This window comes from Oryctolagus cuniculus, chromosome 13, assembly GCF_964237555.1.
Source record: "Oryctolagus cuniculus chromosome 13, mOryCun1.1, whole genome shotgun sequence".
Taxonomy (NCBI): domain Eukaryota; kingdom Metazoa; phylum Chordata; class Mammalia; order Lagomorpha; family Leporidae; genus Oryctolagus; species Oryctolagus cuniculus.
Genome location: NC_091444.1, coordinates 77,259,424 through 77,321,973, shown reverse-complemented (window position 1 = coordinate 77,321,973; position 62,550 = coordinate 77,259,424). Strand labels below are relative to the sequence as shown.

Below are 62,550 nucleotides of genomic sequence, written 5' to 3'. Positions count from 1 at the left end.
TACTGTCATTGTAGAGTAGTTTATTTTCTAGAAATTTCCATAAATGGAATCAAACAGGACCTACTCTGTTTCTTAAAAAATTGTGGTAAGGAGCATGCTAGTTAGCCATTCTTAGATGTAGAGTTCAATAAGCCATCCTGCTAAACACATTCAGGTTGCTGTGTAACTATCACATCCGTCTCCAGAACTGTTTCCAATCCATTAAACCAAAAATGCCCATTTCCCACCATCACCAGTTCTTGGCAACCACCATTCTACTTTCTGTCTCTGAGTTTTACTTTTGTCTTTTTTCATCATTTACCTTTTAAAAAGAGATTTATGTGTTTATTTGAAGGACAGAATGACACAGTAGGAGAGAGATTTTCCATTTGCTAGCTCACTTCTCAAATGGCCACAACAGCTGGGGCCAGGCTGAAGCCAGGAGCCAGGAACTACATCCAGGTCTCCCACAAGTACCTGGGCCGTCATCCGTTGCCTTCCCAGGTACACCAACAGGAAGCTGGATCTGAAGCAGAACAGCCAGGACTTGAACCAGCACCCTGATATGGAATTCGGGTGTCACAAGCAATGGCTTAACCTGCTGCACCACAAGGTTGTCTCCCATTTTTTTACTGTCTTATTTCTTATTTCATTTAACATGATGGACTCAAGGTTCATCCATGCTATAGCATATGTCTGAGTTCCTTTTTCAAGGCTGAATAAATATTCCATTGTCTTCCACAGTGGCTGTACCATTTTACAAACCTGCCAATAGTTTACCAAGGTTCCAGTTTCTTTCCATCCTTACCAGTGTTTGTGATTTTTTAATAGTAGCCAGACTAATGGGCATGAGGTAGCCTTAAAAAAAAAAAAACTCCCAGCCGGCGCTGTGGCTCACGAGGCTAATCCTCTGCCTTGCGGTGCGGGCACACCGGGTTCTAGTCTCTGCTATGGCCCCGGGTGCAGTGGAGGATGGCCCAAGTGCTTGGGCCCTGCACCCCATGGGAGACCAGGATAAGTACCTGGCTCCTACCATCAGATCAGCGCGGTGCGCCGGCCACAGCGCGGGCCTTGGTGGCCATAGGAGGGTGAACCAACAGCAAAGGAAGACCTTTCTCTCTGTCTCTCTCTCTCACTGTCCACTCTGCCTGTCCAAAAAAAAAACAAAAAAAAAAAGTCCCAGTATATAGTCTATCTTGATAAAATTATCATTATACATTTAAAGTTTTTTATTCTTTTCTATCTATTTGAAAGGGAGAGAGAGCCTTTTCATCTGCTTCTTCACTCCCCAAATTCCTTCCATGGCTAAGACTTACCCAGGCCAAAGTCAGGAGCTAGGAACTCAGTTCAGTTCTCTTACGTGGGTGGTAGGGACTCAAGTACTTTCGCCATCAACTGCTGCCTCCCACGGTACACACAATGAGGAAACTGGAATTGGGAGTTGAGCTGAGACTTAAATCCAGGCACTCTGATACAGGATATGGACATCCCATGCAGCGTCTTAATCACTGTGCTAAGTATCCACCCCATTCCTTGTTCATTTTCAAAGAATGTCTATTCGGACATTGTTGACTCCATTGCTCTGTAAGTTTCAAATTAAGTCAAGTTGGTTGATACTTTTGTCCAAGTCCTCTATTATTGAAAACAAGTAGGTTTTCAATCTACTTGTTCTATTGTTATTGAGAGAACTGACATCTCCCACTGTGATCATAAATTTGTCTGTTTATGCTGCAATCCAGATTTTGCTTCATGTATTTGGAAGCTCTGATATTAAGTGCATAGAGGTTTAGGATTGTTATGGCCTCCTGATGAATTGATTCCTCTATCAGAATGAAATGACCTTTTTTGTCTTTTATAATATTCTTCACTCTGATATCTGTTAACCTGGTATTACTATCAGCTTTCTTTTAATCAGTGTTTTCCATCCTTTTACTTTCAATCTTTTTGTTTTTTGTAGTATGGGTATAGTTTGGTCTTGCTTTTAAAATTGGCCGTGTTTGTCTTTTTTATTGGGATGTTTAGACAATTTATATTTAAAGTGATTAATAAGATTGAGTTAATTTTTTTAATATTTATTTTATTTATTTGAAAGACAGTTACAGAGAGAGGTAGAGACAGAGAGGTCTTCCATCCGCTGGTTCACTCCCTAGATGGCTGCAACGGCCGGAACAGCGCCGATCCAAAGACAGGAGCCAGGAGCTTCTTCCAGGTCTCTCACATGGGTGCCAGGGCCCAAGGACTTTGACCATCATCCACTGCTATCCCAGGCCATAGCAGAGAGCTGGATCAGAAGAGGAGCAGCCAGGACTAGAACCAGCTCCCATATGGGAAGCCGGCGCTTCAGTCCAGGACTTTAACCCACTGGGCCACAGCGCTGGCCCCAATAAGGTTAAGGTAAATCTATCATCTTGCTATTAAAAAAAAAGTACCCTATCTGTTCTTTTTTATTTTTATTTTTTATTTTTTGACAGGCAGAGTGGACAGTGAGAGAGAGAGAGAGGAAAGATCTTCCTTTGCTGTTGGTTCACCCTCCAATGGCCACCGTGGCTGGTGCGCTGCGGCTGGTGCATTGCGCTGATCCAAAGCCAGGAACCAGGTGTTTCTCCTGGTCTCCCATGTGGGTGCAGGGCCCAAGCACTTGGGCCATCCTCCACTGCACTCCGGGGCCATAGCAGAGAGCTGGCCTGGAAGAGGGGCAACCAGGACAGAATCCGGTGCCCCGACCAGGACTAGAACCCAGGGTGCTGGCACCACAGGTGGGGGATTAGCCTATTGAGCCGCGGCGCCAGCCCCTATCTGTTCTTTGTTCCCCTATCTCTTCTTGTTCACCCTTTGTTGGATGGAATTTTTTTATGATTCTGTTTAATCTCCTTTTGCTGGCTTATTAGTATAATTTTTTTTTTTATTTTGACAGATTGAGTTAGTGAGAGAGAGAGAGACAGAGAGAAAGTTCTTCCTTCCATTGGTTCGCTCCCCAAATGGCCGCTATGGCTATCCAAAGCCAGGAGCCAAGTACTTCCTCCTGGTCTCCCATGCAGGTGCAGGGGCCCAAGCACTTGGGCCATCCTCCACTGCCCTCCCAGGCCATAGCAGAGAGCCGGACTGGAAGAGGAGCAACCGGGAGCAGAACCCAGTATCCATATGTGATGCCGGCACAGCAGGCAGAGGATTAGCCTAGTGAGCCACGGCGCCAGCCCCTAGTATAATTTTTTGTTAAGTTGTTTCATTGGTTACTTTAGGATTTTCAGAATACAGATTGACCTCACTTATTACTAAGCTCCAGTGGTTTTATCCTAACACATGTGTAGTGTAAGAGTCCTCTTTCATCTCTCCTCTCCTGGCTTCTATCTTGTGTCATAAATTGTATTTTTGCATATCTCATATAACCCTCCTACATTGCAATTTAAATAGTGAACTAGGTTTTTAAAGATATTTAAATAATGAAAAAGAATATTCTAGTTTTATCCAGATAGTTATTGTTTCTTGTGTTCTTCATTCCTTTGCACAGATGTAGGGTCCAACTTGTACTACTTTCCTTCTACCTGGAAGATTTCTGTGTTGGCTTCCTAGTGTTGCCACAACAAAGGATCACACGCTGGGTGGCTTAAAGCAGCAGAAATGTCTGCTCTCAGAGTTCTGAAAGCTAGAACTCTTGCAGTTGTGTAAGGATCTTCCTTTGCCCCCTCCAGCTTCTACTGGTTGCTGGCAACCCAGGATGCTTCTTGACTTGTGGTACACTAACTGCAGTCTCTGCTGCTTTCACAAGGCCATGTGTGGATGTGTGTCTGTATTTCCCTCTTCTTTTTTATTTTATTTTATTATTTTTTGACAGGCAGAATGGACAGTGAGAGAGAGAGACAGAGAGAAAGGTGTTGCTTTTGCCATTGGTTCACCCTCCAATGGCCGCCGCGGTTGGTGCATTGCGCTGATCCGAAGCCAGGAGCCAGGTGCATTTCCTGGTCTCCCATGCGGGTGCAGGGCCCAAGGACTTGGGCCATCCTCCACTGCACTCCCAGGCCATTTCAGAGAGCTGGATTGTAAGAGGAGCAGCCGGGACTAGAACCAGCGCCCATATGGGATGCTGGCCTGGAAGAGGGGCAACCAGGACAGAATCCAGTGCCACAACCGGGACTAGAACCCCATGTGCTAGCGCCACAGGTGGAGGATTAGCCTATCGAGCCGTGGCACTGGCCTATTTCCCTCTTCTTATAAGGCCACCAATGGTTTTGAATTTAGGGCCCATATTAAATCAGGATGACCTTAACCTGATTACATCTGCAAAGATCCTACTTCCAAATAAGGTCATATTTGCAGATTTTGAGTGAACAGGAATTTTTGGAAGACACCATTTAACCCAGTACAAATTAAGATTCTTTGCAATGTGGATTTTATGTTTATGAAGTCTTTCAACATTTGATGTTTTAAATACTTCACCTTCATGTTGAGATCTGCTTTCCCTGGGAATAGAATTCTAGGTTGACAGTGTCTTTTTTTCTACCAACAACTTAAAGTTACTGTTTTCAGGCTGGCGCTGCAGCTCACTAGGCTAATCCTAGTCCCAGTCAGAGCGCCGAATTCTCTCCCAGTTGCTCCTCTTCCAGGCCAGCTCTCTGTTGTGGCCTGGGAGTGCAGTGGAGGATGGCCCAGGTCCTTGGGCCCTGCACCCGCATGGGAGACCAGGAGAAGTACCTGGCTCCTGGCTTTGGATCGGCGCAGTGCGCCAGCTGCAACACACTGGCCATAGCGGCATCTTGGGGGGTGAACCAACGGAAAAAGGAAGACCTCTCTCTCTCTCTCTCTCTCTCTCTCTCTCTCTCTCTCTCTCACTGTCTAACTATGCCTGTCAAAAAAATAAGATAAAATAAAGTCACTGTTTTGACTTACATTGTTTCCAGTGAGAAGTCTGTCTTTCTTATTCTATTTCTCACATTGGTAGGATCCCTCCAAAAGATGTTGCTCCATATTGTAGAAGAGGACATGTGTTTTGCACCCTGATCTTTACCAAGAGGACTGAAAATTGCAGGGACAGGCTTGAAAAAATGTCAGCAGCTTTCTCCTTCTGACTTAACCAGAAAACCACATCTGATAGGGTCAGCTCCACATGAGCCAATGTTTTTGGAAAGCCTTCAAGGGTGTCATAAATTGACAGTTGTTACACAGTCATTCTCTGAAGGTGAGTAAGGGACTAGTCAAATTAGCAGAGAGAGCTGATTCCATTTTCTCTCCTACACTTACTACCTCCTGGAGGAAAACTTTTTTAAAAAGATTTATTTCTTTTCAAAAGTCAGAGTTATCTGTATCTATTTATATCTATATATCAATATGTAGATATATAGATGTAGATAGATAGATAGATAGATAGATAGATAAACAGACAGACAGACACACCTTCCATCTGCTGGTTCATTCCCTAGATGGCTGCAATGGCCAGCGCTGGGTGATGCTGAAGCCAGGAGTTAGGAGCTTCATCTGGGCCTCCCATGTGTTTGTAAGGGGTCCAAATACTGGGCCATATTCTGCTGCATTTCCCAGGCCATTAGCACAGAGATGGTCAGGAAGTGGAGCAGCCGAGATTGGGAGTGGCACCTCTATGGGATGTCGGCACTGCAGCCACTGGCTTTACCAACTATGCCACAACACCAGACCTGGAAAAACCTTTTCAGATAATATTCCTAGAACAGAAAACATGTAGTCACTTGAAAGTTTACAATAATTTTAAATGTTGACTCTTGGTCCCATTTTCCACTGAAGAGATTTGATGCTCGTTTGATTGTATAAGCAGAAGTTGGGAGGGGTGAGGGTTTGTATGAGAGCTCTTCAAAAGGTTCATGGAAAATGAAATTAAAAGAAGCTTTTTTATTTTGGTAGAAAAAAATTGAAATCTATGCATAGTTTTTTCATAACATTCATTTTCCATGAACATTTAAGAAGTTTTAAAAATTTATTTGTGAGGCAGAGAGACAGAGACATTGAGAGAGAGAGAATTTCCATCCACTGCCTCACTCCTCAAATGCCTTCAATGTCAGAGGCGGGGTCAAGCTAAAGCCAGGAGCCAGGAATTCAATCCAGGTCTCCCACGTCGGTGGTTGGGACCTAACCACTTGAGCCAGCACCTGCTACCTACCAAGGTGCACATTAGCAGGCAAGCAGAATCAAGACTGGAACTGCTACTCAAACTCAAGCACTCTGACATGGAATGCAGGCATCCCAACCAATGTCTTTTTTTAAAAAAAAAAGATTTATGTATTTTGTTTATTAATACAAGGAGAATAAACTTCAAGTATTTCATAAATACAGTTCTAAGATAATCATACTCTCCCTCCCTCTCTCCCTCAATTGCCCCTCCTCTTTCCTTCCTTCCTTTTTTCCTTTAATTTTTGCAATAAAATACTTTCAACTTACCTTATAATCACAGGCTGAATGCACCCCTAACCATAATGTTCAATAAGTAAAACTAGAAATACCGCTGTTCCACAGGAATATAGACAAGGCCTATATACAATCAAATCAGAATGTGTCAGCTTCATGCTTACACTTTTTTGTATTCTATTATTATTTATTTGTAAAACAGAGTGATGGAGAGGAAGGAAGAGACAGAGAGATAAAGGGATTTCCTGTCTGCTGGTTCACTCCCCGAATGGCTGCAATGGCCAGGACTGGGCAAGGCCAAAGTGAAGAGGTAGGAACTCTATCCCAGAGTTTGGTTTGAGAGCAGCAGCTAGGACACAAGAACTGAACTGCTCGAAGTAGGAAGAGCAAAAAGGAACTTCAGCAGAGCTCTGAGTTTCCCTTGGGTAAATGTGGCTTGAACAGGATCCAAATGATGCCACGTGCAAAACTGGTGAGGCGGCCGGCGCCTCGGCTCACTAGGCTAATCTGCCTGCGGCGCCGGCACACCGGGTTCTGGTCCCAGTCGGGGCTCCGGATTCTGTCCCGGTTGCCCCTCTTCCAGGCCAGCTCTCTGCTGTGGCCAGGGAGTGCAGTGGAGGATGGCCCAGGTACTTGGGCCCTGCACCCCATGGGAGACCAGGAAAAGCACCTGGCTCCTGGCTTTGGATTAGCGTGGTGCACTGGCTGCAGCACGCCTGCTGCAGCGGCCATTGGAGGGTGAACCAACGGCAAAGGAAGACCTTTCTCTCTGTCTCTCTCTCTCACTGTCCACTCTGTCTGTAAAAAATTAAAAAAAAAATAAAAAAAAATAAAAAAAAAACTGGTGAGGCACAGTTAACTGAGGGCAGGAGCAGGCGCAACTTCCCCAGGGGGGTTACTAGGAAGGAGCCCGGGCTTCCTGCCACAGACCTACAGCAAGTTGAGGTCAGAACTTCCGGTGGACATCCACGCCAGGGACTGGGTGGGCACCCACAGATGTGCAGGCTGCTGTGCACTCAGACCCATACCAGGGGATCTTCAGCACCTAGAGACACCTGGGGTAGGAACAGAAGTGAGACTCCGCACCTCCAGTGTGTGGCTGATGGGAACGACCAGAGTCCTTCTCCCTAGAGACCCTGGCTGCCACAGCCATAAGAGCAGGTGCTCAAATAAAAGGGAAATAGGACCCTGAGGCAGAATGTTAAACTAACTTCTAATCAAGTTAATAACTGGTGCGGTTGGGGAGTAAATAAGATTCCATTGAAGGCACCTGACAGACCAAGCCTTTAAAACCCGAAATTAATTGTCACGCTTCTAAAATATGCTGCTCATTGAACTGTCTGCCCAGGCTCCCTGGAAGACCCCAATGGCAGTTTTCCTCCACAAATGACATCTTTGGGCTGTACAACCTTCCCCTGAGATGTCTCAGGGTTAGTCTTTTTTTTTTTTTTTTTTTTTTTTTTTTGACAGCTAGAGTTAGTGAGAGAGAGAGACAGAGAGAAAGGTCCTCCCTCTGTTGGTTCACTCCCCAAATGGCCACCGTGGCCAGAGCTGCGCCAATCCGAAGGCAGGAGCCAGGTGCTTCCTCCCGGTCTCCCACACAGGTCCAGGTGCCCGAGCACCTGGGCCATCTTCCACTGCCTTCCCGGGCCACAGCAGAGAGCAGGACTGGAAGAGGAGCAACCGGCCCCAGAACCCAGTGCCCATATGGGATACCAGCGCTGCAGGTGGAGGATTAACCAAGTGAGCCACGGCGCCGGCCAGCATTAGTCATTTTGAATCAACAAACCATTTGCGGCAGCTCAGAGGAATCCTGTGAGACAATCCTATTACAGGACAAATAAGCTACAGGCTGGTGGGTCACAGGTTACCTCTAAATAGATACAACTGTTCACAATATTAGATGCCCCACTGGGTGGAAGAATTCACTCTCTACAGCTCAGGCGTTATAGTGTAATGGGTTAAGTCACTACCTACGATGCCGGCATCCCACATGGGTTTGAGTCCTCAGCTGCTCTGCTTCCAATCCAGCTCCTTGCTAATGCACCTGGAAAAGCAGTGGAAGATGATCTGAGCCCTTGGGCTCATTTGAGACCAGATGAGGTTTGAGGTTCCTGGCTCCTGGCTTGGGTCTGACCTAGCCCCGGCTGTTGCAGCCATTTGGGGAATGAACCAGCAAATAGAAAATCTCTCCCTACCTCCTCAGCCAACTTTTAAACAAGTAAAAACAAATCATTTAAAAAATAATAAATACAAATCACTCTAGAAAAACCCCACTGAGTAATCACTCCCCATCCTTGGCAGCCACTGATCTGCTTTCTGGCTCTGTGAAGTTGTATGTTCTGGATATTTCACATAACAAGCATCATACAATATGTACCCTTGTGTGTATGGCTTCTTTCACTCAGCATAATGCGTTTGGGGCTCATCCATTTTGTAGCATAGATCAATGTTCCCGTTCTTTCTATGGCTGAATAATATTCCATTGCTGTGCACCCACTTGTTGATGGGTATTTGGGTTCAATGTCATTATAAACACGCCTAGGAATGAAATCGCTGGGTCCTCTTGTCTGTGTCTAACTTTTGGAGGGCCCACCAACCTGTTTTCTACAGTGGTTGCACCGTTTTACACCAACAGGATATTAACTATGCGGTTCCTTCTCTCAGAGAGAGCTCAGTGGATACCCCATGGCGTCTCATTGTGCTTTTGATTTGCATTTCTGAAACGGCCAGGGATGTCCATGTGCTTGCTGGCGATTTGTCAGGCTCTTTGTACCTGATTAAAAACCATGAAAACTACTGAGTGCTTTTGTTTATGAAATTTTATATCTAGAAATACAGTACTGAGAAATCAAAATAAGAAATTTTAGAAATATTATTTATTAATTTTCTATAAACAACAGTAATAAACCCATTATATGTCAATGTCAGAAGGTGACATTATCATATATCATGTAGCTTCTGGAAAATTCCACCATATACTTGTTGGAGAAGGAGAATAAAACAAATCAATAGCATCGTAGTATTATCACAAAAACAATTTTTGACGTCATGGGTCTCCCTCCCACAAAATGAATAATAATTCAATTCAGTTTTGCTCCATCCAGATTTGACACTTTTTTTCTGGTCTGAAATTCCTCTCAACCTAAGTTTACCCAGGAAAGCATATATTTGGGGGAGGGTGGAGTATGGACAAGAAAGGCTGGGTTGTACTTGCTTGGCTGCAGACAGGACAGAAAATGTCCCTCTGATCTGTGTCTAAAGCTGCTGAAACCTGCCTATCGTAACACTCTTCTGCCCTTTCAGAAATGAAAATGGTTGATCGTTTAAACGTTGCATTAATCTCCTTAATCACGTGGCATGTTGGACATCTAAGTCAAGTGGTACGAGAGGAGAGCTCTTACTCAAAAGGGCTTTCACTGACGTCTCCGCACCTGGAATTTTCAGTAGTTGAGGGTGGGTGGTGCACAGAGGTCTAACCTAGTGGTTCTCAAACAGTGGTCCTGGGACCAGCATCATCAGCATCACCTGGGGGCTTGTAAGAAATGCAAAATCTTTGGCTCCACCCCAGACCAACTGACTAAGAAGCTCCGCCTGTAGGCCCAGCAACCTGTGTTTCAACATTGCCTTCGGTTGACTCTGACTTGCTGACCTGTTTGGTAACCTTTGAGGACCACTGGTGCGTCCTTTTCCAGAGCTGAATTCTGTCAGGATGACTCCCCCTCCCCTTCCCTCTCTATTCCCTTCTTTCCTTCCTTCCTCCCATTAACATTTAATACACTGATCTCTCTTCAATGTTTTTATGACACTTAGTGGGAAACATATACATCTGCACATCGCGTGTCTATCTGTAAACATCAAATTAGTGCAGGCCAAATTCAGAGTACCACTTGTAGAATTCCCAAAAAACTAACCCTTAACGGGATCTATTAGTAATGTACATGTAAAGCATTTTGCTAAGTGTAATTCGTTACCTGCAACCTAGCTTATCCTTCTGCTCCCAACATGAACTCCAGTAAAATTCTTTCAAATATTGAAGCTCTACAATTCCAAGGGCTTGGTTGTCCTTATTTGGTGTTGCCCAAAGATTATTCTGCCATGGTTTCTGTTTTTCAGAAATTCAATAGAAGGTCTTAGCTCAGGATACTGAGCTAAGGACAAAATGATTCTTCTAACCAGTCCAGAGTTCTTTAAAAATGTTCCTGAAGTGATGTGATCTGGAGAATGGGCTAGTCAACCAGAGGCAGGAAAAGAATCTACGTGGAGGATGTCTGATTACTTAGGGTAAAGGGTGTGTGTGTGTGTGTGTGTGTGTGTTATTTATATTAGTCATTAGTGCTTAGGTTTTACCTAGGATTTCTAAATTGGGAAGTTGGATGAAATTGGCATAAAGCTACTTTTCTTTACATTGTATGTGGCATGGAGAGTTCCATACCATTCAAGCTCTGATAAACACATATTCATGAAAATAAGACAGAGCATTCTGGTTGTTCCTCCTTCTCCTTCAAAGACCTTAGAATTGCTGCTTAGAAGTAGTAGAGCTCACTCTTCGATAGCAGTTGCCCTGTGTCCTTTATGACCTCAGAGCTTTCCAAAATTCAAGGAATCACAGAGATGCCTGTTGGGTGAGTGTTTAACATCTTGGCTTTTGCTTGTGCTTCATAACTTCTTTGACTGTTCTTGTCTTCTTGCCACTCTTTTCTAGATTGTTCTTCTACTCTTCTTCCTGTAGTGATATAATTAAGTCATAGGTGTAATACTGGACCAAGAAAAATGTGGCCTCCACTGTAAACCGATGTTTTTAGGTCATTCAACATTAGTCCCAATTGACCTGCTAACTTTAGATTCTACCCCACATGATACAGTGTGACCTCAGGCCTCTCTGCCCCTCTGAAGGCCCAGACTGGTGCCCCCTCCTCACCTCTGCTTTATGGTCTTACAGCATGATGATCTCATTCATTGCTCAGTCAGTGGGTATGAAAAAAAGCCCAAGAAAAGCTTCCCAGTTCCCTGTCTACTCCAGGGCTGACTGGTTATGCATGTGGAGACTGAGTGGGTCTGAGGGAACAAACTACAGGATGGGCTCAGCTTTGTGGCTAATGTCCAAGAAATATATTACTTGGGAGCCTCACTTGAAATTCCATTGCACAGAGTCTCACAATAACACACATTAAACCTGGGCAGGGGAGGGGGGCACCTCTAACTCATCCCTCTTCCTTCACCCTCACTTTCACTCAACAACACGTCCTGATAATCTGCCCTCTTTTGTGTTGTATTTTGATCCTTTTCCTCCTTTTTAAACTTCTGTCCACTGACCTAGTTCAAGCTGTCATCATCTCCTGTGAGAATCCATCCCATGGTAATGTGATCAGATTGCCACCTGGACTGCCCACCAAAAATCCACTGTAGTCAGACCACTGGTCTCAAGCAAGGCATTCTGTGGTCCTCTGTCGCCTTCAGGATACAGGCCAAGCTCCCTCATCTAGCCATATCCTCCATAAGCTGGTCTCTGTCCATCCCTACCTGTGCTGTTCTGAACTGCTGGCTTCTCCCAAACATATTATCATGCGATTTCACACTTCTTTACTTCTCCTTCTGCCTCTGCTGCGAAGCTCTTTCCTGCCAGCGTTTGCTCAGCCTTGGGCAATTCAGGCACCATCAACCCTGAAAGCCTGTTTGAACTCCCACGTGGGGGCTAAGTGTCTGTTCTCTTTGCCCCTAAGGGAAGCCCTCAACCTTGAGCTTCCACAATTTCTATTTCAAGTCAGTTGTTCTTTTTCTTTCCCCATTTCCACTAATCTGCAAGCTCCTAAGAGCATGTTGCGTTCATCTTTGGGCCCAGTTGCAATGCTTGGCACTTAGCAGGTGTTCTGTAAGCTTCTTCTAACTCTACGGAGGACAAGAGCTGCCGAATGGGAATAGTAACGGCAATGGATGGTGTTGAGTGATTTGCCTGAGCTGAAGACTCCTACTGTCCTGTAGAACTTTGTGGGATCATGGAAATTTGTGTTGTCTGCTAAGGCAGCCATGGGTAGCTTGTGAACATTTGAAATCTGATTAGTGCACCCATGGAACTAAATTTCTAATGGCATTTAATTTATTTAAGTTTAAGTGTAAGTGTTATCTGTGGCTAGTGTTGCTGTGTTGGCCAGTGTGGCCTTAGAGTCTTCCCAATCCTTTCTTAGCTCACAGAAACATCTGGCTACTTCCTACCTTGCTCAGAGCTCCCGTAGAGCCAGGCTCCAAGCAGAGGCGTGCTGGTAATGTTTAGCAGCCAGCTCTCTGCAATCAGCTGCCTATTTTCACTTTATAAATTTATAAAAATTTCACTTTATAGATTTATAAATTCTCTACCCATTCCCAGATTCCAGCTACCAATTTGTAGCTGGACCAGCACAGACTATTTCCATAATATGTGAACACATATCACAGATGTACATAATCCTGAGAACAAAGGTTATAGTACAATGTGGTGAAATAATTAGGAAGTGATTAGTATTGTGTATCTTTGCCTGTGTTTTAATATAATTTATTTAATTGTAAGTTCATATACTTTTATTGATAACCATGCTTAAAAACCGGTTAATAATGTTCTTGAAAATTTAGCTGCTATAGCACATACCTGGATCCCAGTAACTGCTCAAAATTACAAACAAACAATAGCAAATTTAAAAAAAATCCAAATCTCTGACTAAGAAATGAACTTTCAGTGATTGAAATGCAGGATTTCTGTTTGGCCAAAAGAGGGCGCAATCAGATGATTCAAAGAGACAAGATTCCAGACAAGCTCCTTGTCATTTTGAGACTTAAGCTTGAGTGTTCTTGAAGACCGGAATTCTGGAAGACCTTGTGGAGCTCCTATACCTTCGGAGAGGTCTTTGTTTCACAACATAGATTCTGAGCTATCACCCCTCCAGAAAGCCTTGCTCTCTGTGTCTCACGACAACTGGTCTTTGAGCTACCAAATTAAGGCCCGTCAGCTGTTCAACTTGAACAAAAGAGAAGCTCTAAGAACTTTTGTGTGCCTGTGATAGTATGTTGGGCACTCACAGACTTCATCGCAGGTAATCCTGCAACCACACTTTACATAAGTGGCTGAACTGCCAGCGTTAGGGGTAATCCCTAACACGAAATCCCTGGGGGGCTCAGGATTTGCATTGCAAGAATTTGTACTTTTCCAATCACATAAAGAAAATCAGGAGTACATTGTGGCCTGATGACCAGAGTCAAGTTGGAAGACATCTCATTTTTCTTCCTCTTTGGCTAGGTAAGCTAAAGGAGAAGGGCTTCAGTTTTATGGGGCTGGATCCCTGTCTTCTCAGCATCTGACTGTGGAGGTTAATCCAACCTGGCAGGGATAGGAGATTCCCTGGAGTTAAAAGAGTGTTGTAGTGAGTTTCACAATCTACTCTAAAGGGAGGCAGGAACTGGCCTTTCTCAACAAGAACCTGCCTCTGCTATGAAATGGTTCTACTCTCTTCCTCCCTGGCTGGCCTCGTACAAGGTCCCCGCTGGTAACTGATGCTGCTATGCTGGGGACCCAGCCTGGCGGTGCTTTCCCGCTCTGTCCTTGAGGAAGGGCTTCCCTGATCACGTCGGACTCACCATTTCCGCTGCCAGCTGAGCGCGCTCAGAAGGAGGACACTGATGAGCAGGAATACACAGCCGGCCACTGTCGACAGAGAGGGAGTTCAGCAAAGGGGTGCCTGGGCATGGCGGCCACCTGGCGCTGGTCCACAGAGCAGGCGGGGCAAGCCCCCTAGGTGAGCGAGGGCTTCCTGCCGAGGGAAGCACTGCAGGCTCTGCAGAGGAGCTGTTTGGGAGGCTCAAGGAAGCAGGACAGGGCTGAGGGATGTGTGCAAGGCTGGCCTTTGACTAAAGAGAAGAGATATGGGGCCGGTGCATTGGCACAGTAGGTTAATCCTCCGCCTGCGGTGCTGGCATCCTATATGGGCGCTGGTTCTAGTCCCGGCTGCTCCTCTTCCCATCCAGCTCTCTGCAATGGCCTGGGAAATCAGTAGAAGATGGCCCAAGTCCTTGGGCCCCTGCACCTGCATGGGAGACCAGGAAGAAGCACCTGGCTCCTGGTTTTGGATCGGCACACTTCCAGCCATTGCGGCCATTTGGGGAGTGAACCAACGGAAGGAAGACCTTTCTCTCTGTCTCTCCCTCTCACTGTCTGTAACTCTATCTCTCAAATAAATAAATAAAAATATTTTTTAAAAAAAGAGAGAAGAGATAGTGCCTCTCCTCAAGAGGTACTGTTCTTTCTGGGGGAGCAGACTGAGACCGGGAATGCAGGAAGGTGCAGAAGCTAGGGCTCTCCTTGGGGAGGCCTGTATCTGGTAAAGACATGTAGAAGTGTGAAGTTGATACTAAACGCATTCACATCCCTAAATGCATTCTTGGTTTCTAAGTACTGCCTTGCTGGGGTCCTGAAGTCACTTACTTATTGATTCAGGCAGATGTAGCCTCAAAGCCTGATTCTCCCTCCCCCCAAGGAAACACACAGTGCTGGTGGAGCATGTTTTCCCCCTGGCGGGTTCTACTGCCTCTCCTCTCCGCTCCTCCTGCCCGGCCTCACTGCCCTCTCTCAGCCGTAGAATGCTGTCCTTGAAGGTCAACTCATGGAGGATGGGCTGGGGCTGGTTTGAGACTCAGCTCGCAGCACCCTAGAGGTGATTCATGGCATTTTGACTAACGTTGTTCTCTGGATTCATCTTTGCCCCTTCGATAGTATGAGCATTAAGAAGGCAGTCACTGAAGCCCACCTGGCACTTGTCATTTTGTCCACAAGGCAAGTGAGCCCACTCACCTGCTATCTGATACTCCTCTGTGAATAGGAACGTCTCCACGGTGGTGGCCACTTCTGTGTGTTTCTGAAAATCTGTGGCAAAGATAAGGGCGAGAAATACTCTCAATGTATGCCAAATATGGGACCAGAGGAGGCTGGAGAGAGTGATGCCTTCTCAACGGATGGGAAACTTGGGGACAGGTGGAAGAGATGTGAGAGGAGAGGGGAACAGGGCCAGTGTTACATTGCTGTGTCAGCAGCGGCCGGTCTTGGCCCTGTGTTTTGTCCTTCGGACTCTGGCTTTGGGGCATGTGGGTTGATGAGTGCCAAGCCCCTGCTCTGGAGGAGAGGGGATGCTGGTGGAGTTGGCTCATCCGCCCTGTACCGCCCATCTGCTGCAGAGGCCTGCAGCCAGACGTGTGCCCTTTCCCGAGGAGGCTTGAATGGCTGCGTGTCTGTCTCCATGGAAACTCTCATGCACCTGTGGTGGTGACAGGGCAGGAAGTCTTGCTCTCAGGAGGGGCATCCATGCTTGCTTGAGGCTCTTCTTCACCTACAAGAGAGTAAGTGATGCTTATGGAGCCAAATGGGGAGACGGGAGTCTCCCTTCTTCCCCAGCCTGTCCTCCACAGACGGCTCCAGGTACACCTGCTGAAGCATCAACCCTAGTTTGGGTATATCTTTGGGAGACCACACCACACATTCTACCTCAGGACCAGTAGGAAGTGGTTGAGTAGCCTCAGCAGAGCAGGTGAGAGGGAATTCTAACCCTGGCCCTGGCTGTTCGTGACACCGAGCAACTCTTTCTTACCCTAGGCATCCTGAACTCAGTCCTGGATCCCATCTGCGACTTGAAAATGGGTCATGATAATGCAAACACTGTGGCTCAGCAGGGTAAGCTGCTGCTTGGGACACCTGCATCCCATAAGAGTGCGGGCATTGAGTTCTGGCACCTCTGCTTCTGATCCAGTTTCCTACGAATGCCCTTGGGAAGCAGCAGATAATGGCTCAAGTATATGGGTCCCTGCCACCCCTGGGGGAGATGCGGATGGAATACCTAGCACTTGGCTTCAGTCTGGCCCAGCCCTGGCTATTGCAAGTATTTGGGGAGTGAACCAGCAGACAATAGATATCTCTTTCTCACGCTGCATTTTGAGTACATGAAAATAAAGCAAACGATAGCTTTGAACCACCAAATGAAGTAGAAACACACAGAGGGATAGCCTTTTCTGTCTGTGCGGTTCTCCATGCCTCCTGGCTGTGGTTAGTGACCTCAGGGCCCTGCCTTTTCAGCCTCTGACAAACGAAGGGATTGGCACACCTGGACAATCCATGTGGCTCATGGTGGGCCAGCTCTGGGGAAGGAACTACAGCCCAGAGAACCCAAGAGGAACTCACAGGGCATGGGAAATGGAGGGGAGGGCAAGGAAAAAGGGACTTAGGGCTCAGGGTGAGCAACTCTGATTGTAGAAATAAGATTTCAGAATGCTGATAGCAGAAGATAGCCTGGGTGGGTTGCATGGGTGCAAGAGCATGATTGTGTACACATACTTGAGTAGGCTCCTTCCCTGCACATTTTTATGAGTGCACAGGTAGGGAATCATACAAGGGGAAGGAACATGATAGCCACAGAGCACCATAAAAATGATAGATTTACAACACACACTGGTAGACGGAAGACACAAGTGGGTGGGTGGCTAGACTTCCTCTTTTGGTAGCTTAAGGAAGTAGTGAAATTTCAGGATCAGCAAGGAAAGGGGTAGCGCATTGGTGCTTTGAGGCAGCATCCAGGGTGCTCTGGAGCACTCAAGAGGTCTTTCTTCCTCTTCTGTCTCCTACTGTCCCCCTTGGGTACAGGGGTCCTTAAGTGAAGGGACCTTAGGGTTTATCCACCTTTTTTTGCCTTGCTTTGGTTTTTAGATTTTTTTTAAAAATTTATTTGAAAAGTTGAGTTACAGAGAGAGAGAGAGAGAGAGAGAGAGAGAGGAATCTTCCATCTGCTGGTTCATTCCCCACATGGTCGCAGTGGCCGGAGCTGGACCAATCTGAAGCCAGGAGACTAGAGATTTTTCTGGATCTGATGTGGGTGCAGGGGCCCAAGGACTTAGGCCATCTCCCGCTGCTTTCCCAGGCACATTAGCAGGGCCTTGGGTCAGAAGTGGAGCAGCTGGTTCTCCATATGGGAGGTCGGTGTCACAGGAAGTGGCTTAAAGCAACTATGCCACAACACTGGTCCCCCATCTGTTTGCTTGTAACAGGAACAAAACTGAGGTCCAGGAGGTCAAGTGGCTTGCCCAAGGTCACATAGCAGGTAGAGTCAGCGAGCCTATCCTGGTCAGCTCCATGGAGAACAACAACATAGTGGACCCAAGAAGGAGCCCACCTACCTGGAAATTGATGGTGCTGGCTTTCCTCTGCACAGGTGAGCAGGGGCAGGGTCCAGCTTGTTTTTTCACAGGCCATTTTGCAGACACTCACAGCAGGATGCCTCTGGAGGGCCCTGAATCCTTGGACGCACTGGTAGTGAACTGTCTGCCCCACGACAAAATGATAAATTCTCTTCTTAGCTTCATGTTCCCAAGGTGGAGGCTCCTTGCAGTGACCTGGGAGGCGGGAAGAGAATTCGGAAGGCACTGTGAGTGAACCAAGGCAGCTTCTTGCTAGGAATGGTGCATGGTCCATGAATAAGCTGGGTCCCCAGGAGCCCTGTCAAAACCTCCGAAAATCCCCCATGCCCAGTAATGTTCCACTCCTCCTGACTACAACCCAGGCCCTGACTGATCTTGACCTCAGAGATCATGTTCTGTTCCGACTTACTCTCAATATTCTCTAACCTCTGGCCCTGTCTGCACCTGTGGAACTGCATGTACCCTCCAGGCTCAGGCTGTGAAACTGATTGTGAAATTGTGCTTCCAGACTCTCTGCCACCCTGGGCACCCAGTATGATCTCTACCAGTAACCTGCACGAGCAGGAAGCTTGAGTGCACACGCCGAGCTGTCTTCTGCCATGCAGCACCTTGAGAGAATGAGTGCTCTTGTGTTTTCATCTCACAGTAAAAAGTGTTGTTTTATAGTCACCATCCGTGACTGCCTGAACTGTGTTTGAACTGGATTTGCTTCTTTCACATGAAAGCGTCCAAACTAAGGCAATTGGCGAAATATCCCTCGGCCAGAACTAGCTTCTATCTCTTGAGTAAGGACAACAAGCTGAGCTCTTCAAAAACCTTTCAGTAATTGTGGGTGGGTAAGCTGGAGGAGACAGCAACACAAACACCATTCCAGGACAACGTTGGAGGGGAAAGCGATAAAAACATGATGATGCAACAATACCCCTAAATTTTTTAAATAAAAGAAATTGTAAATGAATGCAAACTATATCAAAATAAGTAATTAGTAGAAATATCCCTCATCTAATTCAAGAGGACTGAAGTCTTACTCCAGTCCTAATATGTGTTAGTTTATAGATTTATTTATTAATTTACTTAATTTCCAGGTTTGGGGAGTGGTGATTGAGCCAGGACTAAAACCTAGGCACTCAAATATGGGACATGGGCATCCCAAGTGGTGTCTTTTTATTTATTTATTTATTTTATTTTTTGACAGGCAGAGTGGACAGTGAGAGAGAGAGAGACAGAGAGAAAGGTCTTCCTTTGCCGTTGGTTCACCCTCCAATGGCCGCCGCGGCCGGCACGCTGCGGCCGGCGCACTGTGCTGATCCAATGGCAGGAGCCAGGTACTTATCCTGGCCTCCCATGGGGTGAAGGGCCCAAGGACTTGGGCCATCCTCCACTGCACTCCCGGGCCACAGCAGAGAGCTGGCCTGGAAGAGGGGCAATTGGGACAGAATCCGGTGCCCCGACCAGGACTAGAACCTGGTGTGCCGGTGCCGCAAGGTGGAGGATTAGCCTAGTAAGCCGCAGCACCGGGCCCAAGTGGTGTCTTAATTGCTAGGCTAAACACCCATCCCCTATTACATGAGTCTTTAAACTTCTCTGTGTCTTTGTTGCTTTAGTGACTTGAACTAATCCTCCCTTCTCCTGACTCATTGGGTTGTGAGGTTCAAATGAAATTATATATGAAATGATAACACTACTCATAAGATTCTAAAATTAGCAAGGACTATGGGGTTCTTCTAAGGTCAGCTGGTTCCCCCAAAAGGTCAGACTTTCCTAGCAGGCTCTGAGACTTCCTAACATTGTGACTTAACTGTAGCATCTTTCATTTGGACAAGCTGTGGACAATCATGTACACTCTGTTAACTAGCAGGTGCTTGTCTGGAGTTTGAAGAACCACCAGGCCACTTTACAGCCCCATCCTGTTAAAAAAATACTTTGTCATACATTGTTTTATTTGCAACTTGTCATCATACTTAGGATGAAAATAGCATGGATTTCCTTGAGGTCGGGGATGGCTGTCCTGTACATGTTTGCATTTTGGTTGGCAGTGCCTGGCACATAATCCCAACACATGCTTTTGAATTAAATTGAATAGTTGAGTACTATTTAGACAGTTCCCAAAGCAGAGCCCAGGTTGGGTGCTCTAACTGTGGTTTGAGTTTCTGAGCAAACAGCAGTAGTTCTTGTCCACAAGATCTCTGAGAAGAGAAGGAAACGCACATGGCTGTGCATGTGGGGCACAGACTTTTCTCCTTGGGGAGCACCATCACGCAGGTGCAAGGGAAGGGTTGGCTCCCAGGAGTCAGTCAGAGGACGGTTGTTGCAAGTCACCTCTTACCTGGAAGGTCCACTTGGTCCTCAGGCTCCATTTGACTTTGCATTTCTGTGGGTTTTCCTTCTGTCTGTTCTTCAGGTTGAGTTGTAACGTTTTCTGGGTTCCTAAGAGCTGTGTGGGATGAAATAGCTTCACAAACGCTTCAAATAGAAGACACCATTCATTTACTCAGGAAGAAAACCCTTCTAGTGCCTGCCATGTGCCCGGCAATGCCCGGGTGCTAGGGTACAAAGGTAAACTGTGGGTGAGCCCTCCCCTTGGGTGATGCCTACCAGACCTGGCCGGGCAGCCCTGGCCTCTCTGCTTTCATGTGCTCGATGACATGGTCTACTACACATTTCTGAAAGAAATGAACCCATTTTCTGGTGGGAGATCTTTTCAATGTGTGTCTCATCTAAAGGGACTTCTTTCTTGCCCTCAATTCTGTCAATGTTGTGTGTGCATGTGTGACGGTAGTTAGGAGTTCTGAATCCTGTGCTCTCCTAAAGCAGTTCAGAACTCTCGAAGATAGAAAGAAGCAATCTTAAAGAGAACTTCTGTAACACCTGCCTCTATGGTGGAGTAGATGGATGGCCTGCGTGTGAGCACCCCTGGGGGGTGGGCTCAGAATCCCAGCTTAGAATAAAGGAAGGGCTCCCTGGGGGTGGGGAACAACAGTGAGGTGCTTTAACAGAGCCGCGGGGTTCAAACTTTAGTCTCCAGACATAGATTGGGGGAACACATGACACTGAGACATGCCAGCTGACACCATCCGTAGAGTTAAGGGATAAGAAGATGAATGAGGGGGCCGGCCCTGTGACTCACTTGGTTAATCCTCCGCCTGCAGCACCGGCATCCCATATGGGCGCCGGGTTCTAGTCCGGCTGCTCCTCTTCCAGTCCAGCTCTCTGCTGTGGCCCGGGAAGGCAGTGAAGGATGGCCCAAGTGCTTGGGCCCCTGCATCTGCGTGGGAGACCAGGAGGAAGCACCTGGCTCCTGGCTTTGGATCGGCGCAGTGCCGGCCATAGCATCCATTTCCGGAATGAACTGACAGAGGGAGGAGCTTTCTCTCTGTCTCTCTCTCACTGTCTATAATTCTGTCAAATTTAAAAAAAAAAAAAAGATGAATGAGCCCACCACTGTTTGCATTCTAAAATCACAGAGTGGATGGGAAAAGAGCTGTGTAAGGCAGGCTTTGGAGCTAGAGGAACCATGTTCAACAGCAGAAGTCACGTGACCAGATCAACTTAGACGTAGGGAGCATTCTGCGGGACTTTGACTTCAACTTGCACTTCAGGGAGGCCAGGCTCCAGCAAACGCTCCAGCAATGGCTCTGCCATCTCAGCTTTCTTCACCAGCACCGATGCAGTTCGGGGGACTTAGTCCATATGTGATTTGGGGAGCCACCAGACTCTCTCTCTCTCTCTTTTTTTTTTTTGACAGGCAGAGTGGACAGTCAGAGAGAGAGAGACAGAGAAAAGTCTTCCTTTTGCCATTGGTTCACCCTCAGCACACCGCGCTGATCTGAAGGCAGGAGCCAGGTGCTTCTCCTGGTCTCCCATGCGGGTGCAGGGCCCAAGCACTTGGGCCATCCTCCACTGCACTCCCGGGCTACAGCAGAGAGCTGGACTGGAAGAGGGGCAACGGGGACAGAATCTGGCACCCGACCGGGACTAGAACCTGGTATGCCGGAGCCGCAAGGCGGAGGATTAGCCTATTGAGCCACAGCGCCGGCCAACCACCAGACTCTCAAGCTATGTTTTGATGTCCAGAAATGAAAAGATTCAATGAGAATAACCTTCTCTTTCTCCCTTAGGCTGATTTGTAGTATTACCCAATAACAGTCTGATCTACCTGTGGGCTCCTCATTCTCCTCATCCCTCCACACCCAGTATCCCAGTCTCTTGCAGGACATTCCTGGTGCTCTGGACGCTGGTTCCTGACACTGGACTGGCAGTACTTTCCTTGACAATGTTGCCTTCCCTCAACCCAAAATGATGTGTGAGCTTTAGGAATCAGGAAACAAATAAGCCTACAAGAGAGTATGTTCAGCTTTATGGGAAGTGAAGATTCTTCCATGAAGAGTATTTCTCATGAAATATTTTTATATAATATGTATAACAAAAAATTTACCACATTAACCATATTAAGTGTACAACTCCATGACATTAAATACATTCATAATATTGTGAACTAGAGTTGTTTTTAATTGTTTAGTGCAATGTCCATCACCCCCACCCCCAACTACACCCCAAAGGAAATTTAAATTCACTGAGGGCGTGGCTGATTATATCCCCAGTGCCTAGAACCATTGTTAGAACTGGTAGACACTCATTAAATATTTGTTTGATGGGTGAATATTCTAGAAACCACTGAAACCACGTACTCTGTAGACTGAACAGGCTACTATTTGCCTATAGGACGGAGTGAATGAAAGCTGGACTCTGCCTCCGTCTTCACAGCAGGTTCCCTTTCCTCAGGTCATGACAAAAGGAACGACTTACAATTGCTTGTGCATTGACATCTGTTGTCCCAGAAAGAGTGGCTGGAGTTTCCTGTACAAAGCATGTAGGATGACCCGTATTTAACTCGGCGGAAGCCAGCCTCGCAGTCACAGGTTAGCATGGTGCCGATCTTGTAGGCGAGGGCCCTGAAGGTGGCTTTGCTGAGCTGTGGCGGATCATCACAGAAGTCTGCGAAGGAAAGAGAGGCATGTTGGGAGTTTGGGAAGTCCCAGTCACACAGGTACGGGTCTCGTCACGGAGCAACATAATCGCATATGTCTTCATTTCTAAAGTGAATTTGTATACGCGCTACATTTTCCTAGAAAAGAACTGAGTCTGCTAATGGTCTTTCTTTGGAAACCTTTGCGTCAGAGGTGGCTCAAAAGTTTAGTTCCAACCAAGTTCCTCTACCACGTACAGAGCAGCTCAAATCAAATGTGTGCACAAAGCAGTGAGCTTTTCTTCTGCGTGTGCTTCCTGTCGCACAAGCATAGGGAGAGATGAGCACCAGGAATCTGAGGAACGCTGTGGAAATTCATGTGAGGGAAGAAAAGTGTGTGTGTAAAATGCTTTTCAGAAATAAGGATTGCCAGGCATTCGCTAACGAATGATTCTGTACCACATTTGAGAAATGTACATAAAGTGCTTTTGCTCAATATCTGAAAGTAGCAAATGTGTGTTTCCCACCCACCTGCTGGCCTCTGAGTCCACCAGCTGCCTTGTCATACCAGGATGACCACAGACGTCAGCTTTTCCCTACTCCAGTGAAATACTCGGGGCAGGCTAACTTGACAAAGGAAAACATTTATTTAGGCACATTATTCTAAGGGTATAAAATCTGGCACCTCATCTGGTGGTGGTCTTCTAGCTGGCAGAGTCGGGGCGGGGGGCAGTACCTTACCCAGCAAGGGGCTGAGCACATGCATGTCTGTCTATAAATGTCTCTCCCTCCTAATCACATGGATGGGGGAGGCAGGGCAGGAAAAGCTGGGAGAACACAAGCCGCCAGCAGTGAGCATGCCATCCATGGGAACATCTTTTTGTCGGAGGGAAGCTTCTCTGTGCCCTTTGACCCGCCCAGCAGCTTCTCAGCCATGGAGACAACCCATATCGAGCAGCTCAGCACTCTCCTGATTTCCCGCCAAGAACCGAAGGTGGGTAGGACTTGGACAGCTTGGCCCCACTCTAACCAAGAAGGGGCCGAACAAAAGCAATTTGAATGAGTCCAGGGGGCCAGCAATTACAGTAGAACAGGTAACAGGAAGATTCAGTAAATTCTGATAATCATTATAAGGCAGGAAAGGCAGAATGGTGATGAGGGGAGGAAAGATGGGTTTCTAGATTCTTGCTGTATCAGCTTACTAGCTACGTAGCCTTATTGTTTTCACTCCTCCTGGGGGCAGTTTCCTTTTCTGTAAAATGGGTGTAATTATCATAATTTTACAGATTTGATGGTGAGATAGCATACTAGGGTAAGTTGCAGAGTGCCTGGCAAATATAGGTATATAGTAACTGCTGGTTTTTCTGCCTTCATTATTTTTCATTGTCGGAAAAAGAAAATGGAAATTCAGAGAGAGACTAGGCTCAAGTTTACCTTAACATTTAACTCTTGGAAAAGGTCATCATTCTCTCTCTCTCTCTCTCTGCCTGCTGCCTGCATTATCAGTACAATTTGCTGCTACTTATGTTAACACCAACAAATGTTTTAAGTGCCAGAAGGTTAATCTGTTGCTAAACCAAGATTTGGATAATAATAATAATAATGAGAAAAACCAATGAGGACTTCTGCTTCTAGCCATGACAGAGTAACTGGGTACAAACTTGTCTGTCTGCTGGAAACACCTCTACCAGACAAAATGTGTGCAGCTATGGAACAACAGGTCAACAAGAGCTACGTCTGGGAGGAGGGAAAGCATGACATGAGCTCACAGTGGTCATGGCTTTCTTCCTAGGGAATTTCCCTCCCGTGCAGCACTGAAGTAAATCCCAAGCAAACTGGTGGTCTACTGACCGGCAAGGACTGACATTTGCAGTGAGGAGCTCTGGAAAGGGGAACATAGCACAAAGCAGGCCCCATAGAGAGCATGGAAGACCAACTCAGGTTCTGTGGCAAGAGCGGGGCTGAACACAAACAGGGCAGGACTCAGTGAGACTGAGCACGGATGGCCCATGGTAGGGGTTGACAGAAAAATAGTCACACCAAACTTCATTTACAGAATGCGCACATGACCTGGGGCACTACAGATTTTCTCATCCCGCTCCAGTGGAAGAGACATTCTTAAGATGAATTTCAGATCCAGAGCAGATCTGCCTGTAGAAAAACAAAACCAAGCCAGACAGACAAAATGATGCACCAGGCATTTAAGTGCCTCCTAAAACAAAATTAAGCCCCTTGAGGGCCGGTGCTGTGGCATAGTGGCTAAAGCTTCCGCCTGCAATGCCGGCATCCCATACAGGCGCCGGTTCAAGTCCTGGCTACTCCTCTTTGGATCCAGCTCTCTGCTAGACACCAGGAATGAAAACTAGAATAACTGACGAAGTGTGGAAATTTCTAGATGAGGGATTTACCAACCTTTCCTAGAAGACAAAGAAGTGACTACATTAAGAGCTTGGGGGCCAGTGCTGTAGCGTAGCGGGTAAAGCCCTCACCTGCAGTGCGGGCATCCCATGTGGGCGCCATTTTGAGTCCCGGCTGCTCCACTTCTGATCTAGCCCTCTGCTGTGGCCTGGGAAAGCAGTAAAGACGGCCCAAATGCTTGGGCCCCTGCACTCATGTGGGAAGACCCAGAAGAAGCTCCTGGCTCCTGGCTTTAGATCGGCACCACTCCGGCCATTGCTGCCAACTGGGGAGTGAACCAGCAGATGGAAGACCTCTCTCTCTCTCTCTCTCTCTCTCTCTCTTTCTCTCTCTCTCTGTTTCTCTCTCCCTCTCTGTCTGCCTCTCCTCTCTCTGTGTAAGTCTGACTTTCAAATAAACAAAGAAATCTTTTAAAAACAAAAACAAAACCCTTGACTCTCAAAGGACACCACAATCCAAATTCTCTGTGACACTCTCTAATGTATAATTCATAATACTGAGCAAGTTATAAAAAATTTCTAGGCACATGAAGAAACAGAAAAATACTTCCTACCTAAAAACACAGTCAATATTAACAGACCCAAAAATCCTCCAGGATTCAGAATTACCAAGAAAGGAGTTTAAAGTCGTTGTGCTCAATGATTTAAAACAAGGGGCAGCAAACCACAGCCTGCATAGAGGCTGACATTTATTTATATGTTTTTAAAAGATTTTACATTTGATTGAAAAGCAGAATTAAAGACTGAGGAAGAGAAAGGACTTGCAACCACTGTTGCACTCCCCAAATGGCCACAAGGGTGAGGGTTGGGCCAGGTCAAAGCCAGGAGCCTGGAGCTTCAGCTGGGTCTCTTCTCACACTTGGGTGGCAGGGACTAAGGCACTGGGTCCACCTTCCACTGCTTTCCCAGACACATTAGCAGGGAGATGGATTGGAAGTGGAGCAGCCAGAACTTGAACTGACGCTCATATATAGGATGTTGGCTTCACAGGCAGTAGCTTCATCCACTGCACCACGACTCCAGCCCCAAGCTGCCTTTTTTTTTTTTTTTTTTTTTTTTTTTGGACAGGCAAAGTGACAGAGAGAGACAGAGAGAAAGGTCTTCCTTTGCTGTTGGTTCATGCTCCAATGGCCACCGCGGCCGGCACGCTGCGGCCGGCGCATCGTGCTGATCCGAAGCCAGGAGCCAGGTACTTCTCCCGATCTCCCATGCGGTGCAGGGCCCAAGGACTTGGGCCATCCTCCACTGCACTCCCAGGCCACAGCAGAGAGCTGGACTGGAAGAGGAGCAACTGGGACAATCCGGCGCCCCAACTGGGACTAGAACCCGGTGTGCCGGCGCCGCAGGTGGAGGATTAGCCTATTGAGCCACGGTGCCGGCCGCCATTTATTCTTTTTTTTTTTTTTAATATATATATATATATATTTTTGACAGGCAGAGTGGACAGTGAGAGAGAGACAGAGAGAGAAAGGTTTTCCTTTGCCGTTGGTTCACCCTCCAATGGCTGCCACGGCCGGCGCGCTGCGGCTAGCGCACCGCGCTGATCTGATGGCAGGAGCCAGGTGCTTCTCCTGGTCTCCCATGGGGTGCAGGGCCCAAGCACTTGTGCCATCCTCCACTGCACTCCCTGGCCACAGCAGAGAGCTGGCCTGGAAGAGGGGCAACCGGGACAGAACCTGGCGCCCCGACCGGGACTAGAACCCGGTGTGCTGGCGCCGCAAAGCAGAGGATTAGCCTAGTAAGCCGCGGCGCCAGCCCACCATTTATTCTTATAAACAAAGTCATGACCATTCGTAGACATTTCTGCTATAATGGCAGAGCTGAGTAGTTGCCACAGAGAATACAGAGCTTCCTCATCTAAAATATTTACTCTGGCCCTTTTAGAAAAAAATGGCTAACAGCTAATCTACAGGGAAAACGGTCATAATGAGTGAACCAATAAGCTCCATAGAGAATTGAAGACTATTAAAATAACCAAATGAAAATTCTAGAACAAAATGTATAATGTTTAAAAATGAGCTTTAATCCTCTGCCTTTCAGCGCCGGCACACCGGGTTCTAGTCCTGGTCAGGGCAGCGGATTCTGTCCTGGTTGCCCCTCTTCCAGGCCAGCTCTCTGCTGTGGCCAGGGACTGCAGTGGAGGATGGCCTAAGTACTTGGGCCCTGCACCCTATGGGAGACCAGGATAAGTACCTGGCTCCTGCCATTGGATCAGCGTGGTGCGCTGGCCGCAGTGCGCCGGCCTCGGTGGCCATTGGAGGGTGAACCAATGGCAAAGGAAGACCTTTCTCTCTGTCTCTCTCTCTTTCTCTGTCCACTCCGCCTGTCAAAAAAAAAAAAAAAAATGAGCTTAACTATAGCTTGATGACAAATCTCAGTCGAGCTTATCCAAGCTGATGAATACAGGGAAAAGGTTTTTTAAAAAAGTTGAAAAGATCCTTAGTGGCCCATGGGATAATGTCACATAATAGTCTAATATAAATTTAATAGAAATTCCAAAGGGAGAGGAGAGATATCATGAGAAGAAAAAAACATTTGAAAGAACAAGGCCCCAAATTTCCAAATTCTTAGGACAAGCATTGATTTACAGACCCACGATGCTCTGCAAGATAAGTGTAAAGAAAACCACACCTAGACACCTCATAGCCAAGATTCTGAAAACCAGATCAGAGAGAAAAGTGACAACTGCAAGGGGACTATGATGAGTTACAGCCGGCTTCACAACAGAAGCAAGAGAAACCAGAAAATAATGATACATCATATTCAGAAGAAAAAAGACTTGTGAACCTAGAATCTACACAGAGAAAATATTGTTCAAAAGTGAGAGTGAAAATAATGATTTCAGATAAACGAAATCTGAAAGAATCTGTCACCAGTGAATCTGCGTTTTGTATAGATTAAAAGAAACTCTTAAAGGAAATTCTCCAGGCTAGAGGGAAACCATACAAGCTAGAAACACAGACCTATAGGAAAGGATGAAGAATATTTTTACATATTTACAAAAATGAAAAGACCATATTTTCCTGGAGATCCTGGTTTGAAAGATGATGGTTTAAAATAAATAATATTGTATAATGAGTTATTGCATATGTAAATGTAAAATATATAACAACTGTTACTCAAGACAGTAAAATTATATATACTGGAGTGAATGGAATTTTACTGTCTTGAGTTTTTATATCATGAAATGGTACAATTTGACTATAAAGGATGTATTCTGAATAGCCTAGAGAAACCACCAAATAGTATTGCAAAATACAGCTAAAAGGGCAATAGAAATAGAGTATTAAGTGAGCATTAAAATAGAGTATTAACTTTTTTTTGGTTACTTGAAAGAAAGTAACAAAAATGCAAATGAGAAGAGTAGGAAACAGATAGCAAGATGGTAGAAGGCAACTATACCAGTAGTTACAACTAAATACTAATGGACAAAAAATATAAAGTGAAAGAAACTTCAGATTGGATAAAACAGCAGGCCTCAACTACATTGCTGTCTACAAGAAAGCACACTACAGCCAGCGCCGCAGCTCACTAGGCTAATCCTAGTGCGGCGCTGGCACACCGGGTTCTAATCCCGGTCAGGGCGCCAGATTCTGTCCCAGTTGCCCCTCTTCCAGGCCCCTCTTCCAGGCCAGCTCTCTGCTGTGGCCAGGGAGTACAGTGGAGGATGGCACAAGTGCTTGGGCCCTGCACCCCATGGGAGACCAGGGTAAGTACCTGGCTCCTGCCATCGGATCAGCGCGGTGCGCGGGCCGCAGCGCGCTGGCCTCGGCGGCCATTGGAGGGTGAACCAATGGCAAAAGGAAGACCTTTGTCTCTGTCTCTCTCTCTCTCACTGTCAACTCTGCCTGTCAAAAAATAAAATAAAATAAAAAAGAAAGCACACTACAAGTGCAAAGACAATGATAGGTTAGCAGTAAGAGGATAGAAAAAGATATGTTATGCAAAGATAATCAGTAAAAACTATTGTGAATTACTAATGTCAGAAAGTATCTTTCAAGATAAGGAACATTGTTCAAGGATGGCTGTTTTATATAAAATTACTTCTACAAAATGGCTACTAAAACTTAGTAAGTTTAGTAAGCTCAATCTACAGAAATCACACATAGTTAATTCTGTATACTGGAAGCAGTTACTTAAGCTAGGTCTGGAATCAGGCACTCCAACATGGGGTGCAGGTATCTCAGGTGGTAGCTGAACCTGCTGTCCACAGAGCCTGTCCCTGCTTCTCATTTCTTTGTGAGTGATTGGAGGGAGGCAGGAAGGTGATGACAACATTGCTTAAGTAGGTACACATGTTTACCAAAGTTCATCAGATCCATATATTTCAGTTCCATACATTTTTATAAGTAATTTTTCATCTAGAAAAATCAATGAGAAGTATAATTAACAATTCTCTGGTCACTGGTTATTGGCACAAATAGTCAAGCTTTGACCTCAGATGCATTTGGAAATTGGTCTCTCAACTACTAACCAAGAAAGTTTCTAAGCATACACATTTGAAAAGGGGTAGTTGGGGGCAGATGTGGCACAGTAGATGAAGACATGTCTGCATCCCATATTTGAATGCCTGGGATGGATCAGCTTCTTGCTAGTGTACCTGGGGAAGCAGCAGATGATAGCCTAAGTGCTTGGGGCTAGGGAGGCCTGGATGGAGATCCTGGTTCCTGGCTTTGACCTGGCCCAGCCCTGGCTGTTGCGGGCATTTGGGGCATGAACTACAGGATGGAAAAATCCTGTCTGTCTGTCTGTCTCTCTCTGTCACTCTGCTTTTCAAATAAACAGATAAATCTTTCAAATAATAAAAAGGCAGATGAATTGTCCTTGAGACAAATTTGTGTCCTTAGAAACTCTTCCAGTATATGATGGTGTGTTTCTCTAAATAAGGCCATGGAAATGTACAGAGTCATAAATTATCCTGAGTGTCTGAGGTCATCTGGGGACAAGGGGAAATTTCAGAAAGTTCTACTCCTACAGACTTCCCATGTATAAAAGAATCTTTCCTGAAATCTAGAAACATTGATGCTTCCGGGTCTGGAGCTGAGTAACCTGTAAAGAACTGGCTACAATCCTTTTCCCTGAGAGGCCTCGCCAAGAGTGTTCCAGAGATCGAAAGTGGAAGAATGTGTGGGATAGGAGGCCCTGCAGCTGTGTTTCTCTTCAGTCTGATTGGGAGAAAGCTGGGATGTTTTTCAGTCCTTCTCAGCAGTGTCATGACATCAACAGCTGTACAAAATCTCCAACCAAAAACAGTTTGTCTTTCAGAAGGATAATGAAGAATCTCAAGGTATTTCAAGAAGTTCATGGAAAATGGAATTAAAATATGTTTATTTGGGTGCCAAAATTTTTTGAAATCCATACATAATTTTCTCATAATATGCGTTTTCTATGATGATGCTTCATACTAGTGGGACTTTTCCTTCAATATTTCTTATGACTCAGCAAAACATCTTTGAATCCCCTGTCCCTACATTATCACTTCTTTTAAAAAAATATTTATTTATTTCAAAGAGAGAGAGAGAGATCTTCTATCCACTGGTTTATTCCTCAAATGGTCGCAATAGCTAGGCTTGGGCCAGACTTGGGCCAGGCTTGGACAGGAGCCAGGAACTCCATCCTGGTCTCCCGTGTGCATGGCAGGAACCCAAGTATCTGAGCAGTCATTTGCTTCTGCTTTCCTAGGCACACTGACAGGAAGATGGATCGGAAAGGGAGCAGCCAGCACTGGAACCGATGCTCCAATATGGAATGCCCACATCACAGGAGGCAGTTCAGCTCTCTGTGCCACAATGCCAGCCCATTATTTTTTTTTTTTTGACCCAGTGTGGCAGCTGCCCTCATTCTCTAGTTTTACGCACTAAGAAGTTCTTTCTTAAAATTCAGCAAATAGGACCTTTTCTCTGTCTTTACCCTTGTTCCTGTCTTTCCAGGTCCACTTCTTGCTTCTAGCAGTGGCTCTGACTTTTTAACATAAATCATTCCATCCTCCACTGTTTCAGCTCTCAGTTCTAGTCTCATATGGCAGTGGGCATGGAAGCAATCAGAATTTTCTTTAGAAAATGAGAAGGGCAATATTTTCCTCCCTGTAATTTTTAAGTACTGGTACAATTCTTTTTCAAATTTATTTACTTATACTTATTTATTCACTTATTTATTTATTTAATTTTGAGGCACAGAGAGAGGAAAAAAAGATCTGGCATCTGCTGGTTCATTCCCCAAATGTCTGCAATAGGCCAGACTATGACAGGCTGAAGTCAAGAGCCAGGAACTCAATCCAGGTCTCCCACACGGGCAAGAAGGACCCAAGTACTTAAGCCATTACCTGCTGCGTTCCAGAGTGCACGTTAGCAGGAAAATGGAATCACAAATAGAGCCAGGGAGATCAGTATTGTGGCATAGCAGGTAAAGCCACTGGCTGTGGTGCTGGCATCCCTGTGGGCACTGGTTCAAGTCTCAGCTGCTCCACTTCTCATCCAGCTCCCTGCTAATGCACCTGGGAAAACAGCAGAAGATGGCCCAAGTGCTTGGGATTCTGCACCCATGCAAGAGACCCCGAAGAAGCTCCTGGCTCCTGGCTTTGGATCAGCCCAGGTCCAGCTATTGCGGCCATTTGGGAAGTGACCCACTAGATGGAAGAGTTTCTCTCTCTCTCTTTCTCTCTCTCTCTCTCTCCCCCTTTTCTCTTAAGACTGCTTTTCAAATAAATAAATAAATAAATCTTTTTTTTTTTTAAATGAAGCCAGGCCCCAAAGCAAGGCACTCTGATATGGGATGTAGGTGTCCCAAGTGGTATCTTAACTGCTAGGCCAAATGTCCACCTAAATATTGGTACAGCTCTGGATTTACATTGTGAAAGCTGTCAAGACCTAAATGGAGTCACTTTCGTCAAGCCCTAACCAAAATAAACAAACATATAAATAAGGCCAGAATACTGTGAGGGAAGGGTTCTCCTGCGCATATGCCAAGGGTTCTCATCCACGTATAACAAGGACTATTCACAGAAGACTGCCAGAACCACAGCCCTGCACATAGCCCACGGCAACCTTCACAAAAAGATACTTGCGCAGAGTCGTCTGCCTAGCAACCGTCTGTTCAGCCTCAGGCTGGTGCCACCATTTTATTAATCCTTCTATCTAAGGTAACTTTCACAACATTTATAAAATCCTCCGTATTTTGCCTTTAAAAAATCTCTTCTTGAGGCCAACACTGTGGCATAGTGGGTTGAGCCACTATCTGCCTTGCCAGCATCCCATATGGGCACCAGTTCGAGTCCTGGCTGCTCCACCTCCCATCCAGATCCCTGCTAATGCATTTGGGAAAGTAGCAGAGGATGGTCCAAGAGCTTGGACCCCTGTGCCCATGTGGGAGACCTGGATGAAGTTCCTGGCTCCTGGCTTCGGCCTGGCTCACCCCTGGCCTTTATGGCCATTTGAGGAGTGAACTAACAATGGAAGATCTCTCTCTCTCTCTCTTTCTCTCTCTCTCTGTAATTCAGCCTTCCAAATAAATAAATCTTTTTTAAAAAATTTCCTCTTGCGCCGGCGCCGTGGCTCACTAGGCTAATCCTCCGCCTGGGGTGCCGGCACACCGGGTTCTAGTCCCGGTCAGTTTGCCAGATTCTGTCCCGGTTGCCCCTCTTCCAGGCCAGCTCTCTGCTGTGGCCAGGGAGTGCAGTGGAGGATGGCCCAAGTGCTTGGGCCCTGCACCCCATGGGAGACCAGGATAAGCACCTGGCTCCTGCCTTCGGATCAGCGCGGTGCGCCGGCCACAGCACTCCAGCTGCGGCAGCCACTGGAGGGTGAACCAACGGCAAAGGAAGACCTTTCTCTCTGTCTCTCTCTCACTGTCCACTCTGCCTGTCAAAAAAAAATTTCCTCTTGCCTCCTCCTCCTTGAATATTCTCATAGTTCATGATGCGTAAATATTCCTGTTGCAGTGTTCTTCTATTCACTGTTTAGCTATCATTACTTTTCAGAAAATCTCTGATTGCTTTGTCATTTCCTTTTTTGAGAGTATTGAAGTGTCTGGTGCCCACGGGCTGCAGGAAAGCTTGGCATAACTGACTTGGAGATGAGAGATAGCAGGGTAAATGCTCAGAGCTTCGGTGGTGGGGCCCCCAGCAGGAGAGTCCTACCACAGACTCTGAGGCCATTGATGTGGCCTTGCCTTATAGCTTGTGTACCTTTTATGTGGGCAGAGGGAAAAACAGTCAGTCAGCAGTTATTATTAACCCTGAACATGCCAAGGGCCTCTCTGCCTGGGGCTTGCACTAGGAGAGAATTAAACCAAGCTCTTGTCTCACATCTCATGTCCGAGTTTGCCTGTGGTCAGTTGAAAGCCACAGGCAGGATCCCCCGTGTTCCTATCCTTCGCACCCCCCACCTCCATCTCTGTCCCTGAATTGTCATCACAGGTGCCTCTTCCCTTTGGTGAATTTGTAGATTGGTTGCCTCCCAGGAGTTCCCGGTACAGATGAAGGCAAAGCCAATTGGAGCCCAGGTTTAGAGGAGAAAAGGTTAAGACAGAATGAAGCCCTGGTGGCTCATCATCCTCTTTCTGTGTCTGTCCCCTTCTTAAGGACCTGAGAGCACTTTAGTGCATGGGGAACTGGGGCCCTCAGTTACTGCTGAATCTGCACAGCAGAGTGCTTTGCGCCCAGGCACTTGACTCAGTACCTAACAGGGTGCAATGAAACTCTGTTGGCTGGAGGGAAGGTGGGTGGGTGAAAAACGTTTGTGGGCTCCGTGATGTTTTTGTTGTTGTTTTTCCTCTGATGTTCAAAACAAGCGAGAACTCATCTGGCCCTCGTGGCACAGAAAAGGAAGAGGCTTCAAAAGGATGTGGACTGAGCCTGAGCTAAGACTGCTTTGTAAGTGAATCAAGGTCAAGCTGTTTCACCCAGAGCCCAGCCAGCTCTGGGTAAATGGCTTCAGCGTTGTGCCTCTGCTCTTTGCCACTTGGAAAATAGATATCAGGAACGAAAACTAGAATAACTGGCGAAGTGTGGAAATTTCTAGATGGGGGATTTACCAACCTAAATTTACTAGAAGACAAAAAAGTGACTACATTAAGAGCTTGGGGGGCCAGCGCTGTGGCATAGTGGGTAAAGCTGTCACCTGCAGTACCAGCATCCCATGTGGGCACCAGTTCGGGTCCTGGCTGCTCCATTTCCCATCCAGCTCTGTTCCATGGCCTGGGAAAGCACAAGAAGATGGCCCAAGTGCTTGGGCCTCTGCACCCATGTGGGAAGACCCAGAAGAAGCTCCTGGATCCTGGCTTCTGGTCAGCACAGCTCTGGTCATTGCAGCCATCTAGGGAGTGAACCAGCAGATAGAAGACCTCTCTCTCTCTCTACCTCTGCCTCTCTGTAACTCTGGCTTTCAAATAAATAAATAAATCTTTTTTAAAAAATAAGAAGAGCTTGGGTCACCTGGTAAAGACATGAACTCATTTTTACCCTAAAGTCATTTATCTTCTGTGTCAGATCCAGTAAGAATTCCCACTGCACTGTCAAATGTTGCCTCCTTTGTAAGATGTTATGGTTTGAGTGCAAAGTAAAACACCATAGAACACATTGAATATCCCTTTGAAGAGGCTCACAGGAGCTGAAACTGGAAGAGCATAGAAAAGGGAACAAGCTGTGGTCGTTTCTCACGTTTGCAGCAATCCTGGGATCACAGGCAGGTCCCCTGAGCCCTAGGCCAATGCTTCTCCATCACAGAGAATCACAGCCTCCAGGAAGAGAGTGGATTTTTCACCCCCTCTGTCCTTGACTGTCTCTCACTTAGTGGTAGAGCCATGTCTAAACTATCTAGGTGCAGGGGCATGTCTGTGTGAAGTGGTGGTTTTGATTCAGAAGTCAGAGGTCCCGGGCTCTCTATCTGGGGTTCTTTGTATAACAATCACTGTGATTGCTCAGCCCTGCTGGCTGCATGGTATTTGTTACCCCCAATGATGGTATCTACGATTACCCTGGAAGATGGAGGTTGTCATCCCCATTTCCCATCCCAGGAGACTGACGCTCAGAGTGATTGAGTTGCCCACAGCATACGGCTCAGGATGATGGGACAGGAGCCACAGGAAAGTCTTCGATTGTTCACTGTTCTCATTTCTGCCTTGTAAAAACTGTCACTGCTACTTTTAAGAAATTCTTTTAAATAGCAAATACAAAAGGTACCCGGAAGAAGTTGGGACAAAGAAGACAAAGTGTGAATCTAAGGATCTTGCAATAAAAAGTTAGAAACAAATACACAGTTCTGTTTCTCTTCCTGTCCCTTTCTCTCGATGACCCTCCTGTTCCTATTGTCAGAGTCACTGAAGCTAGAACCTCCAGCATCCTCATCAATTCCACTTCCCCTTTGGCCTCATGTCCCAGGAGTCATTGCTTCCCTATTGGCAACACTTGTAAGTCCAGCTCCCTTCAACTCTAATGACTTTCTTTTTTTTTTTTTTTTAAGATTTATTTATTTATTTGAGAGGCAGAGTTACAGAGAGAGAAAGAGACAGGAAGAGGTGTTCCATCAGCTGGTTCACTCCCCAGTTGGCTGCAATAGCTGGAGCTGGATCTGGGCTGCTCTGAAGCCAGGAGGCAGGATCTTTCTCCAGGTCTCCCACATGGCTGCAGGGTTCCAAGCACTTGGGCCATTTTCTATTGCTTTCCCAGGCCATAGCAGAGAGCTGCATCAGAAGTGGAGCAGCCGGGACTAGAACCAGCACCTATATGGGATGCTGGCACTACAGGCAGAGGCTTAACCTACTACACCACAGTGCCAGCCCCTCCACTGAATTGCAAGGCATGACTACAGGCATTCTGTCTGCTCACCTGCATCTACTTGTCTCCTCACACCCTCCAGCATGCCTTTAAAACACCAACAAATCAACTACGTTAAAACGCAGAATTGGCTGCACCGGTGGCCTACTAACAGCCTACAGGTGAAGTCCAGTGGGCCATCCAACCTTGTGACTTATCTTTGATTACAACAAGAAGCAAACGCCTTGCTCTGCTCTCTCTTGATCCAGGAGGTGGGTTTGTCTACAACATGGATTAAGTTTCTAGTTGGGAAGTATTGACTGCATTTTGTTGCTTTATTTTGGGCATTCAGTTGCCAATCAAATAGCAGATGGCAGGTTCCCTGGAGCCATTAGCCAGCCATGAAGGCCATAGGAGCTTCTCAGACATGCCAAGTCATTGCCTTTTGGAAGGGGAGGCAGGAGAAGCCATCTGGTGCAGGGAATGTGTGAAACAGTGTGCTGTGTTCAGGGGACCACCAGTAAAGTAGTTTTGCTGGAATGGGAGTTATAAGAGCATGAATGACAGAAATGTATCAGTTGAAATAATGGAGGGGCTGACATTGTGATGTAATGGGTTAAGAAGCCATCTGCAAAGATGCCTGCAACGCTGGCATCCCATATTGGCGTCCCAAGTGCTGCACTTCTAATCCAGCTCCCTGCTAATGCATTTGGGAAAGCAGCAGACGATGGTCCAAGTGCTTGGGCCCCTGTACCAACGTGGGAGACCTGGATGCTAATGGACCTCAAATCCACTAAAATATAAGTTACCTGGTCACTACTAACCAGATGATATTGGTTGAGTTTGAATACTTCACGTCATCTTTAGTTGCTGTTGGCTGCCTACATCATCTACTATTGGTTGAAACTATTGCAGACATGTATAAAGTTTTCTCTGTTTTGCCAGTACTACATTATACCAAATTACTAATATCTGAGCTGTTCACTTTGTCTTTTGTCTCTGTTTGCTTAAATCTACCTCTTGTCCCCCCCACCCCCACCACCAAAGACCTAGTGGTATCTGGATTTTTTTCATTCCAATAAACTTTAAAAAGGACCTACATTATTGATGATTCTATAAAACTGGCTGCAGAGATAAGTTGTATGACTATTGGAAAAGTGAAGACAGAATAACAATTTTGTCTGAACAATTTAATTGTATACTTAGAAAACCCAGGATGGTTAAGGTACTAGAACTGCTCAGATTTCGGTAAGGTGGAAAGATACAAAATCAGTTTAAAAATTCAGTATTTTCCAGAAATCAGCAACAGCCAATCAGAAAATGATACTTTTCAAAAACCAGCTGTTAATTCTTTGTGGCCAGAAATGTTCTAAGCTCTGAACACAAGAGCTTAAAACTGGAAAACACATTTATTAGTGCAGACTTTTTAAAGTTAAGAATACTTTTGACAGAATGAGGGTTGCGGGTGGGAGGGAAGTTATGGGGGGGGAAAAGCCACTGTAATCCAAAAGCTATACTTGGGAAATTTATATTATGTATTATATTATATATTAGAATGTATTCCTTGGCCGGCGCCGTGGCTCAATAGGCTAATCCTCCACCTGCGGTGCTGGCACACCAGGTTCTAGTCCCGGTCGGGGTGCTGGATTCTGTCCCGGTTGCCCCTCTTCCAGTCCAGCTCTCTGCTGTAGCCCGGGAGTGCAGTGAAGGATGGCCCAAGTGCTTGGGCCCTGCACCCGCATGGGAGACCAGGAGGAAGCACCTGGATCCTGTCTTTGGATCAGCACAGTGCAGCCGCAGCGGCCATTGGAGGGTGAACCAACGGTAAAGGAAGACCTTTCTCTCTGTCTCTCTCTCTCACTGTCCACTCTGCTTTTCAAAGAAAAAAAAAAAAAGAAAGAAAGAAAGAAAAAAAGAAAAAAGAATGTATTCCATGACAAATGGTTTAACCTTTGAAAATCTCTTGATGTAATTCACTATTTAAAAGGAGAAAATCTTTTTTTTTTTTTTTTGGACAGGCAGAGTGGACAGTGAGAGAGAGAGACAGCGAGAAAAGTCTTCCTTTTGCTGTTGGTTCACCCTCCAATGACTGCCGCAGCTGGTGCGCTGCGGCCGGCGCACCATGCTGATCCGATGGCAGGAACCAGGTGCTTTTCCTGGTCTCCCATGCGGGTGCAGGGCCCAAGGACTTGGGCCATCCTCCACTGCACTCCCTGGCCACAGCAGAGAGCTGGCCTGGAAGAGGGGCAACCGGGACAGAATCCGGCGCCCCGACCGGGACTAGAACCTGGTGTGCCGGCGCCGCAAGGCGGAGGATTAGCCTAGTGAGCCGCGACGCCAGCCAGGAGAAAACCTTATTCCATATTATATTGAATCTCCTAGCTAATGCGATGAAACAAGCACAAGAAATAAGAACAAGAAGTAGAAAGAAATAAAATTGTAAGTAATAATAGTGTTTACTGACAACATCCAGGAATCTACAATTATGCAAAGGATTAGTTTCCAGAATACATAAAGAACTCTTATAAATTGATATACAAAAAGCAAAAATTCTTATTTCAAAAGGGACAAAGGATATGAACAAACAGGCCACAGAGACCTGTAAACATGAAAGCACACTCAACAGCTTCAGTAACCATTAACATGTACAATAATAAGGAGACTCTATTTGATTCTGTCATTCTGGCAAAAATATCAAGGCTTCTCAATACTAAATGATGATGATAAGTACATGAAGAAATCAAGAATCTCATAAATTGTTGGTCATGCATAATAATTAGCATGACTGCTTCAAAGAGACATTTTAAGATATTGTAGTAAAATTGAAGTTACCCATGCTCTGCAATAAGCAATCTCACTTCCAGGGGAAATTCCTGGGGAACTTCTTGTATACACGTTCACGGCTATTTGTTAGAGCATTGCTTGTAATAGACAAAAATTAGAAGCAGTTGAATTGTCCATCAGAAGGGGATTATATGAATAACTCTGGGACGCAGGGGTTAAGGTGGAACTTTGGATGTTTGCATTGTAATATCCGAGTTCCTGGATTCAAGTTCCAACTTCCCACGAATTCACATCCTGGGAAGCTGCAGGTAACCACCCAAGTAGTTGGATCCCTGCCAAACATGGGAAACTTGGATTGAGTTCCTGGAATCTGGCCCAGGTCCAGTTGTTGTGGGCATCTGAGGAGTGAACCAGCTGGATGGGAGACCTCTGTATATCTGTCTATCTCTGTCTCTGCGCCTTTCGAATAAATAACATTTTTAAAAGGAAAAATCTCTGGTGTAATCATACAATGGAATAAAATACAGGAGTTAAAAAGAATAAACCAACACCTTCAAGAACAAACCTCAAAAACAGTGTTGAGTTGAAAAAAAAAGCAAGTTGCAAAAGGAAATATATTATTTTTGTATATGTAAAATAAGAAATACAATAGTAATGTATATTGTTTATAAAGTACTATATATTGCTCAAGTTCAAGAGAGCAATTTCTTTTTTTTTAAAGATTTGTTTTATTTATTTGAAAGAGTTACAGAGAGAGAGGGAGGGAGAGACAGACAGAGAGAGATCTTCCATCTGCTGGTTTACTCTGCAAATGGCCACAGCAGCCAGGGCTGGGCCAGGCTGAAGCCAGGAGCCAGGGTGCAGGGGCCCAAGCACTTGGGCCATGTTCTGCTGCTTTCCCAGGTACATCAACAGGAGCTGGATTGAAAGTGGAGCAGCCAGGACTTGAACTGGCACCCATATGGGATGCTGGCATTGCAGGTGGTGGCTTAACCCATTATGCCACATGCTGGCACTGAGAGCAATTTCTTGAAGGGAAGAATGGGATTGGATTGGATTGGATATAGACAGAGCTGCACTGTATCTGTTATATGTATTAAAAATAAACAAAAGGACAAGACACAACCAAGGTAAACTGTAAACTTTTGTTGAATTCTGATGGTGGGCGTGTAATGGCTATATTCATCCTTATGCTTTATGTATTATTTGACATTTTAATAATTTTAAAGTATTTAGAAAACCAGTGTTTTTTTTTTCCTGCCAAACTGCCTATTCCTGGGATAACTAATTCTTTTCTAAAGTGTCTTCCAAAGGAGGTGACGAGCTCAGGGCCTTTTCCTTTGGTTTGTGGCTGTGGGCATTTATCAGAAGAGAAAAAGCTATGTCCCTACTCAGTGACACACCCAGAGCAGAGAGGTCGGAGTCCCAGGTTTATTTCTCAGGTTGACTGTCCTTATCACCTCTCTCAGTCCTCAGAAGCTGAAATCAACAAAATGACTAAGGCTTTAGCACCTGCCTAGAGGAGTTGGAAAGAGGACTCTTGAGATGGAATGATTCCACCAATCTACTATTTTCTGTGTGTGCATGGACCAGAACAAAAATGAGCTCGTGCAGAGTGCAAGTGGTGGTATGGGGACTTCACATTGCACCACCTTCCATCACTGTCTTTGGCGAGATCAGCGTCAAGGAGGAGGGCAGAAGCCTTGTTTGGCTTCTTAGCTCCCTCTGAATGGGCTGTGGTGGCACTGAATGAACACTTGGGCCTTTTAGCATTGACATGGACACTACCCACGAATTTACCCAAACAAACATCCACCTTTGTTCTTTCATGCTGCAAGCATAAATGTGACAGAAGCAAAGTGCTGTCCTGGGGCTTGAAGAGGGAAGGTATCGTATAGCATCAGAGACAGACGCCTAATTCCCAGGGAGGAGGAGAGGGACGGACACGAGCTCTGAGGAGATCTCCAGGCGCCTGGGCATGGTTCTCCAGCAATTAGATCAGCCAGCTGGGGCCTATTTGCATTTTCTGGCTGGCAGGTTCTGAGGCTTTGCTGTCCCAGGCTGGCTTAAACAGTCCAGAGTTTACACAAGCCAAGGATAAGTGATTCACGGGTGAGACCCTTCTGGAGAAAAGCTTGTGCCTTAATATGTGTCACCGGAAAAAAAATCAATCCATCAAAATCAGAGTGGGGGCTTAATCTAGTTAATTTCTATTTACTTTAAAAAAGAAAAAATGGTAGAGAACCAAAAATACTCCTCCAACAAACTTTCTTTCAGTCTGAACTGCCATGTGGGGTTCTGCAACACTTCTGCACAGACTGGTTTCCTCTCCTTGGGAGTCTCCTGAGTCGGTAACAAGGTTCCGTACGTGAAAGAGTTAACCACAAGTTTACCGCAGAATGTCCCCCTGATTAAAATTAAAGGGTTATCAAACGAGAAAGAAGAGGAGGTAGAAATAACTCGTGTTCTTTCTCTGAAATCTAAAAAGCAGTTTTCCCTCCACTCTTCGAAACCGATTTCTTGGGACAGTCATATTTTTAGCAGAAATAGGCTAAATTGGTCAGCCCCGCCCACAGAGAGCCTCTGCGATGAGAGCCTTCTGAGAAATGAGACCCAAGAGTGAGGGGATTCGCAACTGGATCTCAGTGGGATTTCCCCTGCGATTTTAAAGAAAGACCAGATAACTAGCTGTGACGCCAGGTAGAGACTGAAGACCAGAAGAAGGGAACATGAAAATCTTGTGGCTGGAGGGTGGCTTCTTCGGACTGTGGCCCAGCGAGGTAGGCATCAGGCCAAGGGCAGTCCTGTTGACTCAAACCGTCACCGTGTCAGGAACGCCAGGTCCCTGTGTCCGGGCCCTGCATGTCCCTCAGACATTCCCAGCCGTTCTCTCGCCCTTTCTCACTGCTTCACTTATCTCCCAGAGTTGCCTCCTGCACCCCTTTTCCTTCCTACTCGCCAGATTCACAATTTTAGGCAAGACCGCTCGTAGATAACTATGCATTCTAGAAACGGACCAAACCCTTTCATGGTGAATGGCCATCTAGACACGGAAATGTTTGCCACAAACCCTGGGGAGGAAGAAACATTGATGTGGCTTCCAGGGTTCTGGGGGCTCGGGGTACTACCTCGACCTGCTTGTCTGCTTTGATTTTGCTTCAGATGGGTTTGCACAGACAGACAGACATCCAGCAGCATGCAAGTAATCCTTAAATCTGTGTCGACAGGTGCTACCTCGTTTGGAGAGGAAGGACGATGACGTGTCTGGTGGGTGGCATTTCTGGGATGGGTGACACAGAATTGGGTTATGTTAAGACTGTAGGTTAAGTAGCAACAAAAGCCCCTTCCTGTGCTCGGAAACACCCATGTGACCTAAAGGCTTTTGCTGAGTGCAGTTCATGTGGTCAGCCTGTGTGGGCTGCTCTAACGTCTCATCTGTTAACCAGGCCCCTCTCCCGCGGCCAGTGCTGAAAAGAAACACAGACTTAAAGTTTCCCCAGAGATACCCTTAAGGTATTGGCTCTAAACTACTCCAGCCTTCTGTAAATACTTAAGTAACATACAAAATCCTGATCTCTGATGGTTTCGGAGGGTAAGTTCTGTTCTTTTCAATAGGTACCTCAAAGTCCATAGATGTGGGGCTGGTGTTGTGGCGTCAAGGTGCAGTGGGTTAAGCAACTGCTTTTTATTGTTGTTGTTGTTGTTGTTTTTGACAGGCAAAATTAGTGAGAAAGAGAAAGAGACAGAGAGAAAGGTCTTCCTTTTTCCATTGCTTCACCCCCCAAGTGGCCGCTACTGCTGGTGTGTTGCAGCCGGAGCGCTGTGCCGATCCGAAGCCAGGAGCCAGGTGCTTCCTCCTGGTCTCCCATGTGGGTGCAGGGCCCAAGCACCTGGGCCATCCTCCACTGCCTTCCCGGGCCACAGCGGAGAGCTGGCCTGGAAGAGGAGCAACCGGAACAGAATCCGGTGCCCCAACCGAGACTAGAACCTGGGGTGCCAGCGCTGTAGGCGGAGGATTAGCCTAGTAAGCCATGGCGCCAGCCTATGCCACTGCTTGTAACACACGTCATCCCATACAGGAGTGCCAGTTCATGTCCTGACTGCTCCACTTTCAATCCAGCTCCCTGCTAACGCCCCTAGGAAGGCAGCAGGTGATGGCCAAGTGCTTTGGCCCCTAACACTCTTGCAGGAGACCCGGATGGAGTTCCTGGCTCCTGGCTTTGGCCTGGCCCAGTTCCAGCTATTGTGACCATTTGGGGAGTGATCCAGCAGATGGAAGACCTTTCTCTCTGTCTCTCCCTCTCTCTCTCTCTGACACTCTGCCTCTCAAACGAATAAATGAATAACTCTTTAAAAAAAAAAGTTGGTAGGTGTGACCTCAGGCTGCTCCTGCAGTGGCCGTTAATGTTACCTTATAGAATTTAAATCCCAGGTGGCTGAGGGAACCTAAGATGCAGCCTGCAGCCTTGCTAGGAGGTTCAGTGTCCTCTTCAGCATGGTGTTGTCTTTTACTCAGCCATTGAGTGGGTATGGATGAAACTACAGAATGTGAGGGCTGAAAGAGGCATAAAGACCCTCCGTATCTACCTGTCCACTTGCAGAGAGACAGCACAGCTGTGTCCAAGGTCTCTCAAGTTTCTGGGTGCACTGTGTATGTTTCTGTGTGCTGGGAACCCTGCAAAGTGCATGGATGCCCGCACCAGGACCCTCAGTGACCTGCAGGAAGAAACATCTGGCACACAAGTTCAGGGCCGGCTGACAACATCTTCTCCCGACTTCACCATGCCCAGTGGGATTAGCCGCCAGCACACAGGACAAATGCAAAGGAAACAAAAGGCTGGCAAAGGCTGGTGTGTCACACACAGGGTGGCAGAAGCCTGAACACCCAAGAAAAGCCCTTGGGTCAACCCTGTTCCCAAGTTGTGCCTGACAATAGCATGCATTCCTGTTCCTCTGGGCCACTGATGCCGCCAATCAAGTTTGCTGAGACTCAGCACTGGCATTAACTCTCGCCTTCACAGTCACCTGACAAACAAGGTCATTATGAATATTAACGATAGCTGGTGACTACAGTTGTATAAAGCATGCCACCGTTTGAAGATAATTAAAGACATACCATAAGCATATGCAATAAGGAAAATACATAAATTGCCATAATCAATATAATTATTGATATATAATTATGGTATGTCTACACCATGGATTACTACACAGTGGTAAAAAAAATTAAATCCTCTCCTTTGCAACAAAATGGATGGAACTGGAAACCATTATACTCAGTGAAATAAGCCAGTCCCAAAAAGACAACTACCATATGTTCTCCCTGATCTGTGGTAACAGTGAGTACCCAAAAGGTAATGTATAGGAGTGAACTTGACATTTGAGATTTGGTGATTGTTTACAGCTCTTGTCTCTTCTGTTGAGGAACAGTGTATTTTTCTTCATACTATTTGTTGAACTCTTTACTTAGTGTAGGGTTAATTTTATGAGTATAAAGTTAACTGAAAATAGATCTTCATAAAAATCAAGAATGAAAACAGGAGAGGGAAGAGGAAGAAGGGTGGGAGTGTGGGCGGAAGGCAGGCTAGAGTGGTATCACTATGTTCCGGAACCTGTATGTAGGAAATACATGAAATTCGTATATCTTAAATAAAATTTTAAAAAGGAAGATAATTTAAAAAAGAAGATAATTAAATACATAATATAAACGTACATAATAAGAAAAATGTAAGGTCTGGCATTGTAGCGTAGTGGGTAAAGCCACTGCCTGTGATGCCAGCAATCCATATGGGCACCAGTTCAAGTCTCAGCTGCTCCACTTCCAATCCAGCTCCCTGCTAATGCATCTGGAAAAGCAGCAGAAGATGGCCCAAGTGCTTGGGCCCCTGTACCCACAGGGGAGACTCAGAGGAAGCTCTTGGCTCCTGGCTTTGGCCTGGCCCGGTTGCAGCCATTGCAGCCATTTAGGTAGTAAACAGCAGATGGAAGATCGTCTCTCTCTCTCTCCCTTTCAAGTAAATAAATAAATCTTTTAAAAAAGGAAAATATACCACATGCCATGATCAATGTCATTATTATTTGAAGAAATGCGTTCTATATTATAATAAAATAATTAAAGGTACAAAATTAACATATAGAATAGTATACATATAATTATTATTTCATCCTATACTATGTATCATAAATATAAATATAATTAATGAAAATATACTACATATTAGAGAATATTAATTATTAGAATAGACTTTGAAAGCTGGAATAATTAGAAAATGGGGCTTGACTGGGTGCACAGAAGGAGTGAAAGGGAAGAAACAGGATTCTGCCTGAGCTTCCTGGGGATTGGATGGATGGTAGTTTTTCAATTAGTTGAAATCAGAATGAGAAAGACAGGCATCAGTTCTGAATGTGGTATTTTTTTTCAGCCTGTGAGTATCCACATGGAGACACTGGGGGGACTTTGGCCCTGTGGATGAGAAGTCCAGGGAGCCACTTTTATTGAGCGACTATTATATATACTCTAGGCAGACTCTCTTGTGTAGCTTTACAGCAACCAGTGGGGCACTGCATCACTCCCACTGCCCACTTTATACTAACAGAAACTGTGGCCCACAGAGGTTAAAACTGGCCAACCAGCAGCTCCCACCTAGACCACTCAACATTGTTTTGAGTTCTTATTTTTTTAAAAATGTACTTGAAAGACAGAGTTACAGAGGGAGGCAGAAGCAGAAAGGGAGAGAGGTCTTCCATCTGCTGGTTCACTCCCCAGATAGCCACAACAGCCAGAGCTGAGCAGATCTGAAGCCAGGAGCCAGAATCTTCCTCCGGGTCTCCCACGTGGTTACTCGGGTCCAAGCACTTGGGCCATCCTCCGCTGCTTTCGCAGGCACATCAGCAGGGAGTTGGATCAAAAGTCGAGCAGCCAGGAGTTGAACCGGTGCCCATATGGGATGCCAACACTCCATGCTGGGGCTATAACCTGCTGAGCCACAGCACCGGCTTCCTCACTTATTCTTAAATGCCATCTCTCTAAAGGAAATGCTCATGTGTTCCTTACCCGAGACCACTCTGTGACACTCAGAGCACAGTCAAAATCCCCGCACATGGAAGGCTGCAGGACATAACTCACACTCATCCCTAAAAAACCTCCACTTCCTACCACACAGAAATGTGCGTTCCAGCCTTGAAGAACCTGTGCACATGATTTTGCTTTTGACCTTGATCATTGTCTTAATCAGGGTTCTCAGAGAAATAGAACCAGTGGGATACTTGCATATTGATATTTAAAAAGGAGGGATTTACAATGGGAATTAGTTCATGCAGTTAGGAGGGCCATTTGCAGGCTAGAGACCCAGAGAAGCTGGTGGCACCAATCAGACTAGGGCTGAAAGCCTGAGAATGGGGTGGGGGCTCTGGTGGAAATCCTGGGTCTGGAGGCTGGAGAATCAGAAACTCCCAAGTCCAAGGGCAGGAGAAGATGGCTGTAATCCGGGGAGACAGAGAAAATACACCCTTCCTCCATGTTGGTGTTCTGTTGAGTCCCTCAATGGATGGGATGACCGCCACCCCACACAGGTGAGGGTGATTTTCTTGACTCCATCTACAGTTCAAAGTTCACTCCTGTGTATTCAATTCAAACGCCCGTCTCTTCTGGAGACACTCTCACAGACCAGCTGGGTGTCCCTTGGTGCAGCCCAGTGCGCAGAATTCGCAATCACTTTCCTGCAGTGCCTAACGACTAGTTCCTACCTCCCTAAGCCCTGCTTGCCCTGCAGGGCCTCCTGTTAGTTGTCGTCTTTCTTTAAGAAGCCTCTGCACCCTCCTTCATCCTTCATCTGCACCCTCAGGTTCTCCTGCCATTTCTTTACACAGTGCTTCCGGCTCCGTAGCCCTCCCATCCCCATGGCCTGGCGACTGCCTGCACCAAGTGACATGCTGAGGTTTTCATAAAGGAAAGTGGGACTTCTCAGGTACTAGCTAGGGTTTGAATTCAAGCCTGTCAGACTCCCAAAGTCATGAGACCTTTCCCCTCTCCCCAAGTGCTTCCTGGTTGGGAGGAATTCCAGCAGGCACATGAGAGGTGACAGATTCCAGGTGTCCTCAGAAACAAGGGACTTGCCCCTAGAAATCAAGCTCTGACGTCACAAATTAGGATGTTTCATATTAAGGAGAGGAGGAGATATGCTGGTTGGGGGGCACTAACTGCCAAGGACACAGAGGGACAGGGCAGCTTGGAAAGAATATGGCATGCCCAGCAGAGGAAATGGGCAGTGGGCAGTGAGTGCAGCTCTTTGGCCAGAGACCTCCCTGAAAGTTGCTTGCAGGAGTGATTGATTTGGGGATGGATCCAAGAGTGACTTAGATCAGGAGACTGAAGACTTGCCCAAGCAGCCCGTGACATAGGTGACACGTTGCTTCCTGTGTACAGAGCGAGAGCAGCCTCAGTTTCCTCATCTGTCAAATGGGAATGGTGATAATGACACTCCCCTCCTGGGGTGGTCGTGAGAGTTCCGTGAGTGAGAGGCAGAGCGTGTAGCCCTGGACCTGTGATCGCAGGGCATGAGGATGATGCCAGCTGGATGCTCTAGGGGGCGACCAGGCATGCGGTTCCACTGCACCTGCCATTGCAAATGGAGCCCGAGAAGCGAACTTGAGAAACTCTGGGAGGGAGAAAGTGAAAGTGATGGTCTGGCAGATGAGAGGCAGCGAAAGCCAGAAGTGAAATAAACGCCTTGACAACTGAGCAGCCAGTGCTGCCTGGGTGTCAGCAGGACGTCTAAAGAAACTGCCCTTGTATTCTAAAAAGACTTTTTTTTTTTATAGGGGAGGATGGTAATTGTTTGTTTTGCTTTCCACTTAAAATAAGGAGTGTTCACTTCACAAAGGTTCTTTCTGTTCTAAATCAGGTTCTCAACAGAGGTGTTACTACCACAAGGGCCGGAAGCAGATACCACACCGGCGCTCAGCTGGGGCACAGGCTCCTCAGTAGCTGGGGACGCCCGCGACAGCCTACCCACAACTGGCCAAGTGTCACGCACACAGCTTGGGGTCAAGTCACCATCCCCAAAACTCCCGGGAAACTCTCAGAGCCCTGCGGCAGGAAGAGGTTGACGTCAACTTAGTCTGTGGGGAGTTCAAACAAAACTTTGAGAAATGAACACTTAATAACGTGATAAACAGCTCTGTCTTGGAAGAGTGGGCCAGTTCCCTAAAATGGTTCATTTCATGAAAATGCACACACACATTTATTTAAAGAAACACCACTATTTTGCTTTTAAAAGCATAATAATGTAAACCGGACTTTTTTTAAAAAAATATTTTATTTTATTTGAGAGTTAGAGTTACAGACAGTGAGATGGAGAGACAGAAAGAAAGGTCTTCCTTCCGTTGGTTCACTCCCCAAATGACCGCAACAGTTGGAGCTGCCCTGATCCGAAACCAGGAACCAGGCACCTCTTCCTGGACTCCCACGTGGGTGCAGGGGCCCAAGGACTTGGGCCACCTTCTACTGCTTTCCCAGGCCACAGCAAAGAGCTGGACTGGAAGTGGAGCAGCCGGGACTAGAACTGGCGCCCATATGAGATGCTGGTGCTGCAGGCGGAGGATTAACTTACTGCACCGTGGCGCCAGCCCCTAAACTGGACTTTTGAGGTTCTGTCATTGGCTTTAGGATCACAGAGTGGGTTGCATGCTGCTGGGCAGTGTAGCAATCGATCAGAGCTGTCTATAAATGATAATTCTAGGTCACTGGGGGGCTGTGGGAGCAATCACAGAGTGTGTAGTTAAAGGAATTTGAATGCTCCCATCTGAAGCGTTCCCATCTCTGTAAAGGAATCTCCAGAGCTAAAACAAAACAGCAATCCCATTTAATTTATTCTAAATTCCAAATCAGTTGGGGCTGGTGCTGTGGCTTAGCCAGTAAAGCTGCAGCCTGCAATGCTGGCATCCCATATGGGCACTAGCTCTAGTCCTGGCTGCTCCACTTCTGATCCAGCTCTCTGCTATGGCCTGGGAAAGCAGTAAAAGATGGCCCAAGTCCTTGGGCCCCTGCACCCACCTAAGAGTCCTGGAAGAAGCTCCTGGAGCGAACCAGCTGATGGGAGACTGATCTCTCTCTCTCTTTCTCTCTATATATAACTCTGACTTTCAAATAAATGAATAAATCTCTAAAAAATCATTGGTGTTTGAGCTTAATAATTTTTCGTATTTAAAAACAATGCCCTCCATGCTCTTCTCTGTTCCGATTGTTAACGCACATAACAGACGGCTACTTAGGAGCTGCAAGGGCTTGCTGGAGGGAACACCTGACTGGCTTCATTGATTTCCTTTAAACCTGAATCTCAGAACCCAGCTGGTACGATGCCGCCATCTGGGGCAACGTAGTTCTCTCCTCCTGGGGCTGGTCGTGGAGGCCCCCGGGCTGGGCTTTATTCATCGCTGCATCTTCAACCCCAGGTCGGGCATCATCCCCCCAGCTGCTCAGTTAGCATTCGCTGAAGGATGAGTGGAAGCAGCAGCCGGCGCAGGACTGGCGTCCTGGCAGAAGCAGGAGCTCGCCCTCAGCGGACTAGCACTTCCTTCTCGTGCCTGCCCCACAGCCCCTGTGTCGCATCTCCCGAGGCAGCGAGGTTTCCACCCTGCAAAGCTTCGCGGAGCAGTAACTCCCACCACCACGCCTCGGAGGCACACACCTATCCTTCCTCTGCTCTTCGTCACCAAGAGCGCACAAGGCAGCCGGCTTCTGAAGGAGGATCTATTTTGGTCCCAAACAGAAAAGAGTGGGTGATTCCGCGAGCAGAAATGGCAATTCCTGAACACGGCGTGGTGACTCATGCCCCAGGGGCTCAGAATTTCCTCTGCTTTGTGGGCTGCTGGGCAGACTTCAGTGAGATGCTTTTCTTTGAAGCATAGTCAGTTGCAAGGAAGGCACCCCAAGCTGCTCTTTGTAGGTGGAAGGAGGACTATGGGTGAGGATCACAGTCTTGGGAGCCGAGACTCCAAGGGCCAGCTGGGCCCCTAAGAGATCCCGTGAGAGGCCAGCCGCTCTGTAGTGAGGAGACTGCAGAGCTGCTACCCAGCATCAGACATTCTGGTTCTGGAGCCACAGGAACTCTTAGTTTATGCCGAGCTGCAAGAACAGCAGGACATGTTTCATGGCATATGTATTTCGATTTCTAAAAAAGTAAAAAGAGACTTTTGTTGACATGGAACACCTGTCTTTGACCAGCAGTTTAGAACAGCAGTACAGAGTGCAGGCTTTAGAATTAGGTTTTCTGGCTCACATCCTAGCTCTGTTCTATTTGTGGTACACAGGGCAATCCACTTGACCTTAGTGAACCTCAGTTTGCCATGTGTATGATGGGGTTATAGATAGGACCTACCTCGTTCTCAGAATTCACTAGATTAATGCCATGCTATAATACGCAAGGGTATTTCAGAAAGTCTGTGGAGAATGGAATTAAAGATACACTTTGATGCAGGATAATTTTGACATCTATGCATAAAAGTCTTTAAAACAATCATGAACATGTGTATCATCAAAAAAAGCATGCATACATTTCAAAATCTTTTCATCAAAATAAACTTATCTTCTAATTTAATTTTTCCACAAAGTTTTGAAGTCCCCTTGGCAAAACTTAACAATGGCAGAATATAGCTCAATATAGAACAATTTAGATCAATCTGTTCTTTCTCTCTCACTGTGGCCCTGAGATATATTTCATTAAGATAAAAGAAGCCATGGCCTCTTTTTAACTTCCTTTTTATTCTTTAAAGACACTTTGGCTGTTTTTTCTCTTGGGAAAAGCGTCTCCATTGCTGCCAGTCCAGTCGTCCACATTTGTTCTTTCCCTGCATCCATCATGGGGCAGGGGGAGCCTTGGAAAAGGGGAGAAGGCAGGCTAGCCTGGAACATCTGACCACACAGTCTACACAGGGCAGGCCGACTTGGTGCCACAGAATGTGAACACTGGTGATCAGTATCTCGCCTCTTCCCCTGCTTCCAGTCATTTTCCTTTCAGCACGATGACCTCCTGGTCAACCCTGGCCCATGCCACCCACACTTCTGCTGCCTGAAATCTTCTGTAGGCAGGATGCCAGGTGCTGGCATAAGCTGCAGGTCAAAAGTCCTATGAATGGGTGTGGTGGGGAAGAGGAGTGTAAAAGTGAGCTGTCAGGACAGGCGGCTTGGGACTCTGGCCTTGTAGAATGCAGGTGGCAGGGGCTGAGTTGGGGAAAAACTTAGATATAGGGGAATAAGACGCAGGACCTCGCTAACTATTCTCCAGGGGACTGGTGGTGCTGATTAGCAACTCATCAAGGCAAAGAAGTCACCAGAGACCAGGGACATCTAGAGGTGAAGAACACTCAGATCCTTTTTGAGTGCAAGTACTCATTCATGTCAGAAAATCACTAGCCACTTTTGAGACCCTTTTTGCTCAACACACACACCAGGAAGATGCATAGACTCACATATAGGAATGCAATCTGACTCATTTATGTAGTTGTCCTGGCAAACTCCTCAGTCTCCAGTTTGCTATCATCCCTGGAAATCCTACCGCATGAATGGATAGATGCAGGAATATCAAGTGCACACTTCTAGTGCAATCATTACAAAATGCCACCCTGCCAACCCCGCCCAGATACTCAGAAGCACCATGCCGAGCCAATCCGTCCCAAGGCCACCATCGCTACAAAGCTTCCCCTAACTCTCCAGGCCGCATGCTGCTTCCTTATGCCAGTTCCTTGGGGGCATTCACTAGCTTTGCTGAATATCTTTTGAAATGTTCGATCAATATTTATCTTAATCATCTTGGTTTTCCTTTTTTTAAAAAAATTTCATTTATTTATTTATTTGAGAGAGCGAATTAAAGACAGAGAGAAGGAGAGACAGAGAGGTAGGTCTTCCAGCCTCTGGTTCACTCCCCGAGTGGCTACAACAGCCGAGCCTGGGCCGATCTGAAGCCAGGAGCTTCTTCCAGGTCTTCCATGTGGGTGCAGGGGCCCAAGCACTTGGGCCATCTTCCACATGTGTATCATCAAAAAAAAAATGTGTACATTTCAAAATCTTTTCGTCAAAATAAACTTATCTTCTAATTTCATTTTTTCCACGGAGTTTTGAAATCCCTTTGGCAAATCTTAACAGCGGCAGAATATAGTTCAATATAGAACAATTTAGATCAATCTGTTCTTTCTCTCTCACTGTGGCCCTGAGATCCATCTATTTCATTAAGATAAAGGAAGCCACGGCCTCTTTTTAACTTTCTTTTTATTTTTTAAAGACACTTTGGCTGTTTCTTCTCTTGGGCAAAGCGACTCCATTGCTGCCAGTCCAGTCGTCCACATTTGTTCTTTCCCTGCATCCCTTCATCCTGGAAAGTGTTCAGATAGAGGCTAGATCGGAATTCCTAGGCCTCACCAGAGAGCTGGATCGGAAGAAAAGCAGCTGGCACATGAAATGGCACCCCCATGGGATTCCGGCACCACAAGCGGAGGCTTAACCTACTACACCACAGCACCAGTCCCGCTTTTCCCTTTTTAATTTCGAGTTCTGTGAGGATAGAAGTAACATATATTGGGGCCAGTATTGAAGTACAGTAGGTTAAGCTGCTGTCTGCAATGCCAGCATCCAATATCAGAGCACCAGTTCTAGTCCTGAAGGCTCCACTTCCAACCCAGCTCTCTGTTAATGCCCCTGGGAAGGCAGCAGAAGATGGCCCCAGTGTGTGGGAGACCAGGATGAACTTCCTGGCTCCTGACCTCGGCCTGGCCCAGGCCCAGCCCTTGTGGCCATTTGGGGCGTAAACCAGCAGATATAAGATCTCTCTCTCTCTCTCTCTTTCTCTCTCTCCTCTCTCCCCTCTCCCCCCTTCTCTCTCTTCTCTTTCTCCCTCTCTCTCCCTCCCCTACTCTTTCCCTCTCTCTGAAACTCTGTCTTTCAAATATATAAATCTTTATAAAAAACAAAAGAAGTAACATATGTTTCTTCTCTCATATGATAGTCTAGCTATTCAGAATGCAATCTGTGCACCAACAACACAGACCCCGTGTTTGAACCAGAATCCCAGATCTCTTGAATCTGAATGTGCTTTATAACAAGACCCACAAGTGATTTGTACATAATTCAAGTTGGAGAAGTGCTTCTCCAGCGAAACTATTCATAGTGCATAGAAATGAAATGATGGAATCAGACAACAATGGGAATCTATTCTATCTCTAGTGTGATAGACTTCAGTCCTAACTGCATCTTTTTTTTTTTTTTTTGGACAGGCAGAGTGGACAGTGAGAGAGAGAGACAGAGGACAGAGAGAAAGGTCTTCCTTTGCTGTTGGTTCACCCTCCAATGGCAGCCACGGCCGGCACACTGCGCTGTGGCCGGCGTACCAAGCTGATCCGATGGCAGGAGCCAGGTACTTATCCTGGTCTCCCATGGGGTGCAGGGCCCAAGCACTTGGGCCATCCTCCACTGCACTCCGGGCCACAGCAGAGAGCTGGCCTGGAAGAGGGGCAACCGGGACAGAATCCGGCGCCCCGACCGGGACTAGAACCCTGTGTGCTGGCGCCGCAAGGTGGAGGATTAGCCTAGTGAGCCGTGGTGCCAGCCCTAACTGCATCTTAAATCATTTGAGGAACTTAGACAAAATATTGTTGTTATGGCCTGTTCTATTCCCCCAGAGAGGCTAGCTAATTCTTTTTCTTTTTTTTCCAGCAGAGTTAGACAGTAAGAGAGAGAGAGATGGAGAGAAAGGTCTTCCTTCCTTTGGTTCACCCCCCAAATGGCCGCTACAGCCGGTGCACTGAGCCGATCCGAAGCCAGGAACCAGATGCTTCCTCCTGGTCTCCCATGTGTGTGCAGGGCCCAAGCACTTGGGCCATCCTCCACTGCCTTCCTGGGTCACAGCAGAGAGCAGGACTGGAAGAGGAGCAACCAGGACAGAGTCCGACACCCCAACCAGGACTAGAACCCAGGGTGCCAGCGCCGCAGGTGGAGGATTAGCCAAGTGAGCCATGGCGCTGGTTCACTAGCTAATTCTTCATTAGTCTTGACATCATCATTTAATGCATTAATCTTTGGATGTACCATCTATGTGCAACTGGTGTTGGGAACCATTGTACTAAGACTTTTCCCAGTGTAACTTGTACTCTCTTGATGGAGGCTAATCCCAAGGAAACCTTAAAATCAATCAGCTGGCCAGACACTATCTGAGTAACCTAAGAGTGGAAAATACCCAAAAATCCAAGAGATTATTATATTATTGTTTTCCCCTAAATGAGTGACTTACTTGAAACCATGTTGGGGGACTCATTGATGATGTTGACTCATTGGCAACTACTGTTGGCTTCTCCTTGGCAGTTTGCAAGACAGAAATTGCCTAGCGGATGTTACATCTCTGTTGTTAAATGATGAGTAGTTTGAGAACAAGGATTGTAACATTTTTCATCCCTCTGATACCAGTGCATGAGTGGATAGTTGAAGGTATATCACTGAGCATCACCGTGAAGATGTGCAGGGAATACTGGACTGAAATTTAAGGGTCCTGGATTCTGATCCAGCCTCTGTCTGAACGCTTTCCGGGATGAAGGGATAACAGTTTTTTGGAAGTAATTGTTTGAATTTAGATTGTCTTTTGTTTCCTCACAAGGAATGACCTGAATTAAAGAGAAGAGAAACAGGTCCCTGTGTATGTAAAACCTCTCCTGTGAGGAACAAGGACACTGTCAGAAAGCAAAAACTCCCTCTACAAGCAAACAGCAGAAGGCCTCACCACCGGTTAGTGGTGTTTTTGCCCTGACACCTACAACCACAGAAATTGCAGAAGCAGTGAGTGGGCCACCCTCAAGTGCAGGGCAGTACCTGTTCAGAGCTGGAAATAACCTACAATGACATGTCAGCCTTTTGTCTGATGACAGAATTCTCTCAAACCTGACCCTGATGGGTCTGTCTTCAGTTGGGAAAGTTTTCCAACCCAAAGTACCCCAGTTTGAAGTACCTATGAAGCAGAATTTATTTTATTTCCTTTTCAGATTTCTTGACATAGAGTGATAGAAATGGGCGTTCCAAGACCTCATTTTATGGTCAGAAATTTCAATCTCTTCATTTTGTGGACAGAAGTTTGTCAGACACTGTGTCCTTTTCCATGGTTCCTCTTTGGTTCTCCAACAGTGTCACTAGGAGATACCTTTGTCCACTTTTGGGTTCCTGAAAAGTTCATTTTCTTCCTAATTATATTTCCCACTGACTGCAGGTGACATGTCCCACTTTCTGTGGGAATTATTTATAAAGTTTCTACTGCACATTGAACAATGAAGGGAGCAGGAAATTAACTCGAATGGCCACTATATTGAAAGATCACCTGCCTTACTGATGTCTATTGCTATGTTACAAGGATTATGGCAACAGGAAATTGCACAGAATTATCCAGAATACCAGAGGCTTTAAGAACAACAACAACAACAAAAAAGTCTGAGAATACTTCTGAGGTGGACGGGGTGGTGGACAGCTGTAGAGCACATTAGCCATTCTTCACCACTGTCAATTCTTTCTGGACAGAATGATAAAGTCAATTCTTTTATCAACTCTAAAATCTGAACTGGAGTATATGCACGGGTGATACATCAGACTAGTAAAAGCACACCATTTTATAGAGAACAGCTGCTGCTTTATACAATATGCCCTTTGCTTACCAAAGCCCTATCTTCCAAAGTCTATCTTAAAGATGCGCAAGGTAAGACTGGTGATACTTCCTAAAGCAAGGCTTTATGTGAAGGCTTTATGTAAAGGCTTAAATGTGAAGAGTTAAACATTTTGTGTTTGAATGATGAAGGTCAAGATGGGAAATTCCAGTGTGAGCAGGAGTCTTTACAAGAAGGGATAATTAGGCAAACATATCTCTTTCTGCACTTTTTTTTAATGTCTAGGAGATGAAGCTTTGATCACAGAATTCCTAGAATGAAAGAAAGATGGCCAGGGGACATGTTGGTGATCAGAATTTCCACAGTTCTATGAAAGGTGCCTTTAATAACACACTGTGTTGGCAACATCTGGAGAATTCTCTTTTTAACCACATCCCAGGACCCAGTAATATAGAGACTAAAAACACCCAGATTGACTAATACCTCCCCCATACTCCATCACGATTTTAAATGGTGGCTTTGGAAATTTTCAGAATGAAAATCTCCCTTATGAATCAGCTAGAAATTGCATCTGTTGACAGTCTGCTTGACTTCATTAGAGAGCTCTCACACCTGAGAAATTAAAAGATAAATAGCTTTTAAGACCAGATTCCTCTTGGAGGAAAAAGCCTGAGTGAGGTTATTTTTGCCCTAAGCCCCTCTGTTCATTCCAGAAACTCAATCCATTTCATTTGCTTCAGCCTTTGAGTTCTCATTTACCTCTGGATCAAACAATTTCAGAGTCTCATGACCGGTCTCCCTGTACCTGATCACTCTCTAATCTATGCTAGAGTCATCTTCAAAAAGCTCTGACCCTGCAAACTGTTGAAATCTTTACTTAATATATGCTAAACTGATCTTCTGTATATAAAGAGAATTGAAAATGAATCTTGATGTGAATGGAAGGGGGGAGGAAGAGGGAAAGGGGAGGGTTGTGGGTGGGAAGGAAGTTAAGTTATGGGGTGGGGGAAGCCATTGTAATCCATAAGCTGTACTTTGGAAATTTATATTCATTAAATAAAAGTTAAAAAAAAAAAAAAAGCTCTGACCCTGTTTTCAGTGAAAGGAAAGAGAACAACCTAGGGAAGGCGGTTTGAGACCTGGCACTGCCTCAGCCTCTGAGGTTTTGTGTTTAGGGTACTTCTTTATCTAGGGGCTCATGACATCCACATGCAAAGTGGTTATGAAAATTAAAGTAAGGATTAGGGGTGGCACTGTGGTGCAGTGGGTTAAGCCACAACTTGTGATGGAGGCATTCCATATGAGAGTCCAGTTCAAGTCTCAGCTGCTTTGCTGATCCAGCTCTTTGTTAATGTGCCTGGGAAGGCAGCAGAGGATGGCCCAAGTGCTTGTGCCCCTACCACCCACGTGAGAGACCTGGATGAAGTTCTTGGCTCCTGGCTTCAGCCTGGCCAACACTGGCTGTTGGGGCCATTAACAGAGTGAACCATGAGATGGAAAATCTCCCTCTCTCTTTTTCTCGCCTTCTCTGTCACTCTCCCTTTCAAATAAATAACTAAGTATTAAAAAAATAAATGACTTACATGCCTGGCACATAAAAGGTTTTCCATAAAGAGTAATTTAAAATTTTTTCTATTAATTCTTAATTGGCTATGACGTGAGGTTTAAAAGTCTTGGCCTGCTATCTAAGACCTTGGATCATTCATTCGACCCATTTCTGCTTTTCCAGTCTTACTTCCCGCTTCTCCACACGCTTGTCCAGTGCAGGGAGCTTATACAGCAGACCACGTGCTGTTCCCTGACGCCCTTGTGGACATGCGCCAGCCCCTTCAGGCTCTGTTTGCCTGCCACTTCCATGAAGCCTTCTCTGATAGCCTTCACTCTCCTGTAGAGCTTACCACATAGGCCATCAATCTCCTAAGGGCCAGGACTTTGTATTTTCAGCGGTGTTGCAAAGGGGCTTGAGAGGTGGTGGGGGATGGATTTCTAGAGAACTGAGAGAAAGAGTCTGCACGATACTCCACTGGGCTCGCTGCCAATGAGACTGCTCAGATCCTCAGAGGAGTCACCAGTGGCTGGCAACAGCGCCAAGACTGCCTGAAATGTGCTTCCCGAAGACAGGGCGAGAGTAATTGTGCAGATTTTGCTACTGTGGCTTGGATTGATTCGACAACATGCCTACTGAGGCAGAAATTATTCTGTAAACCTTCCTAAAATCATGTCCACTTTAAATCCAAAGCAGAGAGGTTCCTATGCCTGAGGCAACCCGTAGCACTCCACAAATTGGCCACTTCACCAAACAAGGAAACAAGCTCTTCCTATGCATGATCATGTTGCACTTCTTGACACATTTTAATATAGTCACTTAGCATTAAATTGATTGAAACTCGTGATATGAAATTATAGACTTTCAGAAAAAAGACCTTATACTTTCATATCTGTCTTTCTGGTTTAGCAAGGGAAGATGTTATTAGAGAATTTACACTCAATTAGGAAAGGTGGTTTGAGGTATGAGTTGGTGGTTTTTTGATTTCTGTTTTACAATAGTCTTTGAGAAAACCCAGGATGAATCAAAATTTGCATATATGTGTATATATATTATATATATGTATATGAGCACACATGTAGAATGTACATTTTTGTAGGAGCCTAGGAAAAAGTAATGGTCTGGACATAAGTATGTTTATTGTTTAACATTTCTATTAAGTTACAGTTTTAAGGAGCTTCCTAAGTATAATTTCCAGAAGCAGTCAAAGCACAGTACATGTTCCGGAAGGTAAACTTTTCTGAGCTCTTATATGATCCCAGTGTTCCATATACAAGTTACTTATGCCTCAGGCCAATTGAGATTCCAAATAACTTTTTAGTGTTATCTTACTGCTGGGACTGGGGGGTAGGGACTTGCAGTGGGAAATCAACTTCACTGGAAAATGAAAGAGAACTTCTTAAGGAATCTGTTCATCAGTGGCCTGTTGATTTCCAAACATCATGCCATTCTGTATTTCCCAGAATCAGCTGTCAAGGACCGTGAGTGACAGGAGAGCCTAACCCCATCCCAAGCTCTCTTTACAGACTGGTGACCCCTGAGGCATAAAGGAAGGCCCCAGGGAATCATACACAAGCTGTGGAACCCAAGATTCAACCCCTCTGGGAACTTTCTACTTAGGAGTCCCCTCTGGTTCTAAGTCCGGGGAAGGTGATGTCCACTGGCCTTCCCAAGACTCAGAGGGCACCCATGACCTTACCTGTCCTGAAGCCAGGCACCATGATGAACGTGACTAATCCCCAGAGCAGCAAGCGTGGCTCCATCTCCCTGGCGCTGGGAATCAGCTTGAGGCCGTCTCGTTGCAGAATACTGGGTTGTCCGTCAGCCTCTTTACTGCATTACGCTGGGAGGATATGGGATGAAAAGATCAACCCGCCAGGGCTGTCATCTTTGCCGTTCCAACCAGTCTCCGTGACAGGAGTTGTACCCTGTGAGTATTAGACTGGTGTGTTCAGCCAGGAAACTGTGCCTAGCACTCTGGTCTCCGATCTCAAATATAGGAAGTGTATGTGTGTATGTGTGTGTGTGTGTGTGTGAGAGTGAGTGTGTGTGTGTGTGTGTGTTGATGACAATATGGTTTGTGGTAATTTTTCAAACGAGTTTTTTTTTTTTTTTTCAAGTTCAATTGCTGGGAGGTGTGGGCTGGGTTTGGTGAGAAGGATTAAACTTCAGTTATGAATCCTTTCTTCAGCTTCACCCATAAAAGGAAAGGGAGATTCCCCCTGCCGTTGAAGGAGGGGTGAGCAAGCACTTCTTGGCAGTGGGCTCATTTAGCATTTTGTAAATTGCAGCCCCCCAACCACGCCCAGCAGCTTTGCAGCTCCCTGGGGAATCAGCAGAGCCCTCAGGAGCTGTAAATGCAAGTTGAGCAGGAGTGTGGAGGGACATCCTTGGCAATTCACCAGCATTTCCTAAAGTTGTCAGACTCTAGATCTGTTTCAATAGTCTAGTGGTTTCAGGGTTAGTTTCCAATATTCAGATCGGTAAGAACGAAGCAACAGACTGAGAGGCCGAGTGGTGAGTAACCTAAGATTTGGAATCAGTTGCTTAACCATGGTGTCCTGGGTTCCTGAAGGGGCCTTGTCATTTTGTAAGCAATATTACCCCCAAACTTGGCTCTCTCTCACAGGCATGGGGAACCATTTGGGTATTTAGAACATCATTCGCAGGCCTTACAAAACCATCGACTTAAGAGTTAGCCTGCTATACAGTTACTGAATTTTGAGTTCTATCTGTGGTTGCCTTAGTGTGGCCCAGAACAAATGATTTTGCAGGCCTTATATGACCCACGAGCCAGATGTTCACCACTCCTGTGACTTAAAGAATGATACTAAAAGTGGCCTTTGGTTTTAAACTTTGGACATTTCAAGTTCTGCTTCAGTAGGCGCTCTGCCAGCGGTGTTCTTTCTTGTCAACCTGGTGCTGGTAGAATGCTGCTGCTAATTCTACGAAATCTACAGGTGCATCCTGTTATTGTGGCACTGGGTTGAATTTCTACAGTTTGTAATTTCCATCAGAGTTTACTAGATGAGGCACAGGAGTCCTGTGGAAAGCCAAAATCCACTATGAATCATATAACCCACCCTTGCTCAAATATCTAGGTCCCAAGGGGCCATTCGACTTGTGAATTACCCCACTAGTCAAAATACTGGGAGAGAACAGTTGGTTTGTCTGAATCATAAACTGAGACCTCCATCCCTGACAATTTGCAATAGACTTTGCTACCATTTTGTGACTTATGGTGACCGTCGGATTCCTGTCCCCCTTTCCATTTGAGTGCAGGATGTGTTTGCTGGATATATACCATCAACAACTCTTTCACCTCTTCTATGGTGATTCTAGTTCAAGGATGGGCAACAATAAAGCTTATCTCTAACACTGCTACTGCCTACAGCAAAGATTCTTTGGCTCCAGATGAGCTCTGTGGGCTGTGGTCATTCAGAGGGAGGGGAAAGCATAGTAGCATCACTTTTTGTCTAAACATCTACATAGCATTCCGCTTGGCTTCCTTGATTCAAATGCATCCCCTCACATCATTTTCCTCTGTGACTGATTCGAGAGGAGAGAGAGAAAGAGAATATTTCTCATGTTCTGGCTCACTCTCCAAATGCCCATGAGGGCCGGAGCTGAGCTAAGCAAAAGCCAGGAGCCAAGAATTCACTGCAAGTATGTCACAAGGCCAGCAGGGACCAGATCACTTGAGTCATCACCACTGCTCCCCAGGGTCCACTTTAGCAGGAAACTGAAATCCTGATTTGGAGCCAGGGATCAAACCTGGCACGCTGAGGTCCAACACAGGCATCCTAACCGGCATCTTAACAAACAGGCTGAGCACTTGACCCATCACCTCCAGTTCAATCCTCCTGAATAACACTATTTTTTTCCCTTTTCTAACCCAAACTTAGAGTCTTAGGAATTTCTATAATGTCTTTGAAATTAAGCACAAATTCCTCAACCTAGCATTCAAGATCCTTCGTAATCTGCTGTAGCCTATCTCTTCAACATGAATTCTCCACTATTCTTCATGCTGTCTTTCCTACAAAACTAGCTCAAATATACACACACACACACACACACACAACACACAATACAACAAAAATCACCAACTGTTCATCATTCCCCCAACACAACCTTCTCTTTGTTCTCTATGTTGAGTTCATACGCTCAAGTCTGATTTACTCTAAGATCCAGCTTGGGCCAGCAAAACCTCTTCCAATCCAGTTCCCTGCTAATGCACCTGGGAAAGAAGCAGAGGATGCCCCCAAATACTTGGGCCCCTGCCACTTGCATGGAAGACCTTTATGGGGTTTTGGCTGCTGGCTTTGGCCTGGCCCAGCCCAAGCCATTGTGGCCATTTGGGGAATGAATTCATGAATGGAAGATCTCTTTCTCTTTCCATCTTTCCGTCTCTTTCTCTCTCACTCCTGCTTTTCAAATAAATATAAATCTTAAAAAAAAAAACAGCTGAAATAGCTGAAATACTACCTCCTAAAGGAAGTTGCCTTATCCCTCCAAATGGAAGTCTTTTCTCTCCTTTGAGCTGTTACCTTAGCAGCATCTCAATAATACTGAAAATAATCACTGGCATTTATTAAGCACATAGTACATGGCAGGCACTGTGCTGAGCATTTTGTATGTAGTATCTCACTGACTTTTCACATCAGTCCAAGGGAGCAGGTGTACTATCACAATTTCCATTTTACAAATGAAGTAATTGCATCTCCTTGTGGTTGTAAAGCACCCACACATAATTCATTAGGACTGGTGTGATGTCTAGGCCTAAATAACCTTTAAACACACCACTGTTCCATCACTCTCAGGGCATTTGTCGATTGATGAATGCGTTTTAGCTCTCTGGAGAAACATTTCCTCATTACAGCTAAGCTTTATGTCTCTTTAAAGAAAGGATATGCCTCTAAGTCACTTTTTATTCCCAGTGCTAAATGTAACACCTAGCACAAAAGAGATAGTCAGTAAGCATCCATTGAATGAATTGTGTGGAGAATCCTTTTAAGAGTGTGGCTTTGAGATATGTAACTAAAAGGATGTTAGCTTTAACTATATCTCATAAGATTTCTACTTTAAGGGATTAGATTTGAGAAGGAAAGAATCCCATGAATGCTGAATCAAGAGTCCACAATTACGTAATAGAACGGGGTTGGTTTCAGCTCTTGCCGGAGGTGCACGTTTGGCAAAGCAGTTAGGAACAGTCTTGGAACACCAGCATCACGTAACAGAACGTCTGGCTCCTTGTTCAAGTTCTGCTTCTGATTCCGGCATCCTTAGGGGAAGAAGGTGGTGAGTCCCTGCCCCTCACATAAAGATTCAGTTCTGGGATCCTGGCTTCAGCCTGGCCCAGTGCCGGTTGTTGTGAGTATCTGGGAAGTGAAGCAGTGGATGGAAGAGTTCTGCCTATCTGCTTGCCTTTCAAATAAATTTTAAAATTTTTGAGAAGATCTTCAGGATCAGGAGACAGGGTTGTCAGTAGGCTCAACCATGGACCCAAGGCACTGGATGCTATTGGCCTGCCGATGTACATTTATTTCACTTAGGCACTCAGTATATTCTCTTGTACTCCGCATTTTCCTCTTCTTAAGAGCAGACAGGCCCCAGGAACAGAATGGAGCAGCTTTGTCTCCTGAGCACAAGACACGGGGGCAAGTGAGGAGGTCAAGTATTTAACATCCTCCTTACTTTAGCCTCTGGTAAACTTTTATCCATCCGTAAAAATGCAGCTTTCACCACAAACCTCTAATGTGCTTGATAAAACAAAAACAAAACAGGGACTTTCTGGGTAATGAGGTCAAGAGATTGTTTCGTAACAGGCAAATTTTTCGCATGACAGCTGGAGGATTAAAATAGAACAAAGGAGCAAGCCACCTGCCAGCAGGCCTAAAGAACCAAGAGT

The 62,550-nt window shown here is 45.9% G+C and overlaps 1 protein-coding gene across 2 annotated transcripts; it reads right to left on the bottom strand.

The window, feature by feature from the left end:
- Nucleotides 1-9,212: 9,212 nt before the first annotated feature.
- On the bottom strand, nucleotides 9,213-58,747 carry IL2RA (interleukin 2 receptor subunit alpha). 2 transcript variants are annotated; one of them, XM_070055786.1, is made up of 8 exons: nucleotides 58,342-58,747; nucleotides 22,357-22,545; nucleotides 19,877-19,984; nucleotides 17,530-17,745; nucleotides 15,624-15,695; nucleotides 15,164-15,235; nucleotides 13,954-14,020; nucleotides 9,213-11,074 (listed from the first exon to the last, which is right to left on the bottom strand). In XM_070055786.1, exons 1-8 carry the CDS (start codon nucleotides 58,403-58,405, stop codon nucleotides 11,050-11,052), a joined length of 813 nt encoding a protein of 270 aa, XP_069911887.1. In that variant the 5' UTR covers nucleotides 58,406-58,747; the 3' UTR covers nucleotides 9,213-11,049. The 2 variants fall into 2 exon arrangements, with proteins under 2 accessions (XP_069911887.1, XP_069911888.1); XM_070055787.1 differs by lacking the exon at nucleotides 58,342-58,747 and adding an exon at nucleotides 31,256-31,458.
- Between the last annotated feature and the right edge of the window lie 3,803 nt (nucleotides 58,748-62,550).

Excerpts from the sequence above, each read along its gene's own strand:
- IL2RA (XM_070055786.1), bottom strand. The coding sequence starts at position 58,405 with ATGGAGCCACGCTTGCTGCTCTGGGGATTAGTCACGTTCATCATGGTG. Across the intron at positions 19,985-22,356 it reads ATGTCAATGCACAAGCAATT|CTCTTAGGAACCCAGAAAAC; the intron begins GTAAGTCGTTCC and ends CATCCCACACAG. Across the intron at positions 14,021-15,163 it reads AGAGGAGTATCAGATAGCAG|TGGCCGGCTGTGTATTCCTG; the intron begins GTGAGTGGGCTC and ends CTCTGTCGACAG.